This window comes from Abrus precatorius, unplaced genomic scaffold, assembly GCF_003935025.1.
Source record: "Abrus precatorius isolate BTA unplaced genomic scaffold, Abrus_2018 Scaffold7, whole genome shotgun sequence".
In the NCBI taxonomy this organism is placed as follows: domain Eukaryota; kingdom Viridiplantae; phylum Streptophyta; class Magnoliopsida; order Fabales; family Fabaceae; genus Abrus; species Abrus precatorius.
In genome coordinates this window covers 15,339,645-15,411,733 of record NW_020874417.1, presented here as the reverse complement: position 1 = coordinate 15,411,733, position 72,089 = coordinate 15,339,645, and the positions used below count along the sequence as shown (strand labels likewise).

General features: G+C 32.2%; 3 protein-coding genes across 9 annotated transcripts; 1 reads left to right on the top strand and 2 right to left on the bottom strand.

The window, feature by feature from the left end:
• Positions 1 to 10,948: 10,948 nt before the first annotated feature.
• On the bottom strand, positions 10,949 to 14,515 carry LOC113871533 (cation/H(+) antiporter 15-like). The gene is made up of 3 exons (XM_027508625.1): positions 14,309 to 14,515; positions 12,556 to 13,551; positions 10,949 to 12,187 (listed from the first exon to the last, which is right to left on the bottom strand). Exons 1-3 carry the CDS (start codon positions 14,513 to 14,515, stop codon positions 10,949 to 10,951), a joined length of 2,442 nt encoding a protein of 813 aa, XP_027364426.1.
• Positions 14,516 to 25,162: 10,647 nt separating this feature from the next.
• Positions 25,163 to 27,494, bottom strand: LOC113873149 (pentatricopeptide repeat-containing protein At2g32630). Its single transcript, XM_027511148.1, has one exon. It carries the CDS (start codon positions 27,447 to 27,449, stop codon positions 25,578 to 25,580), a length of 1,872 nt encoding a protein of 623 aa, XP_027366949.1. The 5' UTR covers positions 27,450 to 27,494; the 3' UTR covers positions 25,163 to 25,577.
• Positions 27,495 to 31,303: 3,809 nt separating this feature from the next.
• On the top strand, positions 31,304 to 71,492 carry LOC113873520. Of its 7 annotated transcripts, none has more exons than XM_027511669.1 (19): positions 31,304 to 31,847; positions 32,820 to 32,878; positions 37,157 to 37,238; positions 37,430 to 37,497; positions 37,827 to 37,896; positions 44,940 to 45,021; positions 45,282 to 45,346; positions 45,712 to 46,764; positions 46,915 to 46,977; positions 47,059 to 47,105; positions 47,708 to 47,753; positions 47,853 to 47,932; positions 49,588 to 49,701; positions 50,467 to 50,548; positions 50,882 to 51,007; positions 61,181 to 61,261; positions 69,107 to 69,232; positions 70,245 to 70,426; positions 70,955 to 71,461. In XM_027511669.1, the coding sequence occupies exons 1-18, from the start codon at positions 31,557 to 31,559 to the stop codon at positions 70,305 to 70,307; spliced, it is 2,598 nt and encodes an 865-aa protein (XP_027367470.1). In that variant the 5' UTR covers positions 31,304 to 31,556; the 3' UTR covers positions 70,308 to 70,426; positions 70,955 to 71,461. The 7 variants fall into 7 exon arrangements, with proteins under 7 accessions (XP_027367470.1, XP_027367476.1, XP_027367473.1 ...); XM_027511675.1 differs by having other exon boundaries at positions 50,467 to 50,737; positions 70,955 to 71,266; XM_027511670.1 differs by having other exon boundaries at positions 31,321 to 31,847; positions 70,245 to 70,421; positions 70,955 to 71,327.
• Positions 71,493 to 72,089: the final 597 nt, after the last annotated feature.

Sequence of the window (72,089 nt, the reverse complement as noted above, 5' to 3'; positions counted from 1 at the left end):
TACATTTTTCTTAACAACTTCATTTAAAGGTGCAGTAATGGTACTAAAATCTCTCACAAAGCGCCTATAAAAGCTTGCTAACCCATGGAAACTCCTCACTTCACTCACAGTCCTAGGGGTTGGTCAATCCTTAATGGGTTTAACTTTTTCCTCATCCACATGCACACCTTTAGAATTAACAACAAAGCCAAGAAAAATTACATGATCTTTACAAAATGTGCATTTTTCAATATTTGTATACAATTGTTCATGTCTTAAAACCTCTAACACACACCTCAAATGCAACATATGCTCATCAAAAGATTTATTGTAAATTAAGATATCATCAAAGTAAACAACAACAAATTTTCCTAAGAAGTTTCTAAGCACATGATCCATTTATTCTCTTTGCCCTTGTCCTTGTCATTGGTCCTCGAAGTCTTTCCAATGCCTTCAAGCTTTTATCTTCAACGGGCCTTCTTTGATTCTCGTCACTTTCAAACTACAACGAAATCTTTTCTTTTCTATTCCTTTGACAAAAATATAATGAAACATTCTTTAGATTAAAATCATGAACCATTTTAGATCTCTCATTCAAAAATCTACAATTTTTTAAAGATAACTCACTACCCCTTTTAAAGTCCTATTACTCCCGTAATGACATGGAGTTCATTAGATTTAACTATTTACCACACATTTTAAAGAAGTAATTGTATATATGAAAAGTCTAATCTCTCTCCTTCTTTTCCTATACACATACCTTCGCAAAGCAAGATTTATCAATAAAAATGATCACTATTGTTAAAAAGAAAAGTTTCATTGAAGTTCAAAAGATAAGAGTAAGAGGAAGAAAAAAGAAGAGAAAAACAAGAAAATTTTAACCGATTCAAAGGGGAAGAGAAATGAGTCATACTCGTAGAGGAAGATAGAGGGCGTAAATACTCAATTTTGTCCAACTACATTTTATAATAATTAATCTATCTAATTTAAATACAAACAAATATTTAATAGGGTCATTCATAAATCTAGCTATACAAATATGTATGTATGTACATCTTTTTAAATGAAATATAAATCAATTAGTCTAAAATGAGAAATATGATTTTAAATATAATTCATAAAATATATAAAAATATTTCAAAGTGATGTAATAATAATATATAAATTAATTTATCATTCACGTGTCATTCACATATTGCATCTTTTTTTGCATTACGGTGTCTCTATGAAACTATATTACATTGTACTTGAATGGTTTAGTGTCAATTTATGCTTACTTGAAAATTTGCACGAGACATTACTAAGCATATTTAGAATCTAATGTGAAAAAAAAAATAGAGGGGTAGAAAAAAGAAATAAAGGGGAGTTGTAATAATATAGTTTGCAGTAGTATGGACAATTTGGCTTTAGCGAAATAATATTTGAAATATTTGATTCTATTAAATATCGTTATTGAAAGTAGCCTGTAGTAGGGCCCTTGAAAAAATTGATTGTATATGTGAATTGGATTAATGATTCCTTAACATGTATTGTTAATTTCTTTTAGAGTTGTAACGGGTTAGAGTATCCCTTGTACTCTAAATTTGAACTTCACTCGTTTATTTAAACTAGTTAAATTTAAAGTTTAAATTTTATTTGATTAATAATTTTAAAGTTTGAACTTAGTTCATCAACTAAATTATAAATTTTAATTTTTTATTAATTTAATATTTAATAATATTTTTATGCTAAAAAGTAAAATAAAATAATAATAATAATAATAATATATGATTTTATCTAAAAAAATAATTTTAGTTTAAAAATAAAAAAATACTATCAAAATAGTATATATTTTGAAAATATATTATAATTATTTATTTAAAATATAACTCTAAAAAGTTAAAATAAAATAAATAATATTTATACACAATGAGAATAAAAAAGTATAAACTTAAAATTAATAGAATAAATTTAATTTTAATTATTTAAAGGTATAAATTATTTACGAACCATTAATATTAAAGTTGTAAAATTAATTTTAAATTGAAACTATTTCTGTTAAGGATATACTTGTCTTCCGTAGTCTCTCTTCTCGTCCTTAGATGTGACGTTCTTGTGGAATATGCCAAATTCTTCTCTGCTATGACATGGGGAGGAAGGGTACCTACAAAAGCACTCCAATGGTAAAGTCAATATTCGTTATAGCTCTATTTAATATCGGAAGTCCATCTCTTACATGTACTTCTTACTTTTCTTTTATAGACCAAATATTAGGCTAATAGCCTTGAGACTCAACCCTATCTTAGCCTTCTAATTACCTTTTTCTTATTAATTATTAATTTTTAATTATCTTATTTTGACATGATTAGAGAGGTGTTCGTTCTGAGGTTAGCGCTTTAAGCACAAACTTGCAAAATAACATTGCTTGACAAGCTTTTGATCTACATGGACAATAATGGTCCTGCCTTTCCGAGGGAAACTTCATGGCTAGGTGAGGGGTGGAGACTATGGCCTTTAACTTGTTCAGGAAAGGACATCCTAACAATATATTGTATGAGGTACTTGTGTGAACCACCAAATATGTTATCTTGATGTGCTTTCCCTCCCATTCAAAACCGAAAAGGGTGTATACAGGTCAATGCATCCACGTGTTTCTACTCTCTTTTGAGAAAACCCAACTAACCGCTCATTATATTCTCTTAACTCATCTTCGGATATTCCCATCTATGCTTAAAAGTATTCCAATACAGAATGTCAATCAAGCTCCTCTGGTCAATTAGAGTTTTTCAGACAATACAGTTGTGGATATCAACGCTTATGACTGTAGGATCATCCTGTACCAGGTCTATCCCTTGAAAATCCCGATCTGTGAATGTTATAGGTGTAATTCAGACTCCACTTCTCAGAGATACGTTGTTCACTGATCGGACATGTCGTAGGTGCCTCTTTTAATCAGAAACTTAAGACATGGTTGCGTAATGAAGTCCATTAGCCCAATATTTTGTATATAAAAGGAAAGTAAGAAGTACAGGTAAGGGATGTACTTCTTATATTAAATAGCATTTATTACCCTATACCAAATATTGACTTTACCATCGGAGTGCCTCTAGAGGTACCCTCCCTCCCCACGTCATAGTAGAAAAGAATCTGGCATATTCCACAAGAACATCACATTAAAGAATGAGAAAAGAGATTACAGAAGACAAGTATATCCTTACCAAGAACAAAAACTTATTTACTTAATTAAATAAAAAAAAATAAACCAAATTTAAATAATTCACTGTAGCTCAATTACGACTTAATGACTTTTTTTGTGAGTTGCTGCAACATATACGTCCCTCTCTCTCTACCTGCAGGAACAATGTCATTGCTTTATATTTAAAATTTTGACGTGGATTTAATAATATAAAAGAAGAACTATATATAATAACTTTGATAAAAAAAAAATTCAATTTAATATATTAAAAATTATATGATTATATGAAATATTATAAGTTTTAGTTTGTTTTTACTATTTTTTAAATTTTTATAATATATTTTGAAATAAATGTTAAAAATATTAATCTTATACTTTAATATGAAATGTTTAGTACATAAAAAAATTATTTTAAAATTTAATAAATTTTATAAATTAAAATAAAAACTATTATTATTAATAATAATAAATACTTTATTATATTAAATAAATTAAAAAGAGAGATAAGTTTTTCAAATAAAACAATAATGAAGTTTTAAAAATTAAGATTGATATTAGATTAAAAATAATTACTAAAGGCACAAAAAATAATTTAATGCTAGTTCCTTAGAACATGCAACACACGGGTATTTTAATTTTATAATAAATATACATATAATTAAAGAAAAATTATTTTGGTAAATAATTATATATATAATAATATTATTTTAAAAAATAATTTTTTTTAAAATTATTTCAACTTAAAGTTATAATTATAAATATTATGTATTAAAATATAAAAATTTAATAAAATTAAATAGTTTTAAAATATAATTTATTTTGAAATAATATTTTTAAAAATTATGAATTAAATGTCAAATATAAATATACCTTAACAATTATAAATTTAAAAAATAAAACTTTTAAAAGAAAACTCAAAGTTAAAAAAATATTAAAATAATTTTTATAAATATAAAAATAGATATTGAAGAAAAATATAAAAATTTATATAGAGTAATAAAGATAAGTCAAGTAACAAGTTTAATTTTTAAAATTTAGAATATAATTAACAAAAACACACATAAAAACAACTCTCATTACAATAAGAGAAAGTGTAATTCACACATAATTTTTAGTTAATTTTAATTTTAAATATATGTAGTAAAATGTGAAAGAGATAGTTCCACTAATATTTTACATTGATTCTAATTTATAATATAGAAATTGATAATGAGAAAAATAACATCTTTTAACATAAAATTATAAATTTTAATAAATATTATTTCAAATAAACAATACTATAGTTAAATATTTAAAATAATATTTAAAATAGGAAAATTAATTTTTATATAGTATTTAAAAGTGAAAATTATCAAAATATGAGATTTACAATGAAAGTACTTGTATATGACTTTTGAAAGAATGTTATTAGCAAGTTTTAGAATCTAAATCTTTTACAGTTTTTGTGAAAACTGCACAGTCTAAATTCACTTAAGTGAAAAAAAAAAATTACTCTAATTTAGTAAAAAAGTAATTTTTGTTTAAGCAAAAATTATAAAAAAATTTAAAACTTTATTTTCTTCTTTAAACTACAAAAATTTTGAAAAATCTTTGTATAAGATCAAATGGTCATACTTTATAGTTATAACACAAAAATCTAAGAGTTTTAGATAATGTAATATTACAATTATTTCTCAACCAATTTCTTAAAAAAAATATATGATCTCTTGATCCAATACTAAAGTTAAATGTAGAAGTTCGATTGCTATTTCAAGTGATCTCACTTGATTTAATAATTTGTTACAAGATCTTTATATACTTCATATACTATTACTTCACCTCTATTAGTTTATCATAATAATTTAACTATTTTCCTAACAGCTCCATTCACAAACAAAACACTTTGATATTGATCTTCATTTTGTTTAGAAAACAAGTTAAGTGAAAGAGCTTGAAGTATCTCATATTCCTAAAAGTGAATAAGCGGCTGATATTCTCACTATTCTATTTCTCATCCAATTTTTACAAAGTGTAAATATAAACTCAATTTTTTATTTTTACAAGTCAAATGTAAATTAATTTTTTGTTATATCCAATATCTTAGTAACACACACACACACACACACACACACATATATATATATATATATATATATATATGTCATTTCAGCTTGTATAATATAGGACTTACATATTCACTCTCACAAGCCACTTAGTACTTATTACTCTATATTTTATTATATTGCTAAGATACTTCTATAAATTTTGGTGGAAAAAAATCATTGTTAGTGTTAAAATAGAAATTATTAGAATTTTTCTAAAGCTATATAGGGAAATTGATAGTATTTATGGGACAAAGTGTAAATTTTGTTTATTTCCTATTTTTATGGTTACTTTTAAAAGAAGTAAAAAGTGTTTGTAAATTAAATTTTATTTTATTAGTCTTAGTGTTATTTAATTTAGAAAATATTTTTGAAATAAAAATGTTAAATTAAAATAAAAGGAAAAACATTTATCAATTCGTGGAAGTAATTATTTAATGGTTGTTAGTGTTAAAATAGATGTTAGTATTTTTTTTTAAAAAGTTCTTTTTTATAAAAAAAATTATTATTTTGTCTAAAGTGGTATAAAATGTTAAATTGTTTTATTTAAAAATTGTTCTGCTCACTTATAATAAGCTATAAATTGTTATATTCTTTAGGGTAATGTAGGTTTTTTAATGGTATAAAGTTTTATCAAATTTTATATGGTTTGTTTAAAAAGAAGTAAAAAAGGGAAGAGTAATTAAAATTTATGATTATTGGTGTAAGTGTAAATTTATTATCAGTAATTTTTTTAATTAAAAAATTGTTAGTTTAGGGCTTTTAATGTTATTAAGTAATAAATTTTTATGCTATTAAATATTAAAATATAACATAATTATGGTAATTTCTTTATATGGAATTTTAAGACTTTTAATATTTTTAAGTATTAAATTTTTCATGCTTACTTGTACGATTTGTAATTTGCCATTAAATCTTAAATTTTTTTAATTTTGATGGTACATAATCTTTATTTTTTTATGCTAAGTTAGGATCTTAGATGCTAAATTTTTAATTAATATTTTTATAATTATTTAATATTTGAAGTGATTAATTATTTTTTGTTCATTAATTGTGATAGCAATTAATTATCTTAGATGCTAGATTAGACTCTTTTTTGGAGGAAAAAAATAGTCTAATATACAAAGATTATTTTTTCTTTACGGTGATAGTTATGGTTATGAAAATGTTATTTTTAAGAGTGGGTTATTTTGGAGAGAAGTCTAAACTTTTACATGATTATTTACTTATACAACACTGTTGTAGAACATCAAATTTCAAGTATATTAAGATCCTGTAGTTTAATTTGCTTTTAATATGGATTTATTATGAATATAAATAAAAATACAAGATCCATGAATTTACTATTAAAAGATATGATTTTGTATGTATTAAATTGTTGACTCATCGTTGTCTTTTATGTTGATATAACATAAAGACATGATATTATATAAACAAATTATAAGTGTTATGAATAATTATAATAAATATTTTAATATTATTAAATCATGCATATACAGATATGAGATATATATAATTTAAAAAAATATATGTATCTCATTCTTATAGGCACTTGTATCTATATGATTTAGTAATATTAAAAATAAAATTATAAATTTATTCATAACATCATATAAAAAATTTAAATTATTATGAATGATAATAAAATATTTTTAAAAAAATAAATATTAATACCATCAAATTTTATAAAATAAAATTACACTCCCAAGAGTCTCATCTCATTTTCTATGTCTTCATCGTAATTTGAGTCAAGAGAAAGATTATTAATTCCTAAAATTCTAACTCTTCCAAACAAATCACATTTGTGTTTCAAAAATTTCACATTTTCATCTCACTCTCCTAGTAATTCTTTTTAAGAAGTGGATAAAAGAACATGTGCTCCAATTTCTTTTCCAACAAGAAAAAAACACATAACTGTGAAAAGAGGTTCATAAAAATGGATTGAAGTTTAGGAATTTCAGTTTGATACATGTTCTACCATTTCTTTGGTCACCAGTTTCACCTATTTTGCAAAGAATCAAGTCGATGACTCACAACATATCACATTCATTTTTCTTTGGGTGACATTTTCTGGGATGTCCAAGCTTGCTTTGTCTCCCAATCATATATTGCGTGACATTTCTATATTGACATTATGTTATTATATATATATATATATATATATATATATATATATATATATCATATCGTATCAAGTTATATGTCACAAGACATGTGTCCCAGTCACACAGGTCGATGTACTACAACACCCATATCATAACAATATAAATCAAGTTGTTACAATACATATATTATAACCATACAGATTCTATATCATTACACGTCTATAACATTTTCATAGCAATTGCCTCTGGGATCCCTTGAGGACTTCTTAGCACAAATAGCTGCTGGTTGGCCGCAACATCACAGATACACATGTGCCGCCCCGGCCCTTTTTAGCAAAGGTATAGTCAGGAGTTTCGTCAGGAAATGAAGGTGTGGGCGGTGAATGTCTATTTTTCAATAAATTATTGTGCACCCTTTTATTGTTAGCATTCACTATCCTCATTTCTCCAAGATTTTTTAAATCTTTTCCGGATTCTATACCCCCAATGTATCGTTGTACTATCTATACTTATTCTCTTTCTCAGCATTTCTCATTTTCATATTCTTTCTATCAATCAGCATGTCATAATTCATGAGTTATAATTGATATAAATTTGTGGATCACAATATATATATATATATATATATATATATATATATTATAATACACCCTTCAGTGTGCTATAATATATATCGTAATCCCTTTTTCAAGTTACTTGGACTCACGGATCATAATCACACATTATATCCTTTCTCAGACATATTCCATTTACTTATTCATATATCACATGCTTTCAAAATCCATCAACACTTCAATCATTCATATGAATCTACTCATATTGGATACATTTAGGCTATCGAATCATATTTACACTTATTACATCATGTCAGTCTAACATAAAAGTTATTATACAATATCACACCATGCAATAGGCCATTCTAACACAGAATCTGCCATAAATATTACACCATAGAATCAATACAATATATCAATCTTAGCACAGAAATTATCACACAATACCCTACTATACAATCAGTACAATATGCCGAAGGTCAGACACCTTGAGACTCAATCCAACTCGTACAATTTCTATATGGTATTCTATCCTAAAGTTCAGTATTTTGTGTCTGTTATTACTTGAGTTATATACATATTCTAAGTAACTTAACCTTAAAATTTCTTAATGTTGTTCCAACCATTAGCTTCCTCTGAAAATCCAATTTCATTAATTTTAAATAACTCAAAACCTTTCTTATTACCAAAAATACATTTTTACCATATGATTTCATAAAAATCATAGATTATTAACAAAATAGGTTATTCAGATTCTTCTAAGATCATTATATATGTATATAAAACTTAAAGCTTGAAAATATTCCCCTTACTTGATAACGGTTCCTCTAAACTAGTTCTCTGAGTAATCTGTGGAGAGATTTTACGGAGATATATTCTGAAAGATGAGGTTTCCTAAGTATTTCAAGATAGATGTCTTAATATGAGAAGATAACCAAAGAAAAGGAATAAAAGAGAGATATGAGCTCCGAGAAACTTACTTAGATCTGAATAGAATCGATGTTTGAGCTCGGATCTAGAAGAGATTCGAAGTCTGAGAGAATTCTTTCTAAAGAAATGAACGCTTTTTAGGCTGAAATTCCTTAAATATCTTTCTAAACTCGCGCAATCTCGCCTGCGCGATAAGATTCTTACTTGAGCGAGCTCCCATCCTCACTTGGGTCAGCCATCCTCGCCTGAGCGAGACAACCAGACAACGAGATTGCTCATTTTTCTGATATTCTCACTTGAGCGAAAATACTCTTGCCTGAGCGAGATTGAGTCCAGACAACACCTATCTTCCCTGCAACTCCTCATTTGAGCGAGGTCCATCTCACTTGGGCGAGCTGCTCCTAGCCTTAGTGAGATCCCTTTCTTGCTGGGGCAAGAGAATAGTTGAGTCAACTTTATCTCATTCTCGCTTGAGCGAGGGGTTCTAGATCATTCTAGTTTAGGAAATCCTATGTTATCTGAGCGAGATATCCTTTATCCAAATTCCTATTTTTCCTATCCAAGAGTAATAATATTGAGGGTGTTACAGCTTATATCTAAATAAACTATTAAAAAAATGATTCAACACCTTGAATATGTATAATAAAATTATATATTCTTATTTATCACTTTCAAATTACATATTTAATTTAAATAAGTAAATCACTACATATATATACAAAAAATACAATAAAATAAACATCAATTTATAAATCATTAAGCAAATTTAGTTACATAAAGTCTTACACATTAAATCAACAAGCACAATTTAACTAAAATAAGTTTATATGAGCTACGAGAAACTTAATTAGATCTTAATAGAATCGATGTTTGAGCTCGGATCTAGAAGAGATTCGAAATCTGAGAGAATTCTTTCTAGAGAGATGAAGGAGAGAAAACAGAGAAAATCTAGAGAGAAGGTCGTTTGGTGAGAAATGAACGTTTTTTAGGCTAAAATCTCTTAAATATCTTTCTAAACTCGCGCGATCTCGCCTGCGCGATAAGATTCTTGCTTGAGCGAGCTCTCATCCTCGCTTGGGTCAGCCCTCCTCGCCTGAGCGAGACAACCAGACAGCGAGATTGCTCATTTTTTTTATATTCTCGCTTGAGCGAAAATACTCTCGCCTGAGCGAGATACAATCTTGCCTGAGCGAGATTGAGTCCAGAGAGTACCTATCAGACCTGCAACTCCTCACTCGAGCGAGGTCCATCTCACTTGGGCGAGCTGCTCCTAGCCTGAGCAAAATCCCTTTCTTGCTTGGGCAAGAGAACAGTTGGGCCAACTTTATCTTATTCTCGCTTGAGTGAGGGGTTCTAGATCATTCTAGTTTAGGAAATCCTATGTTGTTTGAGCGAGACATCCTTCATCCAAATTCCTATTTTTCCTATCCAAGAGTAATAAAATTGAGGGTGTTACAGCTTATATCTAAAAAAACTATTAAAAAAATGATTCAACACCTTGAATATGTATAATAAAATTATGTATTCTTATTTATCACTTTCAAATTACATATTTAATTTAAATAAGTAAATCACTACATATATATATATATATATATATATACACAAAAAATACAATAAAATAAATATCAATTTATAAATCATTAAGCAAATTTAGTTACATAAAGTCTTACATATTAAATCAATAAACACAATTTAACTAAAATAAGTTTTATACTTACAATTAACAAATGAAACAAACAAAAATTTAAAATGAACAAATAACAATATTTTTTCATATAAGATATGCAAAAACTCAAGTAGAGCTTTTCCTCTTAGAATGTATATAATAAAGACATTAAACTCTAACAAAAAATTACTAATTCCTAAAATTCTAATCCTTCAAATGAATCACATTCATCTTTCTAAAATTTCACATTTTCATCTTATTCTCCTAGTAATTCTTTTCAAGAAGTGGATAAAAGAACATGTGTTCCAATTTCTTTTCCAAGAAGGAAAAAACACATAGCTGTGAAAGGAGGTTCAAGAAAATGGATTAAAGTTTAGGAATTTCAGTTTGATACATGTTCTACCATTTCTTTGGTCACAAGTTTCACCTATTTTGTAAAGAATCAAGTCGGTGACTCACAACATATCACATTCATTTTTCTTTGCGTGACATTTTCTGGGATGTCTAGGCTTGCTTTGTCTCCCAATCATATATTGCTGCACAACAAGCAAAGAAGAGTGTGTGCCAAAACTGGTTGAAGCCACTATATCCCCCATGACCCCAAGTTCCGGGTTATCACACCATTCCAACAACTTTTTAAAAACTAGGTAGTTCTTACCACTTCCTTGTCCCATAATGTACAAGTCATACCCGGGTTTGTCTACTTCATTGAGGATCAAAGGAATCTCCTCACCAGTTTCTATTACCACTTCCTTCTCAGAGTAACTAATGGACTCATTATTGTGCACTCCCTTGTGCCTAAAGTTAAATATGTACTCTTCATCCAACTCTTTTTGCACCACATTGTCCATAACTGTGGAAAACAAACCATTAGAATCACTCTGGAATGATTCATCTTTTTCTTCAGCAGCTTCACCTAACACTACAAGCCTCAGCGCATGCAACTTTGTTCCTGAATGTCCTGCCATTCTCCATGCAATTGACAAGGCTTCACGGTCATCAGGGCCTCCAATGAAGATCGCAATAATGCTCATTTTAGTATTTAATAATGACCCAAGACCACGGTTCACAAAGATGCCAACAGAACAAGGTGGTTGCTCTAGAACATTGTTGTTTATGTCACTGTATGCACTGTTTGTTACTTCTAGCACACCTTCTGAGCTTATCTGCTTGTGAAAGGGAAGGAGAATTATGCTTGCACGTTTCTCTTCTGTGACATTGTATATGTCCTCATGGATTGTTTGATAGGTTGACACAACATTTGATATGTCATATCTAGCTGCATTGTATCCCTCAACAAACTCATCAAATGCTTTGGTTATGCTCTCAAACTCTGAATGTGGTCCAGTTCCTTGTGATCCCCCATGTGCAGTTGAACCCTCCATTCGGGCAACAAGAAGGCCAGTGCCATGTCTGGTGAGTTCAACAAGGTGAAGCACAGATACATGTAAGGGTGAAACTCTGGTGGCATTTGCGGCTTCAAGGACATGGATCAAGCCAATGGCTTGCCGAGCATTGTGGACACAAGCCACAACTCTAAGTTCTGCATCAAACCTTTGCTTCTGCACAGTCCTTAGCTGGGATTGCATCAATCTGAATTTTGGCTTGTATATACTGTTGATCAAGGGAGTGACCAACATAGTCATCAAGATTATAGCAAGCATCATCACTGTGAAGGCAAAGGGGTCTATCAGCTGAAAAAGAGAAAAGAACATGTAAACACATGAGTTAAATGTCCATTGAGCCGGTGCATTAAATTGCAGCATGCAATTTTAGAGCCTGTAGACAGATGATTACAAAAATGTCACCTTGTTTTTTCTGTTTCCAGGAAACAGTGAAAACGTGATGTTTTTGTAATCATTAAGCTAAACAAAAAATGTATTCTAGAAACGTTTTTGACTTTTCTAAATGGTCATCAAAATGTCACCTTGCTTTTTATTTTCTTTCCTGTTTTCCTTGGACTGATATTTGAAAACAGGAAACAAAGTGAAAAAAGAGACATTTTGTAATCATTTGTAAAAACTAGAAATAGAAAGAAAAAGGTTTGGTGATTCATCCGTACACTTTTGTCCCAAGCGGCGCCTAGAAGTAGCACTGCCATGATGCCTTTGGTGTTGAGGAGCAATCCAATGCCCAATCCATCTCTAATAGGCATACCAAAGAAGATAGATACAATCATTGAGCTTAAAACTTTTGGGACGGCCAACAGCAATATGAAGAGCACAGAGAGAAACAAATTTTGATCACTCAAAATCATCCCAGTGTTAAGCCTCAAGCCAAAGCCAGAGAAGTAGACAGGGATCATAATCTCAGTAACAAAATCATCCAACATTTCCATTGTCATATCAGCAAACTTCCCACTAGGCAAAATTAGTCCATACACAAAGGCCCCAACAACATGGTGTGTGCCAAGCATATCTGTAATGTATGAGCAAACAAGAAGTCCGACCATCAAATCCAACAACTTCGAGTAGTTCCATGTCTCCATCCTTGTTGTGTGTTGGATCATGCGATTAAGGATAGGGCGCACAACACAGAAGCAGAAAACAATGAACATCAAGGTAGCCATTGCTGAGAGGAGTGGTTTCCCACCTTTGTTGGAAAAAGGAATCAAAAGGGTAAACAGAATCCACCCATATGCATCAATTAACATAGCTGCTGTTAAGGCATCTTTACCAAGCCTCGTGTAGACGATCTTAAGCCCTGTAAGGAGCCTAGCAAGGGTCGGAAAAGTTGTGACAGAAAGAACTAAACACCAAAATAAGTACCCTTGAGCCTTAACAGATATCATATCCTTTGGTAGCATTTGCTGTTCTATAGCAAGAAAACCAGCCCCCAACAGCATTGGAATCACAATGCCAGCAACGGCAGTGCATGTAGCCTTCTTGCTTGATCTTAGGATGGTCTCAAAGTTCATCTCCAACCCACTAAGGAACACATAGTACATCAATCCCGTATTTGCAAAGGTTTCAACGGCCAGAATTCCTTCTGTTCTGTACAATATATGAAAGAAAGACGAGAATCTTCCCAACATTGACGCACTCAGAAAAAAACCAGCCTGCATGTACAATACCAAGTTCAGAAATTCTGATACCTGTCCTCTTATATTTGTGTAAATGTAATAGCACCACATATACAAATAGAACGCAATTTAGTACGAATTACTTTTGATAAAAAAAAAAGAAGTGGCACAAATGACTTTATAGAAATAGGTACGCGAGTTGGAGAAACGAGCAAAAGAGACTCGATCTATAGTAAACAAATCTTTGCGCAAAACAATGAGCATTTTTCTTTCATTTTTTAACATATCATTTCGTCAATAAAAATCAGATACCATGTGTTAGAAAGAAAAAGAATTAATGTTGTGGAAAGAGAGAAATTCTATGCTTTACTGTGATTGTATATCTTTTAGCATTTTTCTAAAAATAAAAGTTCAACTATTATTTTAGTCCATTACTTAACTGGTTATTTATTTTGGTTCCAATATAAAAAATTTCTATACTTAACTTTTATATGAAAAAAAATTAGTTCGTACTATTTATTGAAATTGTGACAGTGGTAGTCTATTTCAACACAGGGACCAAAACAAAAAAGATATCATACTAGAGACTTTTTTATATGAAGGAAACAAGATGATATCAGGTATAGAAATAAAATTTAATACTCTACGCTAGTAAATAACAATAATTTATTCTCAAATGATTTTTCATACAATTACGAGAATGTAAGATTTTTTTGGTACAAAAACTAGAAACGATATCAAGTATAAAGATATGAAACATGGAACACAGGTATATGAATGAAAGAATGCTTACAAGAATCTGGGCAACATGAAGGGGCATGTGAAGGGGCTTGAAGATGTGGTGCAGAATACGAGAAAACAGAACATTGTAGGCAATTTGGATACACAAAAGAGGAACACGAGCTGCAAGGACATTATCACTCATCCATATTTTGTTGGAAACATCCAATGTTGTAGTATAACATGCCAAATCTGGTATTGAAGCTTCAGGGCTCGACATAGTTCCCTTCTGAATCTTCTTCTACGAGACCTTAGTCAATTAATTTTCTTATGCTTTTGCTTTTTCCTTTGCATCCTTAATCAAAACAAAAGTTGTTTATATAGCTGTCAGTATGCAATTATCACATTTAAGCTGGCACAGTTGAAATTGCTGTGACAATCTGTTTGCTCAATATTGCATTCATTGCTGGGCGTAATACAACCTTAATACACACTAAAATTAAACATTTGTTAACAATCCGTTGTTCAATACGAAATGCTTATACAAATGACTTCAATTCCGTTAAAACCACAATGATGACGTGGGTTCTTACGTTTTATGTTACTCTGCTTTATGTCCTTTCATTTTATTACGTAAAGTTTTAAATAAATACTTGTAATAAAAGAATAAAACAGAGGTAAAATCAATCATTTTTAATAAATTAAAATTAATTTAATGAATCTCAAAATTTATAAAATTCACATGAGAATAGAAAAAATAATAATTTGATTTTAACATATAAAAAATTATTTTTTTTATTTTCATCTTTTATAAATAACGCGAGTCTAACCAATATTTTATTTTTATCTTATTTTTAATATTTTTTAAGATTCAAAATTAGTTATTATTAGTATATTTTAGTAATGAAATTTATTTTTTATTTTCTTTTTGATTGATATTAAAGTTAATCCATTTAAATTTTATTACAATATTATTAATTTTAAGTAATATTTTGATTTTTCTGGTAATTGTTGACATTATTTCATCAACTTTACGTGTTTCTTAGATAATTAATATTCATCATAATTTATATAACGGTGACTATGTTTTATACTAAATTAAAAAAAATCTGTAATAATTAAATACTAAAATAAAATACATATAAAATAAAAAAAAATAAAAGTTTTCTTCAATAACAATCAATTAAAAAAGTTTTAATAAAAGTCTATTAATAATAGAAAATTTCTTCTAAGTAGAGTAAATTCCAATTATATGTGGCAGACTTGCTCATGTTTTTAGAGCTGTTGTTGCTTGATCTTCTCATGAATATAAGGAGCAACATGGATGAAAAACTTGTGGTTGCACTGAAGGGAAAATTGAAATCTAATTATCAATATGACAAGTGATAAACAAACACTATAATAGGATTAGGTGTTAGAATTACCTAGAACGGTTGAGGTTGATGAGTCCATGACTGAGTGCTTTTTTGACAGATGAGAGAAAAAAAAAAAAATATAACTCCTTCTATCACTCTTTCAAATTTTTACATATACTGTCTCAGTGGAGTAATAGTTACTTTGAAATGGTTAGGAGCAGTAGCCTTTCTGGTTAATAACAAGATGGGTCAAGTCTAAATATTATGCCTCAATCTAATAACAATAATCATAAAACCATATCCACTAATAACTATAAAGTTATTACAAATAAGCCCAATAACAATCATTATTTATGATATGGGCTAAACAACATAGTTCAATATTTTGACATCAAATTAATTTGAAATTAAATTAAAGTTATAATAAAAATTGATTTATGTCAGTCCACATACAAAATATTCACATGCACTTTGCAGCAAACTAGATGAGGATGGCTCAAGGAAAAAACTATATATTGCTGATGCACATCCAAAGAAAAATGCATTAGCTAAAGGACTGATCAATCCACATTTTATAAATATTTTATTTATTTTTTTATAGATTTTTAATAAAAAAAAATTGACTTAGAAATTGTAAATAGTATAAAATCTCATTTAGGTCAAATATTATAACTTTCTTAATTTTTGTTTAATTTACACTAATTTCTGTAAATATATTTTACAATTTTGATCATTTAAATAATGAAAGAAATTCCAGACAAATTCCATAGAATTTTGGCTATTTGAAAATATGAGGTGAAAGTAATTACTTTCAAACACCATAGTAATCACTACAGCAAGTCAATTCCAAAGGATAGGTCAAAATAACTACTTTCAAAAGTAATAGTAATCACTACAGAGTCCAAGGAGAGGTGCAAACTTGCGTGTGGTTACTACTATGTTGTGAGTAGCTAATATCATAAACAATAGTAGTTACTATGCAGCGCGTGTAGCTACTTTCATATGCTATAGTAATTACTACAAAGAGGAAGGAAAATTTTGGGAGCTGTACATAGCTACTATCATTTATGATAGTAGTTACTATGCTTCACATACCTTTTATTGTAAACGATAGTAGTTACTATAAAAGACATCAAGTTTAATATAAATAGATTTTTACCATTTAGGGTTATGACTTTTGCAAAACCTTTTACATTAGATACTTTACCATTTTTAGGATACTTTGGCAGAGCCTAGGTCAGCCTTGAATGACAGCTAAGGGTCCAACCTAGGATTTGAATTTCATTTCTTCTTCAGTTTTTTTTTATTTTTCATCTTGATGTTATTGATTTTCCTTTATTTTCATCTTGTAATAGTGAGACTCATCCTCATGGAGGGCTAATTTCCTTGTAATCTCTAATGAGTTTATATGGATTGTTGAATTCTTGGGCCTTTAATGTTAATATAAACCTTTTTCTCATGAAGTTTTTCTTTCTCCAATCTCTTGAACTAAGTTAAGAGTTGAATGAGAGGGTGTTGCTTAATCAACTTCAAATTCATTTTTTAACAACGGTTATAAACTTGATTTGCTTAATTTCAGGTTTAATTCTAAGGTTGCTTAATCCCTAGGATTAGAGATTGGAGTCCATTGATTTACTTAATTTTGTATGAGAATTTAAGGTTAATTTTTGCTTGTTAAATTGACCTAATTTAAGAAAAATGGTAGAGTATTAAATCTTAAAAGGAATTGAGATAGAATCTATATGGATAAACTAGGGATTACTATATTCTATTGATTGAACTTTACAATTTGATTTTCTGATTGAGTACTTTACACTTGAAACCACAAAATCTACCTTTTTACTTGTTTTCTAAATACATTGTACACTACATGTTTGATATTTGGTTACACACCCAATGATTTACAAGAGGATGACCTAGGTTAGTACCCTAATATTACATTAATTTTTATTTACATTTTGATGTGTATTAGCGACAAATCTTTTGTTCATCAAGGACCCATCCAAGGTAAGTGAGTTGTCTCATCGATTAGTTCAATAATAATAATATGGCCAGCCAAATTTAAAAGGTACTTGCTATGCGACACACTTAAAATAAAGTGAGTTAGAAAGGAGTGTGTAAGACACTTATTTACATAGACACTTATTTACACAAGTTTCTTTCTGATTTTATTTTATTTTATATTATTTGATTTAATTTAACTTAATTCAAATAAGTTTTATCTTAATTTTTTCTTTTTCTTTTACTTTTCTTTCTTATTATTTTTAAAAAAATTAATTTATCTGACATATTTTTTTATTATATTGCTTTATTTTATTCATTTTAGTTTGATCCTTCCTTAATTAATAAAAAGGAAAGTAGCTAATTCATTTATTCCGGCAAAATTTTGTAATGTTAATTTGAAATTTTGTGACAACTCTGAAAATAATTTAATGAATTTTTAAATAATAAAAAAAATAAAAATAATAAAAGAGGTGCTAAATGTTGATCTTTTTAAAATCTAGACTGTAACACCCTCAATATTATTATCTTTATTTTTGAAAAATATAGAGTTTAGCGCAGGGCCTCTCGCTCAAACGAGATATGTCTCGCTCAGGTGAGACAGAATTTTTTAGGCCAACTATTATGGAGCATTCTTGCTCAAACGAGATGAATCTCACTCAAGCAAGATAGAATGAAGTTGCTCCAATTGTCCTCTCACTCAAGCGAGATAAAGTTCGCTCAAGTGAGGAATTGCAGAAAAATTGGGAGCTCTCTAGACCTATTTTTCTTGCTCAGGCAAGAATATCAAAAAAATGAGTAAAATCATTGTCTAGATTTCTTACTCAGGTGAGGAGGGGATGTCTAGGCGAGAGTTGATCTCGCTCAAGCGAGAATATGCTCACTCACGTAAGAATCTACTCTCTCAAGTGAAAACGCACAAGTTTGGAGAGGTATTTAAGGAACTTCTATTTTAGAAATTTTCATTAGAACCAAACAAGCTTCCCTCTCATTTCTTTCTGTTCTCTCATCTTCCCTTCTCAGAGAAAACCCTCCTGAACCTTGAAACTTTTCCAGATCCAAGCTTGAATGCCTGTTCTAACTGATTTCGAGTAAGTTTTTTGGAGCTCAGTTCTCCAACCTCTCTCCTATTCTTTTGTTTTCTCTTTCTCTAAAATTTTCTACTTTGTAATACTTGAGAAATCTTGGTATTTAGGATAAACTCTTTCATCAAAATCGTTGTATCTCTCTTTTAGACCTCATGAAGAACGCGATCTTACGATCTACTTCCAAGTAAGGGAAGTTGATCCCAAACTCTAAATCTTATCTATGCTTTTTAACTCGGAACCCCAAACTACCTTATTCTAAATAACAAAATTATAAGATTTTCTTGAAATCATAATGTAGAAAATGAATTTTTTGGCATAAAAGATCAATAACTTGGTTAAGAAATTATCTATACAAGATTTTTATAGTAAAAGTTATGAATAAAACAAATTTCTAAGGAGTTTTTACAATTTGGTAATTGTTATTATATGTGTACAATTAATATTGAACTATTATTTTGAATAATATGCTAGTAAAAGATGCTACACTTTAGGATAAATGATTTTATTAAGATCGAAAAAGTGTGTATGTTAAATTGTACACTTGGATTGAGTTCGAAGGTGTCTAACCTTCGACATATTGTATTGGTCTATATGATGAGAAGTTAATTAATTATTTATTTATATTTGAATGACATGTTATGGTGATTTTGGATTTTTGTTTGAATGTTATGTTTGTTTTAAAAGGGTGAACTGATTGTTCGTAGACAAGTGTACCCATCAAGAAGTAATAAAAGGTTCTAAAATAAGTTCTTGAAATATTGTCCCACAAAAATTGATTTCCAATTACTAAAAATTTCTTAATTCAATTGTTTGAGCCTAAAAGATATGAAATTAAGTAAGAATCAAAATTTAATTATAAAATTAATTATGAATAAAAGTAAATAACACAACACATGTCTTGGTTGAACTTATAGGAGAGGAACCTAAGGTATATGAATTTTTTCATTCAATCCTTTATGTTATTTTTTTGTTTAACTCTAAGTTTAGTTTCCTTGTGATCGTTAATCATTCATACAAATGCTATTAATATCCAATGATCATGCAATACTAATATTCTTTTCTCTAAATTAATATCCCCAATGATCATGCAAGACATCAATTAAAGAAAGTATAAAGCACCTATGAACTTGTTAATTTAATAACGATTGAAAGAGAATGATTGGTTAGGTTTACTTAATCTTTTGTTTCATTTTATCCTATAGATCTATTAACTAATCAAGGTATGATCGCCTGACGATATAATTAATTAGGATTATAATTATGTGCAATAGGATAAAAGCTAATAACAAACGGAAACCAATTATAGATTCAAACTTCAAAATCTCATTAATTTATGAACAATAATTCTCATAGTCCTAGTTATAGATTTAGTTACTCATGCTAAAGAGAAGAACTAAAACAATCGTAAATAGAGCCATAGAGAAAAGCAAACTAGAAAGAGATGATTTTTCAATCTTCAAGTACGGTCGCTCGAAACTCCAAGTCCCACCAAGAATATGCCAACAATCCTATACAAGAGAGACGAGATGAAAAGTGTATCGAAAAGCAAAAAAATAAGATGTCTAACTTGGTGCCTGAAGTCTCTCTTTAATAAGGTTTAAAAATCCTAGAAGTTCTTCATTAATTAGACTCGAAGCACTCACGTGCTTATTGACTACTACAAAGCCCTAATTTTCCATCAGTTTGGGCCCAAAACGCACTCAAAACCCACTTATGGCCTCTTTATACTAAATTGTATACTTAATATAGAAATTAATGTAAAACTCAAATAAAATAAAGGTCAAATATAAATATATGGACTATAAAAGAGAATTTAATTACAAACTTATCACTGATGTAAGTGATTGATAAGAAACATTTGACTATTTTTAAATGAGGAAATGTATTTTATTATGTATATGTGAATTAAACTAAGGCTGAATGCATGAAATATTAAACATATTTTATTTAATCGAACGATGAGAAGGAAAAATGTATTATTAGAGAATACTATGAGAAATGTTGAGAATATATATAGATAATTAAAAGATATACTGGAGGTGTGGAAGACAGAGACAATTTTGAAAATTTTGGAGAAATGAGGGTAGTGAATGTTTTCTTTGATTACGTATAATTAATGAGAATAAAATCATCACAGGCCATACACTTATTTTCTAACCTAAACTCTTGACCATACTTTTACTAAAAGAGGTCGGTTGACACATGTATCCATGTTGCAGCTGCTAACTAGCAACTATCTATACCTATGGAAGATCTTAAGAGATCCCAGAGGCAATAATGGTGGAATTGTGATAAATGTGATATAATATAGCGATTGTATGATTATAATATATGTGTTGTAATATATTGATTGATGTTATTAAAATATATGTGTTGTAATACATCGACAGGTATAATTAGGACACATATATTGTGATATATTGATTGATATGATATAATATATATATATATATATATATATATTATGACATATAGATCGGTGTAGAAATGTATGTTATAAATATTACAAATGTTATTGATTGTGTGTGTGTGTGTGTTGTTGTGAAATTCATTAGTATAATTCATGAATTATTTTTAACTAATATATTATATATTATGTTAGATAATATTTTTTGTATCATTCAATTATTCTATCAAATAAAAGATTTAGTGGGGCGGAGAATACTCACATTTACTAATTATTTTCAAGAGACAAAATCGAAGAGAATTAAAAGAAAGTTGGTCAGTTTTAGAATCATAATCCGATGATATTGTGAGTTTTAGAATCATAATCCGATGATATTGTGAGGAAAGATTGCTCAATAAAATTTGAATTATTTGAAGTGTATTATTTTATTAGGCTTCTATTTTAAATTAATAAAGTTATATAATTATTTTAATGTTAAGTTTAGAATTTGTAACACTTTGGTAAATTTTGTTGTAACCATTAATTTGAAGTGTTTGTAATATTAAAAGTTAATTTTTTTATTTTAATTTACATACAAATTTTAGATAGAAATTTACTTCGTAAAAAGCGATGTTGTTTATGTTTTAAGTCTATATATATGTATATATATAATATGAAGTAAATAAATTGTTAAGATAAAAATCTTAATTTTTGCTCTATTGATATAATTGAAAACTTTAAAATTATTTTATTTTAAAGGCATTAAACATCTTTAAATTTTCATGAATCTAATAATAGGAATACAAGTTTTATTCTTTTTCAATTCTTTGAACTATAAATATAAAAAAAACTTCATTTAATTTTTATTTATCATTATAAATTATTATTTATATTAGATAAAAAATAAAAATATTGTACAAACTACTTCTTAATTAATTTAATTTAATTTTGTTTATATATCTCATTTTGCTTTATTAAATTAATTGTTTCATCATATCCTTTTAGCTTTTAAAACTATTCAAATTAAACATGATTTATTCTATTTTTATATTTTTACCTTATTCATTTTAATTTATCTAATTTTTAGTAATGTAGTTATTTATTCTTTTTTTTTACATCTTTATTTATAACAAAATATTTAAAAATCATATGATGAAATAAAAATTTTAGCATAATTTTATTTATTTATGTTTTGTTTTTATTTTATAGTTATTTAAAAAAATATAAATTAAAAAATAAAGACTATATTTTCACCTCCAACTTTAAAGTTTCAATTTCATCTTTAACTTTATTTTAATTTATTTTATTCTACTAGTTTTTAACTTGCTTCTAACAAATTTTCTTTTAAAAAAAACTTAACTTTGTTCATTTTTTTTTATATTTTTCTATCATTGTTCACATAATGTTCATCTTTTCTCTCATATTTTCTGTCAGCATTCTCTCTCACCTCTTTCTCTTCTACCTTCTCTTTCTCTTATATTTTTTTCTTCTTTTTTTTCTTTTCTTCTTCATCTTCAAATTCTATTCTTCAAATATTTTTATTATTTTTTAAACAGACTATAAAAAATTAAATTTATTATAAGAAAATGGCATCTTCGTCAGTATTTATCAACTTATCAATGTCGGTATTGAATAAGTTTTCAAAATTAGGATTTTACACTTCCAGAAATTAATTTCAAGAATTATTATCAAGTTCCAAAAGTAAGTTTTGAAATTAGGATTCTACAACTCTTGTAAATTAATTTTCAGAATTAAGTTTTTACAGTTCCAGAAATTAAATTTTAAATGATTAACTATTTTCAAAAATAAATTTTTAAAATTAGGGCTCTACAATTTCAGAAATAAATTTCTAAAATTCAATTTTTACACTTTCAAAAATTAATTTGTGCAATTACTAACCATTCCAAAATATAGGTGTTTAAAATTAAAACTCTACACTTCTAAATACAATTTTCTAAATTTAAGATTTTACACCTTCAAAAATAATATTAATAATATTTATTTTAAAATAATAAATTATTAATAATTATATTAGTTTTAGAGGCCTTTTTTGTAACTATAATTTTTAAAAGCCTCAAGACAAGGCTTTTAAGAGCCTTTGCATAGTTCGGTAGAGTTTTTTGTTTTTTCTACATGGGTCGGTAATGTTTAGGGATGACAATGGGTAAAGTACTTGATGGACACCTGCAAAATTTATCCACAAAGGGTAGAGTATTTATCCGCTATACGGGTATAGGTAAAAACCCGCAAATTTTAATGGGGATGGGTGCGGGTATGAATATCTAAGTACAGTACTCACCTCGCCCCATATCCGCATATATATATATATATATATATATATATATATATATGCTTGAACTTTATTTTATAATTATGCATTGAATTTTTGTATTATTATATTACTTATGTGAAGTTATATAAGATTAATATTAAAATATATTTAATAATAAAATAAACTAAAAAATTTATTTTAGTTTACATTTTTAATAGAAAAATTTATTTACTATTTTATATCATTTAATTAAGCTAATATAATTTAATTATTATATAGTTAATATGAGATTGACTTTTTTTTAAATATTATTTATATATGAAACACATAAAATATTTTTTACACAAATATTTTTGTTAATAAAATCATATTGATGTTTAAATCATAAAGTGAATGATAAATAATAAATATATTATAAATATTTTATAAATTTTATAATCACTTACTATTACAGTAAATTTATTATTTATTAATAATATTTAAATTTTATTTTTATATTTTAATTTAAATAATATTTTTCTATGCAACATATGTATTACAAGCACAACTATAATCTATTAAATCTAAATAATATTATTTTTACTATTTATTCACGTTCAAAGAAGTTTTTGAAAAGATATAAATATAAAAAATTATTGTTAATTTTTATTTGTTAATTTTTTCAGATAAAAAGTATAATTTTTTTTAATATACATGTATATTTATTTATTATAAAATTTTATTGTAACTATTTATCTTTTATTCAAATTCTTTCTTTTAAAATTTATATACATTATAAATATTTAATTCATTAAAATAATTTTTCAAAAATTTGTATTTTTGATAAAATACTTTCTTATAGTATATGAGTTAAAAATACTAGTATTAATATATATATATATATATTATTTTAATTAAATCTATTATTTTTCTTACAATTTTAAATTCAAAAGTTAAAAACAATATTTTATGTATCAACTTTCTGTTGTTAGTATTGACATGAACATCTCTCCCTCTTATGATTTAAATATTAAAAACTTCTCTTCTACATATTTAGCCAACAAATTTAGGTGGTAATTAACATTTTTTGCAAGAATGATCTTTCATTACACTAACATGATTTGTCTGGATATCAATATATTTGTAAAACCTCATTCACTTGAAGTAATAATAACTAATTAATTGGTCGCTGAAATAAAAGAAACTAAATTATTTTTTTATAAAATTTTACTCAAATCAAAAATTCATTTCTTAAAGTTTGATTCAAGCTTTTCTGGAAATGAGATGCAATCAAAGATTAGACACAACAAAATCAAAGAGACAGAGTTGTTTATAATATTAAAAGACTACTTTATTTATGGTGCCTCGACTCCTAAAATGCTATTTATGAAATCAAATATATAAATTATTATCAATAATTTCTAAAAAAAGTACCTTCATTTTAATTTAGTGACTATTTCATACTTATACTAAAAGTTCAATCCATGCACTGAAAACTTGACAACAATCCTATTCCAAACTCAACATAAGATCTTAAAGTTATCAAAACCTGTAACTCCTAGTAATACAAACTTAGTTTTCATTAAATTCTGTCTCCCCTTCAGATTTCTAAAACACCTATAGGAATATACTTGTTTCATTATCATGCTGCCTGTTTATTTTCTTGAGTTAGCTCTCTGGAAAAAAAAAAAGAAATTATATGTACAAATCAGGAGAACAAACCAAATTTATTTTCTAATTACCATAACCATACACATCTTAGAATAACTACATATGTAATCAAATAAATTTGCTTATCAAGAACCACTCAAACAACTTGAGTAAAATGAAGACGTGATGACTTTGTAATCAGATTTAAATATCAATTTATGTGGCCTATCAGGAATTTTCCCAGGAAATTTCACATATTTAGAAGAGTTTTAGTTGGTATCTAGAGCCTCTTTCTCTCTCTGACCACTTCTGTAAACAACTCCAGCAAAGTCTACAATCACCAAACTCAGGAATGTATAATTTATCAAAAAACAAGAAAAAAGACAAGATTTGTATATTACCCAACACCAGAATATTTGTGCTCCCAAGCACTGATTTGGTAATGTGGAAGATGAATTTTCACCATACAGGTTTTTTTTAGCTTGCATGCAAGGACAAAATCATGACCTCAATCTTATCCATGAATGTAAGTACTGCCTTTCCATGTGAAATTGATAAACCATATTTGATCAGTACAAGGTATCAGAAGTGTCTACTTTTGTTCCCCATACTTATTTTGTTTTAAAGACAGCAGAATGAGAAGCGGGTTTATGGAGGCTACCAACAAGTGCAGCAAAAACTCTATCATCTGGTGTTAGACCCATTCTCATCATCTCATCATACAACTTAAATGCTTCATCTGCTCTCCCCTCCTTGGATAAACCAGAAATAATTGCCGTATATGTTGCAACATTCCCATTCATGCCCTTTAGCAACATTTCATTGAAAAGATTCAGTGCCTCATCTACCCTACCAACAATACATTCCCCGTGTATTAGTGATGTGTATGTATATACATCTGGCAGTAACCCCTTCTGCACCATTTCAATTTTCAAAATATGAGCTTGATTTAATTTTTCTTTCTTGCAATATGCATCTATTAGAGTATTATATGTAACACTATTAGGCACCACTCCTTTTTTCTCCATATCCCTAAACAACCTCCCAGCTTCTGCAAGGTTTCCTTCCTTACAATATATCTCAATAAATGTAGTGGACGTCACAACATTTGGAGCCACTCCTTTCTCTACCATACTATTTAAAGTCCTCTTGGCTTCCTCATACCTATGCAATGTACAGAGCCCACTAGCAAGAATATTGTATGTAAACACGTCTGGTTCAAATCTTTTACTTTCCATGACAACTTGCAGTTTGAAAGCTTCATCTATCATTCCTCTTTTACAGTAACCGTCCATCATCGTGTTAAATATTACTATATTTAGGTCAATTCCCTTTTTTTGCATCTCTTCTAACAAGATCTCCGCAGCCCCCATTTGGCCTGCCTTGCATACACCACTAATTAATGCACCATAGGTATGAGTATTAGGAACAATGCCTCTCCGAGTCATATCATCAAACAAAGCAGATGCTCTTTTAATATTTCCTACCCTACAGTTCCAACTTATCATCGATGTGTAGATATAAACATCCATTTCCATGTTTCTTTTGTGCATTTCATCAAATATCTTTTCAGCTTCCCCAATATTGCCAGAGCTTGCATACCACTGAATCAAAATACTATTCGTAACCAAACTAGGAACAACTCCCTCCTTCTCCATCAGTCTCAGAATCTCATCAACACCCCTTTGATCCTTCCTCCCAACATACGCATTCAACAAAGTATTGTAAGTAAATGCAGTTGGTTTCACTATGCCTTTATCCGACATCTCAACCAATAACTCCTTGGCTTTCTTAACACCTCTTCTCCCACACAATGCATTGATCACAACAGTCAAAGACTGCACCATAATTTCAACACTATCCGACTCAACCATCCTGCGAAAGAAGCTAAGACACAAGTCCACCTCACCACATCTCTTCAAAGCAAGCAAAAGCACAAAGCAAGACCTCTCCTCTATTACCAACCCCCTTTCCTCCACATAACCATATACCTTAAAAGCCTCTTTAAACAACCTCTTATCAGCACACAACCTGAACAACATATCACACAGCTTCTCAACAAAATGGGGCTCACATTCATCAACCAAAGAAAAAATATTCCTAACCGGGAACCGAGTTCCCACATCATTGACAACACAATTCAAAATGCTCCTCATTGAGGCAAATTTTCGAGCTTCGAAGAGCCTATAAAGGAGAATCATGTGGGCCTTAAGGTCAGGTTTGGGTGCAGAGTGGGTTGGGAGTAAGTGGAAAAAGGCCAAGCAATAGTGAGGTGGGAGAGTGGGGTCCGAGAGAACATGGTAGGTAACGTGGGGGGTGATGCAGGAGATCATGGACTGAAGTTCCACGCTGGGTTTGAAATTGAAACATTTGGAATTGGTTAGGTTGTGGATTATGTTATGGGCAAGTTGAAGTTGTTGTTGGGTTGGAGGAGAGGGCACACCTTTGTTGATGATTCTCAAAAGAGTCTTATGGGAACACATTGATTTACACAAAATCGAAATAAATTAGTGATGAAAAAATGGATCCAAAACAGGTTTTGTGGGTTTTGTTTGTTAATTCGATTCAAAAGACGTACTGACAGTGAAGCGACGAAAGGCACTTACACTTTGCTGCTGCCGCCGCTGCCTTGTGAAAAGAGGGAATTTGTTAGAATCCTTGCATGATTTTGGGTTTGGCAATCAGCTTGGAGAACCAATCATATTCAAATCGAAAATTTTTATTGAATAAAATTTATTAAAAATTACTAAAATTAAATTATAAAGAAAATGTGTTTAAAGAAACATTTCATAATCCTTTACACCGTAATTATATTTAATATTATTTGATATAATAAAGTTTTATTACTTTATATTTTTATATTTAAATTATATAAAATTTATTTTAAAATAAATTAATAAAAAAATAAAACAAATCCGTACTTACAAATAATTAATTAACTCCATCAAATTCATAAAATAATAATAATAATAATAATAATAATAATAATTATTATTATTATTATTATTATTATTATTATTATTATTATTATTATTATTAAATAATTAAAATTTTGAGAACATATCCTTCATCTAATAACTAGTAACTTTATTCTTGTCTACGGTTTAGCATTAAAAGAAGAATTTTTTTTATGTTGTAAAACATTAGTATATTATTAATTATCTTTTTAAATTTTCTTTTACCTTGGAGATTTATTTTTTCTCACTGTTATTTATTTCAAAATTTTATTATTAATGTTAATACATTTTTGTTTCCAAAACTCCTTTTTTATACTTCAATTTTTTTTTTTTAACTTACCTCTTTTTTCTCTAATATTTTATCATAAGTGTGCTTATACAACTTATCTTAAAGAAGAATCAAACATATTACAATATTTTGTAAATATAATTTTAAATACAATATAAATAGCCCATAAGAAAATGCAATGTAAATAGAGTAAAATATTTTAAATTTCTTTTTATTTTGTATTTTTTAAAATATATAATTTAAAAATTTAGGCACAACTTTCTTTAATTTTAGAGTAAATTACTCTAAACTTTCTTCTATTTTACAATTATAAAATATTCTCTCTATTTTAGAATTAACACAAAATTATTTTTATTTTACAATAAATTACTCTAACCTCCATTCTATTTTATGTTTTTTATCAAATATTTTTATAAATAGTTTATAATTATAGTCACATTATGTTAAAAAATTTAAACTATTAAATACTTAAATGTGAAAATTTAAAATATATATATATATAAGTAATATAAAAATAATAATTAACTTTACATCTTCAAAATAATTAAAATGATAACCTTAAAATTTGCATTGTTGTGTAAAGTTATACAACTTTCACATACTCGTGGTTAATTTATTTAACAAGAAGTTTTATGTTTAAATTTGATATATAATATTAGTGATAGTATGAATCATTAATAAAGATTAGTTTTTTTTTTTTCTAAGAAAGGAGACTAATAGTCCGGCAAACACAACAAACTAAGTAGAGAGCTTAGGAAGCCAAGAGCCACATGAGTCTAAAACTAAAGATGGAGGCAAGTCATAAAGAGCCTAATCTAATTTAACTAAGGAGGAAAACGACTCTAGGCCAATTTTGACTAGTCTATTCACAGATTGGTTGGCTTCCCTGAAAATATGGTTGAACCTAACATATTTAACAAGCTTAATATTGTCCCTAATTTTACAAATAACATGATACAAAGGACAGGAGTTGTGGTGAATGAATTGAATATAAGCATATGAGAATCTGACTCAATCCACCAAACAGACTGAACAAAAATTTGGAAGAGGATTTGAATGCCATGATAATGCCCTATAGCTCAGCTTCCAAGAGAGAGCAGGGGGCCAGAGAGTAGTAGAATCCAACCACAAAATTGCCCTTCCAATCTTGGAAAATTCCACCGCATGCAACATTATCCAGATTGCCACACATAGCCCTATTAGAATTTAGCTTCAGCTCACCCCTTGGAGGAGAAACCTATCTGACCTTAGGATAATCCTTGAAACTCAGCATCACAAATAATTTTTTTAAATTAAAACAGAGGGTTAGACAGAGCCATTATTAAAAACAAAAGTATTTCTATCTTTCTAGAGATGCCAAGTAATAAAGTCAAACAGTCGTTGCCAATTATTAAAATGACTAAAGTATGAATTTGACAAATTTTTAAGAATCCAATAAGACAAACTTGAAGAGAAGAACCAAGCCCAATGATTAAAAAAATAAAATGATCCCAAAATTTCTAGCCAAACAATCACGCAGAACATGCATAACAAATTCAATATCAGCACCATATCTAGGACTAGAAGTAACAATAGTCAACCCTCTCTTAGCCCTCTCTTCATTAGTGAACAACCTACCATGAAAGATTTTTCAAAGGAAAAACTTTACTTTAAGAGGGCCAACTCAATCCTAGACAAGTTTAAAAATTTCAAAACAAGGGAAGGAGGATGATGGTCTGAGAAATCAACTAATAGATTGTTTTAATCGAAAAAACACCACTATGAGACAAAGTCCAAGAAACTGAATTTGGTTGACCTGAAAGGTGGGAGGACTAGTTTTCACATTTTTCCCACATATATGATTAGGTAGCAGAGAGCTAAACTTGATTGTATCCCAATGACCATTGTCAGTATACAGATAAACAGGGTTACTTACTCCTTTTCAGGAATAGGATGCAAAGAAAGAGACTCTAGAGTAGATAGTTAGGGATCCATTAGTTTGTTTAGACTTTAGAAAATAGAGGCTAAACTGAAGATATATCCTTCCAAAGAGGAGAGGGTTTAGTATTAGACCAAGACCTCAAATTTTGACGAATAGAAAATTTATATTTTCTACACAACACTTGAACCTAGAGATCACTTGGGAAGGTGTAGATCCTCCAACAAAGCTTCATTAAACAAGCTTTATTCCACATATGAAGATCTCTGAAACCTAATCCACCCTCATTTTTAGGGTTACAGATTTTATTTCAACCAACTAGGTGGCATTTTCTTTCGCTTAGAGATCCCAAATGAATTTCTTACAAAGACTATTAATCTTATTACACATTACAATAGGAATGGAGGTAGATTGCATAACATAATGGAGGTAGATTGCATAACATAAGAAGAGATACTCATGAGACAAGATTGAGCTATGGAGAGGGAAGACATTTTTTGAAGGAAAAGTTTTTTCCTAACTTTGTCAACAAAAAAAGAGAATTATTTTTTAAAGGACTTAAGGTGATTTATAGAGATACTCAAATATTTATTACTGACTAGATGTATGTACACTCAGAACCTTAGTGATTTGATGTCAAAGATGATGATATGTATTTTTGGAGAAAAAAAAGAAAGACTTTCCAAAATTAATCTTAAAACTAGAAGTTTGACAAAATTTAGACAGAATATTTTGAATAACAAAAGCTTGATTGAAAAATACAGATTAATTTTAAAACTTTTGAGCTTATAACATCGAATAATCTTTAACCTTAAAAAAAAATTTAAAAATATTTTAAATATACTAATATAACTTTAAAATTAGATTGAAGTATAATATAATTTTAAATATATTTCTATTCCTCATTTTTGTAATTTTTTTATTTTAGTCTTTTTAAATATTTATTTTCATTATTTGAGGTTCTTTTCATTTTTAAATTCATACTGTATTATAAGAAAGATTTTTAGATAAGAAAAATACAATTTTAAAATAAAATTTTAATATATATTAAAAATACACAATAAAAAGTTGTATATGATAATTTTTTATTAAAATTTACATAACTTAATATTTTTAATTATATATCCTTTGGTACACCTTAAAGAATCGTTTTTCATTATATATGAATTTTCGTTGACAGAAGCGTCTACATGTTTTCCAGAACCAACCAGCGTTACCCGAACCGAGCATTCTTCGGTTCTGGTGGCCGTACACTTTCAGCCACTATCTATTCTCACAACCATTTACCCCTTCCTTGCATTCAAAATTACACGATTTGCCACTACCTCTTTTTTTTCCGTCTTCTTTCGGTCTTCTCGCACCTTCTTCTTCTTTGTTTTCAACCATAATCTCTCACTCTCTTCTCGTCCGTGGAATGTAAAGTAACATGGCTTCTCTTCAGTTCCGTTACATTCTCTCTCCTCTTTCGTCCAAACTTCCGCTTCCGCACTCCACCGGGCCAAGATTTTCTCGCACTTTCCCGTCTCATTTTCCCGCAAAGTTGCGCGTTTTCTCCTTCGCAGGGAGGAAGCAACTTCTCTCAATTTGCTGCTCCTCCAATACTGGTTCCCAGCTTCAGAGAGTCGCTGTTCCGGAAAACGATGAACGGCCTCCCTTTGATATCAATCTCGCGGTTATTCTAGCGGGATTCGCCTTCGAGGCCTACGCAACTCCCCCTGTATGTTTTCCTTTTTGTGGTTTTCGCTAGGTTACGGAGAAAATGGAAGAAACTTTCGGGGAATAGTGTTGTGAGGGAGGCTTAATTCGAAACGTTGTATATGGTGAAGCTGTTTGTCCAGAAAAGTTTTTAATTGAAATGCTGAAAGAGTTTTTTTTTTTTTTTTTTAAAATTTTTTGTTGCTTTTTATAGTTAACTAGATCCTGAAATTACAATCGCCGGTGTTTTAGTCCCTAAAATTTAGTCCTTCAACATGGCAACTATCTGTGTTTGTTAATTTGATCCCAAATTCTAACAACTGTCAATCATTTTATTCCTAACTTCACTGCCAATTAGTCAATTTGGTCCTTGACTTTGTTGCCGGTCAATTAATGATTTCTGACATCCTGGATCAAGCCAATAGATGGTTATCAAATTAAAGGACAATTGATGATGATTGTCGAATTTAGAACTTATTTGATATATTATTACTTTTTTTATCTGTAGTGAATAAGCTAATATTAAGTTATTAGTAGCTCTAAAATAATTGATTTGATTTGAAAGATTGAAAAGAAAATAAGTATGCTGCTATTTTTCAATTTCTTTTTAATTTGTTTGTATTTGCTAAGAAATATGGAGTTAACGAGGCCAGTTGTCACAACATAAGGAATGTGACTAGGACCCTGTATTTTTCTTTCTATTTCTTTATTAGATTGCAAGTAGAACGGAATAAGAATGCATTTGGGGAAGTGTCTTAATTAAGCACTTATTGCTCTTTTCACATGATGTCTTATGTCATAGATTATGAAGATTATTTAAATAAGTTAAAAAAACTTATGGGAGACATAATCACATAAGCTATTTTCATAAGCTCTTGTAAATACCCCTAAATTGATCAGAATGTTGCCCTGGACGTAATGATTTTTTTTCTCATGATGAATTCATACTCATTTTCAATCCATTTCTTTTTCTTCCTATTATAACGTGTTGCAGGAAAACATGGGCAGGCGTGAAGTTGATGCTGCTGGTTGCAAAACAGTCTACCTTTCGGAGTAAGTGTCAGCAGCCTTTCATAGTTGCGCTTAGAGCTGATAGAATGGTAGATAGATAAGTAGAGAGAGAGAGAGAGCAATTCAATGATGTTGTTGAGAAAGAAGAACAAGAAACATAGGATGAATCCGAATGTTTTGACTATACATCAAAACATATATTTATAATAGGGATCATTGATATAGAATAAGAAGTTACCGTAATCACAAAGATACTAATTTTTCTTTTTACAATATTACTATAATTATATAATTCTAACACTCTCCCTCAAGTAGAGCATGTAAATCATATGCACCAAGTTTTTTATATAATTAATTCAAGGACTTCTTAAAGACTTAGTATAAACATCTACCAATTGATCATGGGAATTTACAAAGCTAGTAGTGATTTTTCCGGATAAAATATTTTCTCTAATGAAGTGACAGTCTATTTAAATATGTTTAATCCTGTTATGGAAAACTGGATTTGACTTAGCATGTAAAGTTGCTTGCTTATCACAAATAAGTGTTGTCTGTCTAACTTCTCTTAAATCTCAATTCTTTGAATAGTTGTTTAAGCTAGATAAATTCACAAGTGGCTAAAGCCATGGCTCCATATTCTACTTCTGCACTAGACCTTATATCTTGCTTTTATAGGAAACTAGATTTTCACCAATAAAGATGCAATAGCCAGATGTAGAACTTCTATCACTAGGTGATCCTGCCAAATCTGCATCTAATTACTCCACAACTTGAATATGTCTTTTGTCTTCACCAATGTTATCAATGGCGGATGGTAGCTCATGGCGGAAACAAAAAAAACTGTCGTAAAGTTATGGTGGCCAACATGGCGGATTTATGGCGGATATAATAAAATATATAAAAAAATACTATAGGTTATAGAAAATAATAGAAAATAATTAACTCAAAATATATGTAACATAACCTACAATCCAAAGTATAATTCAATACAAAATATGCAATTATCAAATGTCAAGTTAATAAAAACAAAAATTATCAATTTAGTCATCTTCTTCAACTTCATCATAATCATCCTTTTTTTCATTCACCAAGGCATAACCCTCCTCCTCTTCTCCCTTAGATTGTAGAAGATTAAATTCTAATTATTTTTGTTTTTCTTTCGACATCTCTTCATCTTCTAATTCTTCATCATTATCTTTAAGAACCATTTTCTCTTTTCCTTTTGCTGTTGAACATGCTTTGATCTTGGAAACTTTTGCAGCTTTGATAGTGATACCATTTGATGGACTCTTTCTTTTCTTAGAATGACGTCTACTATATGTTGTAAGCTCTCCAATTTCAGAAGCTTCATAAACAGTTGCCCAATTTAAAGTGTGATCACCATAAAAAATTAAGTCATTTCCAGCATCCTCATCTAGAGCATCATCATCTATTTCTCCAACCAACCACTCATTACACTCATCAATGTTATTGAGTGTAATTGGATCAATTACATCTTTAAGATTGTAATGTTCTTTGAGTTGTTGGTTGTATTTCACATAAACCAAGTCATGTAATTGTTTGTGATCAAGCCTATTTTTTTTCTTTGAATGAATCTGCAATGTGAGTTTAATTATAAGAATATTAATTAGTTTCTTTCTAATTTCTAGAAGAAAGTAGTAGGTTTGAGAGATAAGAAATTACTTGCTCAAAAACACTCCAGTTGCATTCACATCCAGATGCATTACATGTCAAACTCAAAATTTTGATAGCTAGTTGCTGTCAATGTGGAGCTGAATGTCTATACATTCTCCACCATTGAGCTATAAAATGAAAGATAAATATAACTCTAAAAATGAATTATAACCTTAAAATTAAAATATTGAAGATTTTGATGAACTACCAAGAGCAATGCTTTTTTTTTTTTTGTGATTTTGCAAAGTCGGACTCAAAGAGACTACCACCGCTCTTATAAATTGGTAATTCAAGTAGTATGCTTTGTTGCACATCCCGACTTGGCACCAACCTCTTGATACAATCATACAACTCATTTGTCACTTCCAAATCAAATTCAATTTGAGGGTTGTCATAGTAAAATTTCAGGTTTAAAATTCTGCCATGGCATTGCCATTTCCGCCATTTGACAACATTGGTCTTCATTTAACAGACCTTTTCTTAAAACTCATTTAATATATTTCAAAATGTGGATTACTACATCCCAATGTCTATCACAAGGAGAGTTGAGAAATTGACTTACCAAATTGATTGCAAAAGTGATGTCTGGGAGAGTAACTGTCAGATAGTTTAATTTTTTAACAAGTCTTCTATACCTTTCTGGATCTAAAGGCTCTCCTTGATTTGACAGAAGTTTGGTATTAGGATCCATAGAAGTATCAATACTTTTGTCCCTCATTAATCGTGTTTCTTCTAGGATATCCATTGCGTACTTTCTTAAGAAATCACAACGCAACTTTTAGATTATGTCACCTCAATCTCCAAAAAATATCCAAGTTTACTGAGATCTTTTGTTTGAAAGTACTAACAAAGGTGTTGCTTGACTAGTTCAATGCCACGGTGATCACTTCCTGTAATGACAATACAACCTGAAGTTGAATGATGAAAAAAAATAATGATTTTTTTTTTTCACTTTGAGTCATGTCAAACTATTGAACTACCATGCTAAATCTGCCAAACCATGTCCTTGGAGATTATTTGAGACCATAAAAGGATTTTCAAAGACGACAAACAAGTCCTAAAGACACCCTCTGAGCAACAAATCCAGAAGGTTATTCCATATAGACTTCTTCTTCAAGATCACCATGAAGGAAAACATTTTTGATATCGAGTTGAAAAAGAGGTCAATGACGGATAGCAGCTATAGATATCAGTAGCCAGACATATATCATTTTGGTTACAGGAGAGAAAGTGTCACGCAATTCAAACCAAATATCTGTACATAACCTTTGGCTACCAAACAAGCCTCAAGGCGATCAATCTTACCATCAAGATGAACCTTGACCGTATAGATCCACTTGTAACCAACAAGAGACTTCCAATGAGGAAGAGGAACAAGGTCCCAAGTATTACTGTTTTGAAGAGAACACATTTCATCAATCATTGCTTGTTTCCAACTGAGAGAGAGAGCACCACCTGTATCTTGAGGAATAGAAACAGAGGACAAGAAAGACAAACAAGTATAATAGGAAAAAGGAAAAAAATGAGGAGGGAGATTACGGGTAGAACATATACCTTTACGAAGAGTAATGGGGAGGTCAGTCTCAGAAGGCAAGTCTGGAGGTGAGTAGCACCAGAAGCAAGTTAGAAGTAGGACCAATAGACATTGGACGTACAAAGAGGGGTTGGCGATGGTGATACACCTGCAGAGGACGTGAAGGAGGTGGTGTTGCGGAAACATGGGATGGTTCTGGTAGAAGATAATGGAAAGGCACAAAAGCTAGAGGAGGAGAAGGAGACTTAGAGAAGAAAACAGAAGGAATTAGTGTAAAGAAAGGAACTCATTCAAAGAAAGCATTAATGGAAACTAAATAGCGACAAAGAGCTGGAGAGTAACACTTATAACCTTTTTGAGACCTAGTGTAACCTAGAAATCACATTTGTGAGAGTGTGGTGAGAGTTTATCGGGCCCATGACTAAGGTCATGAACAAAGCAAGTGGACCCAAAGACATGAGGGTTAAAGGGAAGGGACTAGTGAGGGTATAAGATAGAGTGAGGGACTTGGTTTTGAAGAAGTAAGGCTGACATTCTATCAATTAGGTAACACGCAGTAAGAATAACATCACTCCAAAAATGATGCGGAACTTGATTATGACACAATAGTGTGTGAACACTTTCAATAAAATATCTATTTTTTCATTCAACAACCCCATTTTGTTGTGGAGTATGAGCACAAGTGGTTTGATAAAGAATACCATTAGAAGGCATAAAATTTTAAAATTGATTAGATAAGTATTCACAAGCATTATCACTTTATAAAGTACAAATTGGAACACCAAATTAGGATTATCTTACGTTAGGTTCTAGATACCATGTTGAGAAAAGAACAAGAAACATAGGATGAATCTGTGTGTTTTGACTACACATTGAAACATATATTTATAATAGGGACCATTGATATAGAATAAGAAGTTATCATAATTACAAAGATACTAATTTTCCTATTTACAATATTACTATTCTTATACAATTCCAACAGATGTCATTTATCTATGTAGTTTCCTCTACTAGTCAAATAAAGCTTCTTGTTGTTGTAGTATTAAATTTCAAATGCCTTCCTTATTAAACTAATGGCATGTTTAACGAATTTTTTTTGGTGTGTGCAGGGAATTTATTCATGAAATTTATGATGGTCAACTCTTCATAAAGTTGAAAAAAGGATTCAATTTCCCTGCCATGGATCCATGGGTTGGTCTTATATAAATAAATCTACTGCCCTGAATGTAGTTCTGTGATTAGATGAAATGTGCACTTCTTGTTACTTTGCTGTGTATATGACAGTACCCCTATTGCCCCCAATTCTTTAGCTAATTCATATAACTATTTATTTTTCTTTGATCTCTGTTACTTTACATTCATTCATTTTATGTGATTTCCAGGGAACAAGTGATCCATATGTGGTCATACAGATGGATTCTCAGACTGCTAAAAGCAATATCAAATGGGGGTGAGTTTTCATCTCATTTTTGTTATAGCCACTTCACTTCTTCAAAGGGACCACCATCTAATGGTTGAAAATAATTTTAATGGTCTTAAGGGTTCACAGTCAACGTCACTGCAGAATTTGTACAGCGTGACTGTTTGACCTTTCTTTAAAAAATCTTTCATATTGTCCCTGAAAGCATTTTTTTATTTGAAGTATCTTCATTTTCTTTCAAACTTGTGCATTAGCTAAAGTAAGGTTAATTGTTTTTAAATTTCATAGTCCAATTGAACACATCCCAATAATATGTCTGGACACATTTGGTTTATTTATGTAAAATTAATTGATGGCAGGACAAAAGAGCCAACATGGAATGAGGAGTTTACTTTTAATATTAAGCTGCCTCCAAGCAAATCTTTACAGGTTTTCAAGCTCTCTTTGTCTTTCTTACATCCATACACACATACATATTTAGTGGAATGCACACTCGCAAATATCGCATCTGCATAATAGCTAATTTACATAGAGAAATCTTTAAGTTGAAAGTGACATTGAAACTTGAATGGAATAAATTGGCACATCTTGGGACATAAAATGATATGGTGATAGAGCCGAAAGTGCATGATTATGTCAAGTAGTATAAAAAGTTATCATTTCCACAGGGACTGCGCTATTAAATACTGGATAGTTGCAATCTAACTATTTAAACACAACCAATTAATAAGATGAAATAAAGAACAAATGAAAAGACAGAAATTAGAGAACACAATAATAGATTAAAATTTTAAGAACTTTTTAGGAATTATATTCTCACAAATTAGAATTGACAAACTTATTGAAATAGATTACGTATTAATTATTGATTTATCTTGAAGACAAGTTACCCTAAGTTAATTATTGTTCCCTTTCAGAATACAATAAGATAGTTAATTAGATTAACCCGTAAGCTGTGTTGATTTGATGATTCCTCAAAAAACATAGTATGCTTTCGTAGCCTAAAATCTTAGGTTTAACTTTAGGGTTTCCAACATCAAATTTTCATTTTTCAGTTCTTTCCTACATCTAATATCATGTAAATAAGGGATCCATCAAATTCACAAGCATTAAGAGCACTAAAATTTGAATCAAGAAGGTCATGGAAACATTCAAAATATTGTCATCATTCCTAATTTGAGTTATTCCCAATCCTTAAAACAGAAAAGCTACTCAACCAAATTACAAATCATTGTTAACAATCTAGACATAGAAGTTACGAGAACAATAACAACAGCAACAACAACAACCACCAAGCCTTTTTCTACTAAGTGAGGTCAGCTACATTAATCACATGACACCATTGAGCCCGGTCTAAAGCTAATTTTAAAGATATTATTAATTAATGAATTTGTTTTAACAACTTCTTCTAAAGTTCTTCTAGGCTTCCCTCTACCCTCTTTTACCAGACTAGAAGTCATGTCATTTACTCTTATTACTTGTTCTTTTAAAGGTCTTCTTTGCATGTAATTAAACCACTTTAGACAATTTTCAGTTATCTTTTCCACTATAGATACTACTCTAATATTCTCACCCATACGGTAATTTCTTATTATGTCTTTTCTTGTATGACTATCTCATCCACATTAACATTCTTATTTTTGTTACTTCCACCTTTTTCTTGTGTTGTTCTTTTAAGATCTAACATTCACTACCATAAAAGATAATTGATACTATTGTAGTACAATAAAACCTTCTTTTCAGCATTTTATAGAATCGATCCCAAGTACAAATAAAGAAAATAGGGAAGAAGAATGAAATCTATCTTCGCCCCTTAGGAACCCTTGTTCTTGAATCCTTGAGCACTCCCTTCAATGATCATGACTTTGTTTCTTAATCTTGTCTTGAGAGTCTCTAGACGTCCATAAGTGCCTAATCCCTCTCTAATGAACCCTCAAAGGGTTTTACATAGGTTGGGTTTAAAACACTTTTGGACCCATAAAAGAAAATATATTTTAAAAAGGCTAATTTGAATTCTGGGTGAGAACAACAGCTATGTAGTCACCACACCCATGGTATGGTCACGTTTAGATCCCTTTATTAACGTTCCGCAGTTGAACGATGGCCTTGGTGGATACCAAGGGTAGGCCATGGTTGCTTCTGGACTATTGCTCTTGCTGTATGCAAACCATGACTGTGGCGGGGAAAGGGCAAGCCATGATTGCTTTTGGGCTATCATTTCGTTCACAAAATTGCTAGTTTTATGGCCTAACTGGGGTCCTCGATTCTTCTAGTCCTTACATTTACTTATTTTGTCATTCTTTCAAGCTTTTCCTTCACTCCAAACGATAGCATATTTCTTGGATCACTCGCCTACAAGATAAACACATAAAAAGCAATAAAACTTTTCTAACAAACAAAATATATGCTAAAATGAGTACTAAATGTATGAATAGAAGAAAATTAGATACTCATCCATGTATGTATGATATGCAGATTATACATGCATCATAATGTGGTAACTAATCATTGCTTAGCACTTAATCTAAATAGATATGCATAATCCCTTCTTCCACAGTCTTCTATTTCTTGAAGACTTGGACTTCTTATTAGAACCTAATACTTACTAGAACCTAATATAAGTCTTCTATTTCTTGAAGACTTGGACTTCTTATTAGAACCTAATACAATTGAGTTTAACATGCTCGAGAGAACGGTCATAGTTGTACTCTTCATAATTGTTGCACTAGGTAGTATCTCATGTGTTAAGAAACTTGGGCCTACCTCACTCCCAAAAGCTAGTTCATAAGAGGAGGATTGCCCTAGCCCTTATAAGGAGTATTCTGGCTCTATTCCTAACCAATGTAGGACATCTTAACACCCCCTGACATCTGGTGCGTGAAATTTGCAGGACTGGACATCTGCATGGGTGGACCCAACAAGATTGGACATATGTGTGAAGCCCAACGTTCAAACTGAATAGGCATTTGGGCATATAATATTAGATTTCAAAGTTTGCTTCAAAGTTCAAGTTTGGAGTTTTTTTTTTTTTTATTAATTCCTCAATCAGGACTATGTTATCTACAAAAAAATATGCATTTGGGTATAACTTTTTGTATGTTTTGTATTAGCACATTTAAGACTAGGTTAAATAAGTAAGGACTCAAAGTTGAGCCTTGTGATAAAGCTATCCAAGTAGATAAGTCCTTAGACATGCTTTCAGGATTTTTCACACTTGTAGTTATCTCACTTTTTGGTATAACTAAGATATATGCTGCACGAATCCCTTTCATTTATAAAATCTACAACATTTCTCTTTGTATATTTATTTTAAGTCAATAAAAATTACACAAGTCCCTTTCTTTGTGTTGGTAATTTTCCATTAACCTTCTTAAAAGATATATAACTTTTATTGTAAACCTTCTTGGCATAAAACAAATGATTTTTGGCAATCTTAATTTCTTTTCTTAGTTTATGCTCAATTACCATTTTCCATAATTTTATAGTGACTCAAGTTTTATGTCTATAATTTGCACAATTTTGAATGTTGCTCTTGTTTTTATATATAGGAACTAAAGTACTCTTTCTCCACTTATTTGAGATAGTTTTAGATCTCAAAATTCCATTAAAAAGCTTAGTGAGCCAAAAATTACTGTTTTCCCATATATTTTCAAACTTCAATAGGAAAACCAAAGTGTATGTTTGAAATAATAAAAAAGGGCCTACTGAATTAGGTGGCCCAAGTCGAGGTTATCGCCCATGCTTACTACTAAAATATAACAAGAACAACACGACTTGGAATCCCCATTTCAGGAAAAGGTTGTTCTAGCACCTCCCATTAAGTTTAGTAAGGCAAGAGCCCATTGCCAGCTCTCCTCTGGGTGGGCCTCCCCCAAAAGACTCATTTTCTAAGCCTTCGTTCTGAGTTTTCTTTTTAAATGCGGTCAGTTTGTCACATTAGGGAATTGTTATCTATCATTTAGATATTTTAGCATCCCTGAGCCTGAGAGTGATTCCTGAGGACCTTCGGAACAGAGTCAATCAAATGAATAGCTGTAAAACATAATAGAATCACGGTTGACTAAAGGAACAAGATCATTCAGTTAGTTGTTAAGATTTTGGTTGGGAGATCTCAGGCTCTTGAAGCCTATTTCTGTAACCATTCCTTATTCTAACAGCTTGGAATATCAACGAGTTTCCTTCCCTGATTCTTTCTTCTCTCTTTGAGATCTCTGATCCAGTCTTATCAATTGGTAGGAGCTTGCAAAGAGCCTTACAACCAGGATAGAGTAACAAGTAGAATTCTTGTAGAAAAGCCTTGAATCTTTGTTGAATATGATGCAGGGTGATCTGCAAGAAACAAAGAGGGATCCTGAGCTACAAGAAGGTCAAATGAAGAAGATTGAAGACTGGATGGAAGGAATGTCAATGAGTTTATGAGGAAGGATTGGACGTCCAAGAATGGATAACAGTGAAGACGAGCAGAATGGGGCTGACTGAAGAGTTTCAAGAATGGGTCAAGGATCAAGATCAAGTCCAAGAAACAAGCATGACAATGACAAGCGGTGGAGGTTGGGAATCCCTTATTCTGCAGTAAAAACACATATGGCTGGGTAAATCTGCAGAGCCGTACATTTAAGTTGAAGGTGGTACTGGAAGAAGAGAGATTAGCAGCTGTAGGTAGCTAAGGAATGGAACACCTATCATGGCTCTGCTGGTGGGAAACCATTTCAGATCAATAATGGTCAAGAGGTTTCAACCAGCGATGGACAAAACATATGAATCTTTAGTGGGTTTAAAACAAACTGGGACTGTTGAAGAACACAGAAAACAGTTCAAGCTTAAAGCATACATTGGTCCCATGTGTGGCATAGAGGCAGAGGTTCTCTAGGGAATCTTTTTGAATGGTTGCAAGAAGTGAAGGCAGAATTGAACTTACATTCTGTTGAAACAATGCTGGAGATTGTGAAACCTGCTCAAAGAATTGATGAGAGAACCAGGGTGATGTACAAAGTGAACAAAAGAAGGAGGACTTTCATATTGAAGCATTGAAAAATCAAAATCGTTCAAGTGTAGGGGAAGGAAATTCAGTGGTATATTCAACTAACAGAAACAGTTCCAAGGAGTGAGAACGTGGGTTTAAGAGGCTGTTAGAGGCAAAATTATAAGAGAAAAGGAGGAATGAGTTATGCTTCATATGTGATGAAAAGTATGGTGCTGATCACATGTGCAAGAATAGACAGTATTGTGTTTTGTTATTGGAGGAAAGAGGAAGGAGGCACAATACAAGAAAATGCTGAAGGATCACTTTGAGATGAAGATAATTTGGAGTTCAAAATGCCTCAATTGTCAAATTACAGCATAAGTCCACTTTGAAGAAATCATTGAATTATAGGGAGATAAAAATAAGGATCATGGTTCTGATTGATTGTGGGGGCATTGCACAACTTCATATCATCAGCCTTGGTAAAGGAATAGGGACTGCAATTCAAAGATACCCCCACATATCAAGTTGAAGCGGGAGATGGATGTAACACCAAATGAGAAGGGGTCTGTCCTCAACTGAAGTTGTTATTACAAGGATGGAATCTTCAACAAATTTCTTCATTTTCAACTTGGGAGGAGTTGACATGGTTCTAGGGATGGAATATCTAGCTACACTAGGAGGCACAACAGTGAATTTCAGAGATCCACAAATAATGGAACATTGTTGCTTAGAGGTGAACCAGCTTTATCAAGAGTAATAATATCTCTGAAATCTGTGTTTAAAGTCCTCCAAAATGAAGGATAAGATTTCCTTTTAGAATGTAAGGAACTAGCAAGACACAGAGGAAGTGCAATCTATTCCAGTCCAAAGGAAGTGCAGAGAATTTTAGATGAATTCTATGATGTATTTGAAGTCTTGTGGGAATCCTATTTGGTGATTCAGAAACAATTTCAAAATTTTCACCTTGAGGACAAGGGGAATCTCATTTGAGGGTTGGGGGAGGGGGGAGTAATGTTATAGACCCACAATTAAGAAAGTGTATGTTCGAAGAAATAAGGACACATAATTAGATAGGTCTGCCCATGATTTAGAGTAATTACAATAAAAGGAGAGAAAAGGGTGTAAATGGGATCATTTAGTTGTTAAGATTTTGGTTGTGAGATCTCAGGCTCTCTAAGTCCTGAACTGTTTTTCTGTAATCATTCCATAATCTAACAGTTTAGGGCTATCATGTACCTAATACTGTGAAGGCTCTTTCAATAAAACACACTGTTCTTTCTCCATCTCTTTCTTCTCTCTATATTTTCTGATCCAGTCTTATCATCTGGCTAAGACATTAGAGGCATTAATTATCCTTTACCATATATATTACCTGGTGATGCAATGTTCTCTTGTATTTCTTGTTCATGAGGGCAGAAGCCCATTTGCTTTTCTTTTCCTTTGACTTCTGATTGTTACTAATAGAAGTTATATGTTTGTATAACATAATAATTGCATTAAATTATTTATAATATATCTAGGTTTTTTCTTTCTGTTTTACATTCCACTCATCCTTATTGTGAAAATACTCCTCTTCATGCATCTTCACATTCAACATTTAGTTTTCTTCTTTTCTTTTTGGTGCAATTGACCAATTGTAGTGAATATGCATATACATGTAAGACCTGCTAGTTTGCTTGTAAGAAACTAATACCTGTTGTTAGTTCAGAGAACATGAGAATGAAATATTTAGTTTAGAAAATATCAAATAGAGGTTTAGTTATATGATAATGGTCATATGAGATTGTGATGGATCTGAGGTGTTTTCCTTGAATAATACTAGTCTATGCCAGCTTTGTCCCATGTTTAAATTTCCACCCTTTACCGTTTCTCTTAAATCATATATGTCAAGTGCAGATTGTATTGTCTTATAAACTATGAAGTATGGACACCTCTCTTGTTTGAAGTGTTGCGATGTCAGACACAGTTCCGACACCAATACTTCTTGGATACTCATTAAGTGTCCAATTAAAAATTATTTTTTTGATTTAGACACTTGAGGTGACACCTCCATATTGCTCGGACACCTTTGCCGACACTTCATTATAGATGGACACATACCAGTATTATTAAAAAAGGATGCGTCTTTAATTTTTTTTGAAAGACTCATTACCATAGAAAAAATATAAAACTTAGTATATTTGTTTGAGAATATTTGTTTGAGAAGGTGAATATGATATAATTTTATTTTATTTTGAGATCTTTCTGTAAAGAGACCAAGTGCTTACATTGTATAAAATGATGTCTCTTAATAGTTTTTTGGAATATTAAACATAGCCATGTTAGTGTCTGCGTTGGAGTATATGCTTATAAATTAATCAAACACCTTCTTTGAGATATATCATTTGGATTCAAAACTGAAAACTCGTGAAATTATATGTTAAAAAATAAATAGAATTAAAAGTCAGAAAGTAAAATTATTTTGTGAAGTCATGCCAATCTTCTAACAACTGGCAGTATATCTTAGGTTGCAGCTTGGGATGCAAACCTTGTAACTCCTCACAAACGAATGGGAAATGCAGGTGTTGATCTGGAATGGCTTTGTGATGGTGAGGACTGGAATATCTTGTAAGATACAGTTAGTGCAATATTTAAATATTCTTATGTTGCTTAAATTTTTAATATGGGTTGAATATGTGCTCCCATTTTCTTTCAGACATGTCCAAATGTCATGAACATTCATAATTTCAATTGTCAATAAAAGTAGGATAAAAATTTACTTATGAATTTATTTGCAAGAGGGCATAAAGTTAAGATTTATGGTTACACTTATGACTGCAAAAATTTACAAAAGATTAATTTGTTATAGGAGATGTGCATGAAATACTGGTTGAGTTGGAAGGAATGGGTGGCGGCGGAAAGGTTCAGCTGGAGGTATGTAACTTTTATTGGAAAAGAAGAAAAAAACCTCAAGAATAATGATTTATAATATGGGCCAAAGTTATTGACCATTTAAATTTTAGTGGACAGCATGATGTCTATGTTGGTACAAATTATGTATGCCAATTTATGTGTTTACATTTGTTAAGGTATTGTATTTTTGAATAAATATATAGCTTAATGAATTTGACTTTTCTCAAACTTCATTCAAGACTTTTGAGATAAGTTATATGCTATATATGTTTAAAATCTTTAACTAACGTGCATAATTTGGGGCAAATGCACTTGTCTAAATAATGTGAGGCCGTATTTTAATGATTTATAAGTTTTTGATTTCAGTAATAAATTTTGGATTTTAGGTTAAATATAAGACCTTTGATGAAATTGATGAAGAGAAAAGGTGGTGGAAGATTCCTTTTGTTTCAGACCTTCTAAAGATAAATGGTTTTGATTCTGCATTCAGAAAGGTTATTGGTTCTGATACAGTGCAAGCTCGACAATTTGTGGAATATGCATTTGGGCAGTTAAAGTCTTTTAACAATTCATATCTTCTGAAGGGCCAGATGCCTGATATTAATAATGATAAGTATGACATTGAAGGTACTGGGGAACTGAATGAATCTGCTTCTGTGTTTAATATGCCTTCTCATGAAGCTGGTAGCTCAGAAGCCTCTAAGGAAACTCGCAGTGAACAGAGGAACTCAAATGAGTTTCACAAGCATGACAGTGATACTGAAAATGGACATGCTTCAGAAAAACCATCAACAAAAGTGAGTGAGGAAGAGCTGTCAAATCAAATTTTTTGGAGGAATTTTGCTAATGTTATCAATTCTAATATTGTTCAAAAGCTAGGTCTTTCTGTTCCTGAGAAATTTAAGTGGGATGGATTGGAGTTTTTGAACAAAATTGGCTCACAATCACAAAATATTGCAGAAGCCATATATGTTCAATCTGGTCTTGCAATGCCTGGAGGCACAGATGATACCAATGATAAAACAAGTGGCCAACCTGCCCTTGCCGCAATTCAGTCTTCACTTCCAGAGGTCAGAAAAGCAACAGAGAATTTGATGAGGCAGACTGAGTCAATTTTAGGAGGTTTAATGCTTTTGACTGCAGCAGTTTCCAAAATGAACGATGAAGGGCGTTCTTCAGAAGAGAGGAAAATCAAAGAAGATTCTATCAAAGCAGGAGGCAATGATATACTATATTCTACTAGTAAGAAATTTCCTGGCTCCCAAAATCTGTTGGTGTTGGATGATAAAAAAGCTGAAGAGATGAGAAAACTATTTTCTACTGCTGAAAGTGCTATGGAGGCTTGGGCAATGCTCGCCACATCTCTGGGCCATCCTAGTTTGATTAAGTCTGAATTTGAAAAATTATGTTTCTTAGATAATGCATCCACAGACACACAGGTGTTTTGTTATCTCTTCAATAACTCCATTTCTATAGTTTTTATGAAATTTTAAATTGGTATTGTAATATCCAAAAATCTATTTGTGATATAATGGCAATATCTTATTCCATGCACTGCTTTCAAATTTCTTAATCGTCAGAAATTTCAGGTTGCAATTTGGCGTGATTCTGTGCGAAGAAGGTTAGTGGTTGCTTTTAGGGGAACAGAGCAGGTAGTTCTAATTCTTCTTGTTCTTTTAGGTGGAGTACAGCTTTTGGTTTATCTTAAAGATGCTTATATTGTTGTTTTTCAGTCTCAATGGAAGGATTTAAGAACTGATCTAATGCTTGTTCCAGCCGGGTAATGTTCATTTATAACCTAGTTGTGACTTATTTAGTCACTTTCGGGGTTTGGTTTAATTTTATCCGCAAAGTGTGTTGCTTTCAGGTCATTATATGATTATATCTAACTTTTTGGTTGTAGTACCTCACCACTTTGACTTATTTTTAATCTTCTGAGAAATTTTCCTGTATGTGATAAGTGTAATTATATTAGATTAGATGGCGCTTAGATTTTTTGTATGATATATTTAATAAATTCAAAACAAGAGAATTGTTAAAAAAAAATTGAAAGAGGTAAATTAAAATTAGAAAGGGGAGGTGGACGGTTAAGAAAGCAATAGTTGCATATATTGGGCCAACAAGATATCTTATTTTGTTCCTCATTGAAAAAGTACATCATTGTTGTTTTTGTTGTTATTCACTATTATTATTTCAAAAAGTTTTTAAAAATAATTACTTTTCTTTGCTTCGGATCAGTTTTTGATGCTATGCTGCTGTAGGGACCTTTGAAAAATATCCATTGGTGCTATGACAGATCATAATTAATTTTGGGATTGAATTAAAATGCTTTTTTATTGCACCAGATGATTTCATTCAACAACTAACTTTGCTATTCCATAGGCTGAATCCTGAAAGGATAGGTGGAGATTTCAAGCAAGAGGTTCAAGTATGTTAATTGTTGGCTGATTTATATATGTTAGCCATGTTTAGTAGACTGTTACAACATAAGATTCCTCAGTTTTTAACTGTGCTCTGGTCATTGCAGGTTCATAGTGGTTTTCTGAGTGCGTATGATTCAGTAAGGACCAGGATTATTTCCCTAATTCGACTTGCAATTGGTTATGTGTAAGTTGTACTTAAAGAAATTTTATTGCACCCAGCAAACTGCCTTAAAAACATTCTGTATTCCTTTGCTTTCCAAATTTAAATTTAGAGTGAGTCATTAAGTGTTTTTTATGGATGATGTGACATAAACTGTTGAGATCCCACATCAACTATAGATATGGTTAAAGTAGAACTTATAAAGGTTAGCACATTCATCTCTTTATGAGCTAGCTTTTGGAGTTGAGTTAAGACAATATCAAAGTTTATTGTAGATCCGATATTAGGCCACCTTTGACTGTTTAAAAATGAAAAGAAAACAACCTGGCCCCATGGATTTCTCCTGGAAATTCACGTATCCTGTGGATTTCTTAGTGCAACTTATCTGGCCTTGTGATTTTCCCAATGCAATGTACTTGGTCCTGTGTCTTTCCAACTGCAATATATATATAATCAGCCCTATAATCTCCATGCCTCAAATGTCCAATCTTAGGTGTGGGGAGTGTGTTGAGATGCCATATTCTAAGACATTCAATATTGAACCCCTTTAACTGCAAAAAATGCCCTGGCCCCATGGAATTTGCTAGTGCAATTAACTTAGCCAGTGTATTTTCAAGTAAACCTTCCTAGCCCTGTAGCTTTTCTAGTGCAATCTACCAGGTTCCATGGCTTTCTCAGTGCAGTATTAAAAGAAATCAGTCCTATAATCTCCCCCAACTGTGTTGAGATTCCACATCGACTACAAGAATGGCTATGGCTAAAGTGGAGTTTATAAGGGTTAAGGCAATCCTCACCATGCAGCCGCCTTAAAAACATGTGTACCTTCACTTTCCAAATTTAAATTTAGAGTGAGTCATTAAGTGTACCATTAAGTGTATTTATACGGATGATGTGACAACATAAACAAATTAGATATTGTCACGAACCAACTATCCCAAAAGCTTACATTGTGGGTATAGGTCCATGAATGGCTTTATTTCATCTCTAAGCACCTCACACAAGAGTCCATTGGACTCGAAGGGTTACTGGCCCCTTTTTACTATTTGCTGAAATTTGTTTTTTATTTAGAAGAATGGGCCATTATTGGAGGATTGAAATCCTAAATACTTGGTTAAGGAGGATTTGATATACGTCATGAACCTTCCCTAAAGTTTAAGTGGTAAAGGGGAAGGCACATCAATGATTTTATTACTTGTAACATATCTGTATTTCTTAGATGGTTGAAGAAGCTGCAATTGTGATAGCTATTGAGTCTAGTTGCTAACTCAAACAGAACATTTCAACATTTTCCTTTATTTTTCTCCTGGAGAAAGCAGTAATGGTCATATATTGCCTGGTGGATTGAATTGTCATCAATATCTTATTTTTATTTTACATAGTACTATGTGATAGGCCAAGTTCTATATTTGGCATTTATGATTTAGGATGTGACAGCTGTAGTGTTATTACACATATGGTTTGACAGATACATATAAGAGGAAATTAAGGTGTCAATTTGTTGCTTCTGGTGTTCTGAAGGGGGGAACGTCTGTGCTGAGTGCTTGTACTGCAAATCTAGTCTTTGAACCAGATCATTTGTGCAATACAATTACTGTTGTGTTTCTAGTTCTTGTCAATGTTATGACAGTACATCTCAATTTGATTTCGCATTGACAAACGAAAGATATATTTTGTGCCAGAGATGATCATTCAGAGTCACTCCACAAATGGCATGTTTATGTGACTGGTCATAGTTTGGGTGGCGCATTGGCAACCTTGCTTGCTCTTGAACTTTCATCTAATCAATTAGCTAAGTAAGTTTATTATTTCTCATGCATTTCTTCCATTTATAATTTATTTTAAGTGCCTGTTATGTTCATGAGCATGCATTTACATGTATTTATGGGCAAAATATTATTTACATTGATTAACTCTTTGCTGTCTGTTGTACTCATTATGTTAAATTGATTATAAATAAGTTCTATGCTTTGATATGTTAGGTAAAAAGTGATTTTAAGATAATGTACTTTGTTTGAATTTTCTAAAAGAATTGTTTTTTTTTTATGATAAAATTATAAAAAATGGGTAGAACTAGATTAAGAAACTAGAGAGAACAAGATTATAAACAATTTTTTTATTGGAAACATTATAATCATTGATTATAATCCATGCCAAACATGCATTATGTGTAGATAGATGCCACTAAAAATTGCTGATCTTTTTACCCACTTCATTTGCTACGTTTTCTCCCTATTTAGCCTGCCCCTGGAAATGTTACATTTAGTTTTATTAAATTTGAGATCTTGACGATTTGTAATTTCTTAAATGGGGCCCTATTTTTAAAACCTACGAATCAGTCTGTATATTTTCAAAAACTTCCAATTGGGTATCTACATAGACCCTAGATTGGATTACGGGACCCCATCAAAGAAGATGCTGAAACTATAAGGACCTAAAAGTTCTCAGAAAAGTACAGAAACTGCAAATTAATTCACATATTATTGATGTTCATTCTTTTTGCCCCATTCTATATTCATGGATATTACTGTATGCAGTAATCTATTTTTTTTGTCTACTAGGCAGGGAACAATTTCTATTTCTATGTATAACTTCGGTTCTCCTAGAGTTGGTAACAAAAGATTTGCAGAAGTTTACAATGAGGTTAGAAAAGAGTATGACTATTTTGTTGATGTTTTCATTTCCTGAATTGATTGTCCATTATGTCCTTCAAATTTTTAATAATCTGAATTATGTTTAAATTGCATAAACAATCCATGCTTACAACAAATAATCTAAGCAATATTACAAAAAATATTACACTCCCAAAGCACTGAATCAACTGAGCATAAGGTGAAAAATCATGGCAAACTATTAATAATCTTAACTTAGAGGCATTTTATCTTTTATCACATGTTAGATAAAGGAGTTTTTTTTTTTTTCGCTGTAGTCTATACATTCGTAAAACAGTTAACTGGTTTGCATCACTATTTGCAGATAGTTAAAGACAGCTGGCGAGTTGTGAATCACAGAGATATTATACCTACAGTTCCCCGGTTAATGGGTTATTGTCATGTTGAGCAACCTGTATTTCTTGCTGCAGGGGTTTTAAGAAATGCCCTAGTGAGTTGTTATTATAAATGCTTTACAGTCACACATACCCCTATTTAAAATAGAATATACTGTTTTATGTATCATCTACTGTCATGCTTTTGTTGACAATTTTAATAGCCTAATTGATTTGGTTATTAGCGGCAATATTTAGGCCAAATAGCTGAAAAAGAGATCTTAGTAAAAAAGGTAGAAATATTTAGCTGCTTAAGGGATTAATTGGGTCCATAAGTGGTTGCTCATTCACCAGTAGTGAGTTTTGTCAACCAATCAGTGGTTAATTATTCCTAAATTAAAAAATTGTCAAATTTCCCTTCCTTGTAATCATCCCTATTCATTATTAGTTAAACTTGAGATTTTCTGTGTGCGCATATTATTTGAATAGTTACTACACGTCAATATTTCTTGAACATAGATGCTTGTGGATGTTGTTTCTTAAACAATCGAAACATAATGAATGAAACCATTTGGTAGTTTAGAACCTGTAAAGATATACTGAGATCACATATAATTCATTTGTGTATTTCAGGAATGTTGAGAAGAGAGAAAGTAAGTAGAGAGAGAAAAGCAAAAAGGAGAGATGTAAGAAAGTGTAGCAACCCCCCATATTATATTACTAAGTTAGGTGCATAGTACACAGGTTGGCTGAGTCCATATACTCCATACTCTACCCTATTAACCTTTAAATAATAACTCTCAAACAGTCCCTCAAGTTGGAGCATAGATATTAATCATGCTCAGCTTATTACAAATAAAATCACTACGCATATTATAGGTGGATGTAAGAATTTATTAAACCTTCTCTTGGATGAAATGACAAACTATATCAATGTGTTTTGGTCTTTCATGAAAAATTGTATTTGATGTAATATGTATGGAAGCCTGGTTATCACACCATAGTTTCATAGGATATATGTTAGTTCATCCAAATTTCAAAATATGTCTGTTGAGATGAGAGAAAACAAGAAAGCACGAGAGGAATTTTGTGTTAGTACAGGAGACCTTTTCTTGGAGCACCTTTGATATACTTCAAGATGCGAATCAATGCATCCCAATGTCCTTCATAGGGAGTGTTGAGAAACTAACTTACCACAGTAACAGCAAAAAAGATGTCGAGTTGAGTAACTGATAGATAATTTAGTTTATCAACCAATCTTTTATACTTTTTTGGGTCAACAAGAGGCTCCCCCTGACTTGGTAAAAGTTTAGAAATAGGATCCATGGGAGTATCTTCAGATTTGGCTCCCATTAAACTTGTTTTCTCCAATATATCTAATGCATACTTCCTTTGAGAAATTACAATACTATGCTTGGATTGTACCACCTCTTTTCCCAAGAAATATCAAAGTTTTTCCAAGGTCTTTTGTTTGAAAATGGTGACATAAGTGTTTCTTCAACTGTATAATGCCATGATGATCACTGCCAGTCAAGGTAGTCAAAATCGAGATCCTACTTAGGATCGGAAGGGAAAGGAAAACATGTAACTCGTAGGATCGTAGAGTGGATCGTAAGATCATACCTAATGTATAAAACTATATTTAAACATACAAATGCATACAAAAAAGAAGATAAATAAGGAACCAGTAGTCTTAAATTCATAAAAGACAATCACAACTCAAACATTAATGACAATAAATATATTCTCAAGTCAAATTACACATAAAACTCAATAGTACTAAAGTAAAAACAAACTAGTCAAAGTGTCCAACATTGGTATTTTTTACTCTAACAAATCATTCAAGTTTTGATCATAATAATCATCTTCTATTAGGTCTTCATTTTCTTCATCTCCAACTCCATCAAGATCATCATCAAAAGGAGGAATCTCTAAATCATCTAAATTTATAGGATCATCATCAACATCATTGGAATCATTTCCAACTTGACCCAAGTGTTCATTTGGATTCAAATCCAAGTCCAATAAGTCATCAACTTCTAAATCATCACCATTGGATGAACTTTCATTGGCCATAATCCATTCATCATTAGATGAAAGATCATCAAGATTAAACTCCATAGCTTTTCTGGATGTCTTTTTCTTGGCCAATTTTGAGTTAGCCATCACATAAACAACATCATTCATAGTTTGTTGTTTCAAACGATTTCGTCTCTTTGTGTGGACCTAAAAAATATATAAATACAATTGATTATTTGCTAGTTTTTAATAGGTAAAGAAAAAGAATGTAATTTATCATAGTTTTAAAATCTTACCATCTCAAAAGCATTCCAATTACGCTCACATCCAGAGGAGCTACATGTCAAGCTCAATATACGAATAGCAAATCTTTGAAGCTCTGGATGTCCATCTCCATAAGATTCCCACCATTGTGCTGGAGTTTTGATATTAGTTTTAAGTGCATTTAGGGCTGCCTTGCCACCAAAAAATTTCTTTTTTGCCTTGAAATCTTCAAGTTGAGCATCAATTTTAGTCATTTCTTCATCATTTTCTACCATCCTTTCTATACAATCATATAATCCACGTTTAACTTCAAAATCTACTTTAAAACCAGGACTGTAGTGTAAAAAAGGGTTGAGGTAATAAGCTGCAGCATGCAATGGCCTATGGAGTTGATTGTCCCATCTTTCATCAATGACATTCCATAGAGGGAGATAACTAATATATGAAAAAAATTAAATTAATTTTCAAAAAAAAATAACTAAAATTTTTAATTAAATTTAATAATTTATTTACCTTTTTTTACTTTCATTGAAGGCCTTTGCTATCTTCTCTTTAGCTCGGTCCATTTCCTCATAAAGGAATCCCATAGCTGGAATCTCATCCGAATCAACCAAACGAAGAACTTTGATTATAGGATATGCACCTCTTAAGCAAACAACAACACCTTTCCAAAAAGTTTTATCCATAATTACATCTTCAACAAACTTTCCGTCTGTTGATTTAGCAAATCGGCTAGTCTTCCATTGATCAGATGTGAACATTCTAACCAATGCTCCCTTATGCTCTTGAAGACATCCCAAAGTAAGATAAGACGTAGCAAAGCGAGTTATGGCTGGTCTCACCAAATCCCTTCCCTTTGTGAAGAATTGCAATAAAGAAATTAGGGAAGTCCTTGAATAAATATAAGTCGTAATTTTTTTCCCCTTTGAGATTGTCTCTTGATGAATAGGTAACTTCTTCTCCAGATCTTCCAATATCAAATCTATACAGTGAGCAGCACATGGTGTCCAATACAATTTCTTCCTTTTCTCCATCAACAATTCACCCGCAGCCTTATAATTTGCTGCATTGTCAGTTACAATTTGAACCACGTTTTCTTCACCAACCTCCTCTACAATGTCATCCATCATTTTAAACAATTTATCAGCTGTTTTAGATATATGAGATGCATCAATTGAAGTCAAAAATACTGTACCCATAGGGCTATTAACTAAAAAATTCAATATAGTTCTCCTTTTCTTGTCGGTCCAGCCATCCGTCATTATTGTGCATCCTATTTTTCTCCATTCTTCTCTATGTGCTTCAATAGCTTGCGTGGTCAAATTCACATGATGTTTCAAATACTTGACTCTGATTTCATGATAGGAAGGTGGCTTGAATCCAAGCCCATATTTTGTCACCGATTCCAACATCTTATGAAATTCTTCACTCCTTGCCACATTGAATGGTATGGCATTGTTGTAAAAAAAAGAAGCAATATCTTGACACACTTCCTCTCTCAATTTTTTTTTGAATATGTTATTGAGAGTGACTTGATTACTTACTCCTCTCTTCTTGAAAATGTTCTCACTGCCCTCAACTTCACCCCCTTTTCTTTTTTCACCAGAATCACTCCCACCATCACCTTCTCCAAGAAGTTCGTTGAGTTTGCTATTTGATTTCTTCATTAATTTCTCTTGTAAGGAGGACACAACGAGCCACATTTCTCTCCTCACTTCATCACTAACCGAAGAACAAGCACCCACATCTTTTTGTGTTCCAGCCAGATGATGTTTTAATCGGTAAACTCCACCAGTTATTAATTTTCGACAATAGTTACACTGAATTTTTCGTGCATCTCCATCCACAGACGATCCATGTTGCCATGCCACATCACTCCTGTTTCCAGGAGCATTTTTTCGCAAAGAACCGGCCACAACTGCACCAACAGAGCAGCTCACTGAGCCAGTAGAAGTGTGACCAATGGTAAGACTTGCAACCACTCTCCTACTTTCTGGTTGCCCTCTCTGGATTGCAGGTATACTTTTTCCACGTGCAGACATCTTCAAACAGGACAGAGAATGGGGAAAACAGATTCGCTGTATTGGAGAAGAAGAGAAATGTGCGTCATGAGTCTAAGGAAGAAGGGAAGTGTGCTGAAGAAGAAGAGAGTGTGGGTTGGGAACTGAGGAAGAAGACTTTGGGTCGCGGTCGGCGGTGCTGAGGAACTTTGGGTCGCGGTCGGCAGTGCTGACGAACTTTGGGTCGCAGTCGGCAGCAGTGTTGAGGAAGAAAACTTTGGGTCGTCGTCGCCTGTGTTGAGGAAGAAAACACTGCGTCGTGGAGAAAGGGGCAGCGAAAAGGGAAGAACGAAAAAAAAAAAACCTTAACATCTAAGATTAAATAAGTCGGGTAAAAAAAAAAGGCTGGGTCAAATCGGGTAATCGAGTTTTTTAAAGAATATGGGGCTCCACCAAACTCGTCCAGGATCGCACGCTTCCACGATTTCACGAGGAAGATCGTGCGATCCCAACGATCTTGAAAAATCGCGTCGCAGGGCAGGAACGGGATCGGAGGCGCTGCAAAAGCTCGTGAAATCGTCTGATCTTACGAGTAAGATCGCGATTTTGACTACGCTGCTGCCAGTGATAACAATATCGTCCAAATAAATGCATCTTGTGGCTGAGTGGTAATAACAAACTGAGTGATCAGCTTCACTTCGAATCATCCCAAAAACTGTTGGACATAGATGCTGAATCTACCAAACCAAGCTCTTGGAGATTGTTTAAGACCATATAAGGATTTTCGAAGATGACAAACTAATCCTGAAGAGTCCACCTGAGCAACAAAACTAGGAGGTTGCTCCATATAAACTTCCTCAACAAGGTCGCCATGAAAGAATGCATTCTTAATGTCAAGTTGATGAAGGTTCCAGTGGCGGAAGCAGCCATGGACAAGATCAAGCGCACAAAGGTCATTTTAGCGGCTGGAGAGAATGTGTCACCATAATCCAAGCTAAAGATCTGAGTATAGCCTTTTATCCAAGATGTGCTTTAAGCCGATTCACTTGATCATCAGGACCCACTTTGACAGTATATATCCACTTGCAACCAACAACAAATTTACCTGAAGGAAGAGGAATGAGGTCCCAAGTACACATTTCAGCAAGCATTACTTGACGCCAAGCAAGATGTGAGAGCGCTTCTGCTGTATTTTTAGGAATAGAAACAGAGGACAAAAAAAAAAACACATATATTAGAAAGAAGATAGACGATGATATGATAAAGCAACATAATGAGGAGAGGGGTTAGGAGTGGAATGTATACCTTTTCGAAGTGTAATAGGGGATTAGTGTCAGGTGATAGGGCCAGAGGAGGGACATGTGTTGGAATCGGCAGAGGGTCACATGGTATGTCAACAGGACATAGATGGCCGACGATGGTACACTTGTAACGGACGTAGAGGAGGGTCGTCAATAGGAGGTGTAACCTCTTGTGGGTGAAAAACAATCAGAATTGGTGGTGAAGATATGATAGACTTTGGTTCTAACTCAAACACTGTAGGAAAACTAAAAAAAGGAACAAACTCAAAGAAAGTAACATCAGCAAATATAAATATTTAAGAGTTGGAGAGTAACACTTATAACTCTTTTGAGAACGACTATAACTAAGAAAAATACATTTGTGGGCACGAGGAGAGAGTTTGTCAGTACTTGGACTAAGATTATGGGCAAAGCATGTGGACCCAAACCCACGGAGAGGTATAGGATGCAAAGGCTGTTTAGGAAACAAGATAGAGTGTGGTACCTGATTATGGGGAACAGAAGAAAGCAACCAATTGATAGCAAGCTATCAAGATGGCATCTTCCCAAAAACGATGTGAGACACAACTATGTAAGAATAGAGTGCGAGTAGTTTCAACAAAGTGTCTGTTTTTACTTTCAACAACCCCGTTTTATTGAGGAATATGAGCACAAGAAGTTTGATGAAGTATGCCATTAGACGCCATGAAATTTTGAAAGGAATGTGACAAGTATTCCTTAGCATTATCACTACGCAAAGTGCGAATTGGAAGATCAAATTAAACTTTAATTTTATTAAAAAAAATTTGAAAAACAAAAAATAATTCAGAACGATCTTTCATTAAAAATAACCATGTGTAATAAGAATAATCATCAATAAAAGTAACAATACCTAAAACCTAAGTAAAAACAGTACAACTAGGACCCAAAACATTAGAATGAACCAAACTAAAAGGAGATGTGACTTGTTTATTTTGACGACTCAGAAAGGAACTATGGACATGTTTTCCTAGTTGACACGACTCACAAAAAAGTGTAGATAACTGAGAGAGACTTGACACCAATAGTTGTAGTTTCTAAAGACTCGGATGTCCTAACCTAGCATGCGAAAGAAGAGGGGAATTCGCTGCTAAACCAGCATGTGTGAGGGGTTGGAGTTGATAAAGTTCATGTGACTTATAGTCGGTGCTGGAGAAAAACATAATCTTTAGTAAAGGAGACAAGACAATTAAGTGTGCGAGTGAGCCGACTTATAGATAAAAGATTAAAAGGAGACCCAGGAACATATGAGACATTGTCGATAGATAATGATGGAAGAAGAGAGACATTGCCAACACCTTGAGATTTTGTTTGAGACCCATTGGCCATAGTAACAAAAGTTAAGTACCTAGATGTAGAGAGAGGAAAAGAAGAATTTGTTACCAGTAACATGATTAGTGACACCTGAATCAAGCACCCATGGACCAAGAGATGGGGAATGAGAATTACCAACAAAAGAATTACCTGTGTACATAATAGAAGCAGGGGAACTAGAGGCCTGACAATCCGCATACTAACAAAGGAAATCGTTGAACAGTGTTGGTGGGATGTTGGGAGGAGCAGGAGTCGCCATGGGTCAACCTTGAAGAGAGAAACACAACTAAATAGTGATAAAACAAGGTAAACAGTAGCGGTGGTAGTGAAAAGCAAGTAAAAAAAAGTTACGCCGAAAAAATCACTGGCAGTGTGAACAGTGCTGCCAGAAAAGTTGCCGGTAAATGAATAGTTCTCTGCATTCTGCTTCTATATTAAATCTTGCCACCACATTTTGCTTCTTACTATTTCAAGATATCAAATTACCTCCCAACAATACACAATATCCCGTGGTGGATTTTCCTTCCATAGAAGATCATGTCCAATCTGTAAATGTCCATGATCTTGGTACACAATTCTCTTTCCTAAAGCTTTCTTCAAATGCTTAAGTTTAACAATGTGGATTAGTGCTTCACAATGAGTGTTAGTTGGAGAAGACATAAATTGACTTTTAAGACTTACAAGAAAAGCACTATACGGTCTAGTAACAATTAGATAATTCAGCTTCCCCGCCAATCTTCTATATTTTTTAGGGTCAGACAAAGGAACTCTTCTACTGTCACCTTAACCCCTGGCTCCATAGGGGTCTCACATGGTTTCACTCCCATTAGATCAATCTCAGCCAATAGGTCCAAAACATATTTCCTTTGTGGAAGGAAGATTCCCTTCTTTGAATAACATCAATGCCCAAGAAGTACTACTTCAATTCAAAGTTCCCAAGTCTTTAGGTATGAAACTTTGTCTGTAGAAAAATATTAAATTTGTTAATTTCTTCACTATCAATTCCAGTAATTACAATATCATCACATATCACAAGTAAAATGTTTTTTTAAACAATGCACTAAGGCAATTGTTCCACCTACACCTCTTCTTGTAAGGAGGCATTCTGCACTTTTACTTGAAACAAAAGCCAGTAATGAATGGCAGCAAGAGATAAGAATACACGCAGATGAAAGTTTAGAAATAGGGGAAATTTTCACCATAGTCAACTCCATATATCTGGGAAGCACCTTGGCAACTAGTCATGCTTCTAAGCAAGCCACAAAACTGTCAGAATTCACCTTGACAAAGAAATTCACTAGAATCCAATAGCCTGCCTCCCCGTGGGAGAACCAAATCCCAAGTTTCATTTTTCTCAAGAGCCATCATTTTCTCCTTATAGCCTATCTCTAGCCATCATGAATTATTGCATTTTAGAGAGATTTAGGAATCAAATTCAAATCTATGCTAGCAACAAAGGACTTAGAAATAGAGGAAAAATGAGCAGAAGTCCCATAAAAGGAAAATAGGAAAGTACAAGTACACTTACCTTTACATGAGGCTATTGGAAGATTGTCATTAGGACTTTAGGAGGATCTGCAGGCACCAGAGGAGGTAGGGGTTGAGTATCTTCTGGAGGTGCATCACTAGAAACCTGTTTGGAACAATGAGAACATGTTCGCTCAAAGAACTTAAACTGATATCACTAGGAGGCAAAGGAGCAGAGTGGATATCGTTATAAGTTAAGAAAGAATCATTGATGTGCCCCAAGCGTTACATGGGCCTAAGGAGATGCCGATCCAGGAAGGAATTACAGGCCCAAAACCATGGTTGGTGTATGTGCATAAAAGGAAGAAGGGCATGAAGAATGTGAAGGAGAGAATCTGAGGTGGCAAGTTAGTTAGAGGAGAAAGAGAGAGTTTTCTGTTATAGAGGGCCTGTGAATGATGTGACGGGCACTTTTTGCATTTTAGGCTTTTGCTGTTAATATGGAGAGCCATTAGGTTTCTCCTTTGGAGTTTGCTCTGGGACAGAAGAGAGAGACCCTGCCTCTGTATTTCATTTTCCAAATTATCAATATAATCAATTTCTTCTGTTGTTCATCCTTCTATTTGTCTATATTTCCTTTTCTGGTTGTTTGGTTTGCAACAATCATCCAACTACCACACAGGCTAAGAAGATTGAAACTAGGAAAAGAAATATGGTCTTATAAAAGGACACATCAGTAGAAACAACATAGAAATGAAGTTATAGAGAGAAGCAGTGATACCTTTTTTGAGTATGAAAGTAACCTAAGACACACGTCAAGGACTTCAGGCCCAACTTAGTTACCTATGATAGAACACCAATCCAAAACTTTAAAGGTATGTTTGGGAGAGAATTGTTCGAGGGGAAGAGAGGGGAGGACATATTTTTTAATTTAAAATTAAGAGAATTATATATCATTTAGGATAATAAATGCATGATTAATACATTAAGTTTATGTTAATATATCAATTTATATATTTTATTTTGAAAAATATTAATTTAAGTATATTTATTTAAAAAAATTCCCTTCCCTTCCTTACCCTCTCCTCCAAAACCTCCCTTTCCAAACAACACCTAAAGTGTTAGGTATATAGGTCTTTTTCACTTATATGCTTCTCAACTTCTCCATTCTTATCCGATGCCAAATTTCTTCATCTATATATGTTACATCAAAATCTCCTCCTCAGGTATGAGTCCCTTCCATTAGATATACTCCCCCTCCAACGAAAGCCTTTTAACCCATGAGTATTCATGTGGCACGAGAGACAAGAGCATCAGTACTCTTTTGTAACTTGTACCTCCATGAGCTACCATCAATGAGACACATTGCCTGACCTCTGCATTATCAAGAAGACTTTGGATACAAGGGATTCACACATGGAGCCACCACCGATTCCATTACACAATACTCATTTGAGCTGATCACCTGGACACACCATTGGCTCTAATACCGTGTAAAGAAGAGAGAGAGAGAGTGCGTAGAGAGAGATGTGATAAAATTGTAATAGGATATACTACAAAGTATTGCGACCCCAATATTTATATTACTAGGTTAAGTGGATAGTTAACTAGTGGGCCAAGCCCATATGCTCAATACTAAACTATATTAACCTTTAATATAATAACTCTTAACAAAGAAAATTCTCATTATCTGTGAGGGAATTCTTTGTGCTCTCTTCTTTATGTATTATTTTTGTGATGCTGCAGCATCAATAGTTGAACAATGGAATTTACACTCTTATCAAGAGTATGGAAGCACACATGAAAGTTGTTTATTTGAGGCAACATGAATAATTTCTTGAATTTTAATAGATTGGACAGTGTTTGATGTCTACTCTTCCTAATATATCAAATCCGTGTTATCCAGGAAAACAAAGATATTTTGGGAGATGGTTACGAAGGTGATGTTCTTGGGGAATCCACACCAGATGTTATAGTCAGTGAATTTGTACGTTGCATTTTTCTAACTTCCTATTAAATGTTTATTCTGTCCTTATCCACAAATTTACGTATAGCCACATATTTTGATTTCACATGCATATTAACGAGTTACATTGCTAATAGATATTAAGGGGGTCATTTGTTTGTGCTATATTTATGGAAAAAAAAAAAAATTAAAAAAGCATGTAAAATTTTTTATGATAATTGGATAAGTTAAAAAAAAAAAACAAAAAAATATCAATCCTAGAGATTTTAATGTTCTTCTCAATAGCTAGAAAGTAATTTTGTACAGAAAAATAAATTCATAAAAATTGACTTTTTTTCAAAACTTACCCAAATGCACCCTAATAGGCTAGCACGGATATGACCTCGTTCATTTCACCCACCTCACTTTCTGTTGAGGTTAAATAAAAATTGATAATTCCTAAAAGTTGATATTTCGTTCTATCTGATTGTAGACTAGATTTATTTAGAGGTTAAAAAATAATCCCTAATTTCGTACTAGTATTTCTTGGACTTGGAGTACACTGACTAGTTTTCTACTTTTAGAATATATTGTTTGGTAAACCCCTCACTGAATGAGTTAGTTGGAATAAGTTAGTTTGGGATAGATAGAAAGGTGGGATATGACAGTGTATAAAAGTGATCAGAGGAAAGTAAGAGGGAAGTTTTGTGTTTGGTTATTTGATTTTGTTTGGTGGGGTAGAATCAGGCTTTTGAATTCCCAAGAAGAGTGCTGTAAACACCATTTATTCCTTGTTGACTATTAGGAATAGACTAGGCCTAACTCAACCCTAAAAGCTAACTCAAGAGGGAGGATTGTTCAAGCCTTGTAATAATTCTAGCCATATTCCTAGCCACTGTGAGATAGACAACACACATCCCTCACACCTAATTGGACTTGGTAGAGTGTGTAGTTGGCAAGATTGGACATTTATGGGTGGCCTAACATTGGGACTAGATAGGATATAATATCATGTTGGCCTAACTCAACTTCAAATGTTGGCTTATGGGGGAAGGATTAGCCAAGTTCTATAGAGTATTTTGGTCGTACTCTTCGCCAGTGTGAAACATCATAAAATTGACCTCTGATGCTCCACAGATCTAGACTTGAAGAAGTTATTCTTAATAAAATTTCCATCATTTCTTTTTAATGTTTCCTGATCTCTGATTCATAATGTAACTTAGTCTATGCTTGTTTAAATTTTGTTTATTTAAGATGTTACATATGTTTCTGGTTTTCTTTTTTGGGTGTTGCAAAGGAGGCTAAAGATCCTTGATAACAAGAATTTAATTAAGAAAGTAAAAAATACCTGTCAGATATGTTGGCATGGACATGGTGACTTATTCCTCCTTAAATTTTCAAGTTAAACTTAGCCAGGGATGAAAGCAATGGGCTCCCAAGCTTTAAAACTCACCATAAAAATTTTGTAATGCTTCAATTTTTTTTAGTTTAATAATTTGGCCTCCTCAAACAGGTGCCAAAACAGTTTTGGCACCTGGCAACTATAAATCCTGGCTATGCTCCTGTTTGGAGTTAGGAGAGATGGAAGGGAAAGTTAGTAGGGTAGTTATTATAGTTACTTAGTGGAAGGGATTAGTTAGATAGAGGGGGTTTGTGAGGTAAATTAAGAAGATGATATAAGGAAACGGCATTTAGAACTGCTATCATGTGTAAATATTAGCTTTTTGTGAATGAAGGAAAACTTTGTGATGGGGAAACCCTTGGAGGAGAGTTCCCTTTCCTATTTTCTGTACTTTCCAAGTTAGTCAAAATCGGAATTTTACTTCAAATTGTTAAGGGAAGTAAAAATCGTAAATCGAGTCGTAAGATTATATATACATGAATGTAAGTTCATATTCTGCAGCTGAAATTAAAAAAAATATATTAAATCACTAAAAGTACTTAGATAATCCATATTCCATAAGAAAACTAAGAAGCATAATCTATAATGTAACAAGTTAACAACTTACAATAGGCAAATCACCATGTTTTTGGTAAATTACAAAGCATAAACACCAAAATTAAATAAGAACTACTAACTAGTAATATTCTAAGATGTCTAATTCAACAATTGTGCCACATTAAAATCATAAACATCCACCATATTTGTATTCATCTTCATCTCCATCAACTTCATAATGCAAATTCAGCATATCAACATCATTCTCAACAGCATTGTTTTCATCTTGGTTTTGGGCTAAGTTCTCATCTCCATCCAAGTCCAAATTATGTGCATCCAAATCCAACCCTTTAATATCTAACCCTTCAGTATCTCCAACATCATTTTCTGCAATCCACTCATCATTAGATGAAACATCATCAAGGTCTAACTCGTAAGCTCTCCTAAGTTGCTTTTTTTTTACTAATTTTGAATTAGCCATGACAAAGACAACATCATTCATTGTCTTTTGCTTCAAGTGATTTCACCTCTTAGTATGGACCTAAACACATTCAAGGTAGGCTTGTAGATAATTGAAAACTTTACTAAAAATCTTACCATCTCAAATGCACTCCAATTACGTTTACATCCAGATGAACTACATGTTAAATTTAATGCACTAATGACAAACTTTTGAAGTGCTAGATGTTCATCTTCATACGACTCCCACAAATTAGTTGGGGTCTTCTTTTGAAGTGTTGCTCTAGCTAAGGGGCTACTGAAAAACATTTGCTTTTTCTTGAAATCATCAATTTTGGCCTGTTCCTCAATATCGGGTACTATCCTTGTCATACAATCATATAGTCCTCGTTGAAATTCAAGATCAACTTTAAATGCAGGACTATAATGTAATTGAGGGTTGAGAAAATAGCCAGCAACATGTAAAGGCCTATGAAGTTGTTTGTTCCATCTATTATCTATGATATTTCATAGGGGCATGTAACTAAAAAATAAATCAAATGGGTTAATTTTCTAAATTTTAATTTTAATTAAATTTGATAGATAATCAATTACCTCTTCTTGACACCTTGAAAGCTATATGGATAGCTTCTTAGCTTGGTCCATTGCCTCATAAACAAAGCCCATGGCGGGCTTCTCATATGAATCAACCAAACGAAGGATATGCACCCTTTAAACAAATTAGAACATTCTTCCAAAACACATTGTCCAAAACAACTTCCTCTACCAATTTTCTCTCTCTTGTCCTAGGAAACTTACTGGACTTCCATTCGTCACACAAGAACATTCTTAAAAGAGCTCCTTTGTTCTCATGAAAGCATCCCAAAGTTAAATATGAAGTGGCAATTCGAGTGATACCTGCTCTCGTCAAATCTTTTCCTTATGTGAAGCGTTGTAATAATGAAATGAGAAAAGTCCTTGAATAAATATAAGTTGTGATTTTTCTGCCCTTTGGAATTGTTTCCTCATGAAGGGGTATCTTTTTCTCAAAATCTTCAAGCATTAAATCAATGTAGTATGCAACACAAGGAGTCCATTATAAATTCTTCCTTTTCTCCATCAACATCTCTCCAGCAGCTTTATAATTTGCTGCATTATCAGTGTTACAATTTGCTTTACGTTTTTCTCACCAACCTCTTCCACAAATTCATCAAGCATCTTAAATATTTTATCAGCTGTTTTGGTGATGTGCGAAGCATCAATTGACTTAAAAAATACTGTACTTCTTGGGCTTTTCACTAAGAAATTCAGAATGGTGGTTCTCCTTTTGTCAGTCCACCCATCGGTCATTATTGTGCAACCAACACTCTTCCAAACAGCCTTATGTTCTTCAGTAAGTTCCATTGTCATCTTCACTTCTTGCTTCAAATACTTCACTCTAATCTCATGATAATAGGGTGGCTTAAATCTTGGACCGTGTTGTGCAATTAACTCACATGGCAGGAAATTCTTCACTTCTTGCCACATTGAAAGCTATGGCATTGTTGTAGAAAAATCTTGCAATTGCTTGACATGCATCCTCTCTTATACCCTTTTTGAATATTCTGTTTATTGTAGCATGTGAACCTACACCCCTCCTTGCAAAACTGTCCAATCCCAGCACTCTCAACTTCAGCACTTTCAATAGCTTTTCTCTTTTCACCAATTTCCAAAGAGTCATTTCTGTTAGTTGCTTTTTTCATCAAGGAAGTAATAATCTCCACCATCTCCTTATTCACGTCAATAGGAACAGATTTGTGAGCTTCAACATTTTGATTTGTTTTAGCCAAGTGGTGTTTTAGGCGATAAATCCCTCCATTTAGTATCTTTTGGCAGAATTTGCATTGAACCTTCACAGTTCCTTGAACTGAAAATCTATACTTACATCCCACATCACCCTTGTTTCCATGGGCATTTTGGGGAACCAACCTTTGAGGCACGCTTGAAGTGCCCATAGCAATGGAGCTGTTAGTTGCAGTTGGGAGTGACCCAAAAACGCCACCCCCTAAGCTTTGACCATTAGCCATGTTTGAAGCCATCCTCGAACAAGATGAAAAAAAACAGAGGAAGAAGGAAAAAAACTAAGTTGTTGTCACCTGGTCTGGACAGTTTAGGGTTCCACGAAGAAACCAGAGAAAGATGAAAAAAAAAAAAAAAAAAAAAAACAGAGGAAGAGGAAAAAAAACTGTTGCCTGGTCTGGTCTGTTTAGGTTGCACGAAGAAACTAGAGAAAGATAAGAAAAAAATAGCTAATGAGTAGGTTGGGGCAGAGAAATTGTGAAGAAGAGAAGACATCTTTTGGTAACAGTGCACACGAAGTCGTTCTTAACAGGTCTAGGGCTCGACGAAGAAGAGAAGAACGCGGGACTTCCTTCACGCCTAATTAAATGAATTTGGGCTGAAATCCAGATTCAACCCACATTTTTCTGAAATCGGCAGCAAATTGGGATTTTACTGCTTTCACGATCCAAATCGCGATTTCACTACGATTTCACCTTGCTCTGATTTTTGTTGCGCTTTGAATCGTTTAGCTGGGATAAACTTACAATGCATATCTCTATCGTACTTCAATTCTAAGTGAAAATTCCTAAATTCTAAAGTCTCTTCCATAACTCTAGTTTAAAATTAACTTCTTCTTTCGAATCTTCAACCAACAAAATGTCATCCACAAAAAGCATGCACTTAGGCGATAATCTTTTGTATGTCACTTTTAAGCACATTTAAGACTAGATTAAACAAGTAAGGGCTTAAAGCGGAGCCTTGATGTAAAACTATCCTTGATGAGAAGTCCTTAAAATATACCTCCAAAAATTTTCACACACATAACTACCCCTCCGTACATGTTTTGTATATTCCGAAAATATACTATATAGAACCCTTTCTGTTTTACAATCTTCCATAACACTCCTCTTAGTACTCGATCATCTCTTTTAAGTCAGTAAAAATCATATATAAATCCTTTGCTTTTTAGAGATATTTTTCCATCATCTTTCATAAAAAACATATAGCTTATGCTGTAGACCTTAACATAAAACTAAATTTCAATCACCTTTTCTCACAACTTCATAGTGTAACTAATAAGTTTCATTCCTCTTTGGCTGTGTATAATCCATATAAAAGGTTTTGACAAGTTTTACATTGACTGTCAAAGGCTACACAACCCTCTTTGACTCTTCCTTTACCTAGGCTTGGGACTGGCTATGGGGCTATACTGCTATAGGCAGAGTCTGGTTCCAACAAGAGATGGCATTCTTGAAGGGGCTAACGATCTATTTGAAAATACAAATGACCAGCTTTGAGTTCTTCTCTTCCACATTCTGGGAGGCCTTGAACATAGTCATCACCATTTGATTTAGGGTTCTTTGGCTTTCTTTATTTTTGATCTTATCTTGGGAGTTCCAAATTCTTGAAGGAGATCTTTCTCATTTATAATAGTTCATTCTTCGATAAAAAAAGGTGGAGTTATCTACCTGTGGCAACTGCACACTGGTAGAAACAAAAGGGGAACACCTTATGTGTTAGATCAAGAACCAGAAACTCAAGACTACAATGAAGTGTTGGACAAGATCAAGCCAAGGAGGTCATTAGAATCCTTGAAGGTTGAGAAGGGACTCGTTTTCTTGGAGCAAGAGCCAGTGAGCCCACTGCCATGTTTAGAACCGCTGAAAGCAGAATCTTCTGTGAAGGTAGACATTGTTGTCAAAGGCAGTAGAAATGGGGGAGCTAGTTGTTGAAGACCAAGATTCAGTGAAAGTCGTTGTGGTTGAGAAGATGATGGGGAGATCATGGCAAATGTCAAAGGTGTAATTGCAGAAATCGACTTGTGTTTTCAAAACCCAAATTTGATTGAGATGATAACTGAAGGAAGGATCTTGTTACCATGAGACAAAAGTTTCCTCAATCGAGGCCATGTTTTGGTGTCAATAGAAGGGCTGAGATGGAGAAAGATCCATGCACAGTGAACAAAGATGGATGGAAAGACCATTTGATGCGCAAAAGATTTTGGGTCTTGAGAAAGCAGGTCAGTCTAACGCTACTGCCCCAAAAACCGTGAGGTGGGAATTTTTTTACTACAATAATCAGAACAAAGTGCAAATGCGATTTGATTGCAAATCAAGTCAAGTTCTGGCGGGAAACCCGCAAGAACAAGTACACATGAAAAACTTGTTGCACTGGACAGCATGATTTGTTGCATCACTACGAAATGGCATGAGGGTATCAAAATCAGCAATTAAATGATCAAGCTTACCAAGATAAGTTTGCATATCCATGTTTTCCAGCTTCGTAGAAATTAGGTTGGAAACCACTGTAGACAATGAATGTCATTGGAATGCACAACTTTTGTCTAGACACAAGGAAGCGCCAATTTGTTTGGGAATATCTTTGGCCTGCAGAGCCCAAATTGGTCTTAACAGTAGGGTTCATGAAGGACGGGTGTTAGGGACCAAAAATTAGACTGCAGAATTGATTGAAAAATCTGGGAATGATTGTATATTATTTAATGTAAAAAAAAGCAATACAAGGGGAAAAAACAACCCCACTGCCACAGACCACAGCTCCTTTGGAGAGACTACAGCCCTCTGCTCATAACAGAATTTTCCTGTAAAAAACCAGCCACCTCTCTCTCCCCTACTCATTCCCTATATACACAAAATCTTCATTCCCCACTGTTTGACAATTCTGTTACAACTCCTGTCATGTCATCTTCTCTATCCTTAACCCAGTTTCTCCTAACATACACTCTCCATATCTTGGGCCTTTCCTTACGGTCCAAAGCCTACATGTCCACTCCTATCAAGGCGGAAGACTTGTTTCAAGGGCACACGTTGGACCATATGTCGGTTCAGACTTCATCTTACTACTAGAGGTTTTTAGGCCTAACAATCTGCCAATATCCCATTTCGTGTTACAGCAGCCTGTTCACCAAAGCTCAAAATCCCACATCCCCTGTTTTGTGCACCTAAACAGAGCTCAGTTCTACCATAATTCCAAAAGGTCAAGGTTGAAATTCAAAGTGATGGTATTGTTAGGAGTTAAGAGAGGGAAGTAAAAGTTAGTTAATATAGTTATTGTTATTACTTAGTGGAGGGGATAAGTTGGTTATAGGGGGTTTGTGGGGTAAAAAACTAAGATGAAGATGTAAGGGAGAACTGTTATCATTTGAAAATTGACCATTGGCTCTTTGTGACGGGAAAACTCTTGGATCCCTCTCCTATTTTTTGTTCTTTCCATTCAATTCAATTCAATAAGATCTTTCTTTTCTTTCCCATTTATATTCTCTGTCCCTAACCGCCACTGTAATAGCATAAATCTAGTCTTAAGGTTTGATAGATATTGACAGTATTAAAGTATTATATTCTTCTCAATCTATTAAACTTCTCTATTTTAATTGTCCTGTTGACATATTCTTCCTTTTAAATTGGTCTTTCTTTTTCTATATTATTCACCATTCCTGACTTTGATGTATCCAGTTGAAGGGTGAGAAGGAGCTTATTGAGAAGTTATTACAGACTGAAATAAATATATTCCGCTCAATCAGAGATGGAAGTGCTCTAATGCAGCACATGGAGGATTTTTATTACATCACGCTACTTGAGGTATAGTGCATTCTCTTAAAATATTCAATGTATTACTTGTTTCATTCTTCCATTCTGTTATTATGATTCTTATCTGGTTTTACTGTAGTTTAGTTTACTTGGGAAAAACAACAATGACTTTGGGGGAAGATTACTAATTAAGTAGCTCGGATTATTATGAATATAAGCATTGATAATGAGAATATTAAAAGAATGAATTATACGAATTGAAAATTTTGTCATTTACTGCGTTATTTCTTTGAGAAAATAAATTTCTCAAGAACTAAAAAATGCCTTTTGTTGATATTCTTTCTGGCCTTCTCAAAATCATCCATCATTGAGTTTAGGTTTATGAAGAACTCCTTGCGATACGTATGTCAATAATATATATATCTTGAATACCACCTAATATGTTATGCTTGTTCATTGTAAATATATGTTAACGTTAATATAGTACAGCTCGATAGTTCATTGTTGGTTATATTGCCCCTCTTTAGATATGGAAATATATAAGTTTTATCACATAAATTTGTGGGAAGGAGGTTGGGCCGGCCTCTTCATCCCCATTTTCTTCTTCACTTCTGTTTCTGAGAATGGATAATCAAAGAAACTTTGAAATGGATGTTAGTCCTCCAATGATACTAGTTAGTAGTGACATCAATTTAGTCCTCAAGAAAGTTAACATTAATTTAGTTCTTCTATAATGAAAAATGGCATCAAAATTTTCCTTTTGTTTTGGGCCTTACAGATGTTAATAAAACATTTTATTGAGAGGCTAAATTGATGTTAAATGTTCTTTGGAGAACCAAATTAATGTCATTTTCTATGATTAAGGATCAAATTGATGTTCAACTTTGTTAAGAGGACCAAATTAAGGTCACTTGTATTTCAAGGTGTCTAAAATAGTTATTTCCTCCTATTTTAATGTGCCATCATGCAATTGACATTTCTTATATAATTAATTCAGTCATCTTTCATTTTCTTTCTTTTTGAAACTAATGTTTGGCACTACGTTATTATTTCATTAAATCAGAATGTAAAATCAAATTACCAAGCTGTCTCAAGATCAGACCAGGGTGAAAACTATAGCTTATAATGAGCCAACAAAGTTATGTGTTACCCTACTAGAAGAATTCTAAATACAATTGTAGATAAGGTGTTGAGAAGAGCATATATATATTGGAGGTCACTTACAACCACATCTTTACTGGTATGGTAAGTCACCCCGTACACTGTTAGCTTTTAAACATACACTTTGTTTGCCTTTTAGTAAGGTCAAAGCTTCAACGGCACCTTTTCATTGGATTGCAATAGTAATATGAAAAGTAAAATTGCTTTTCTGCTTCTCGTATCTGTTGGTTACTGACTGAACCTTATTCGTACACAATTCACTAAACTCCACTATATTTACACTGAATGACTGAATTATAAACTGCAGCTTTATTGGTAGGCATTATGACTTTGACAGATAAATCATATCTATGATCACCTCATATCCCAGATTTCCTTTCTGAAACTAGTGTAACATGCTCCTATGGAACTGATTTTGCTTCTTTTTTTCATTTTGTTTAGTGAAGTTTTAAATTTTTGAAAAGCCATTTTCCAGAACTTTTTAAGGTAGACGAGAGTAAAACTTATCTATCCTTTTCATCGCCAAGGAAAGAACTTGAATGTGGCTACTTGTTAAAAATTCTTTGGAAGAACATTTTCTGTTTTATTTATAAAACCTTCATGTATTGGCAGCGAGGAAAATGGCAGCCATGCAGTACTTCCAGTATAGTTTACAAATGGAGCTGATAGACGTGGGAGCTGCTAGAGACTGCAAGTGGAAAAAATATCTATCAAAATTTATAGTTTTAATATTTTAGTCATTTTCCTTATGATGATAGAAATTGATGCTATTATAGCATGCATATCAAATATTCAAAGATACACTTGTCTTAGAAATGCAATGTGTCATGTCTAATCCGTTTTCCGATGTCAAGCATTTATAGTCTCATACAGAATGTTGTAAATATGCTTAATAATGTTTGAAGAATCAGGCATTGTTGTTACTGATATTATTGTTATTGTTGAGATGCACCTTTGCAGGGTGCGGGGGAAGAGGAAAGTTTCCAGCAATTGCAAGAGGATGATATGTGTTGCTGGCATTTATTTCCTAAAGAAGAAAAAGATAGATGGAAAACACTGATTTTGCTTTGTTCAACTGTTTAATTTAACCAAATGAAACCGTAAAAAAAATCAATTTTTTTAAGTCAATATATACACTAATGGTTCCTTTTTACAACGTTTGGTTACTTATTTAGAAATGCAGACCAGTAAACCAAAATTACCCTTGTCGGTCTAGTGGAACCCTGCAATGAATCTACATCATCTTCACACTATTTCTATTCATGAGGCTTCAAAAACTAAACAAAACCCTTAATATTTTATGGTGAATGCTGTGGTGTGCTAACATTTTAGGAAGCATTCAATGCCCCTCTTAAGTATGCATCCACGTCGTTTGACAACAATAAATATAAGATATTTAATCTTAATATTACAGAACGGTTTCATGTTTAAACTTAATTGGGTTTCATTCCTACTAGTCTGGCCCTGTCTTCAATCCTTGTAACTGGTTGCTTTGCTTCTCACTTAGTATTCATGTCTCTAATTGTATATTCTAATAGTCCTCACGTTTTCTTTGTCTTCACATTGGGTGTCGTCCGTTAAACAGAATGCCGCCTCCATGATTTGTCAAAGTTCCATTTTCACTTAAAAATGCAGGAAAAAGGTTAAGTAAAGAAATTGTAAAAGGGCTTAAACGTTTTAAAATGAGTATTAGAATCTTGAGGGACCAGTTTACAATAGATAAATTTATAATAAAATTTAATATTAA

Bases quoted from the DNA above. Each gene is read 5' to 3' on its own strand.
- LOC113873149 (XM_027511148.1), bottom strand. From the start codon at position 27,449: ATGTGTTCCCATAAGACTCTTTTGAGAATCATCAACAAAGGTGTGCCC.
- LOC113873520 (XM_027511671.1), top strand. From the start codon at position 31,557: ATGGCTTCTCTTCAGTTCCGTTACATTCTCTCTCCTCTTTCGTCCAAA. The intron at 46,978-47,058 runs GTAGTTCTAATT...GTTGTTTTTCAG, and splicing joins CTTTTAGGGGAACAGAGCAG to TCTCAATGGAAGGATTTAAG. The intron at 47,933-49,587 runs GTAAGTTGTACT...ATTTTGTGCCAG, and splicing joins CGACTTGCAATTGGTTATGT to AGATGATCATTCAGAGTCAC.
- LOC113871533 (XM_027508625.1), bottom strand. From the start codon at position 14,515: ATGTCGAGCCCTGAAGCTTCAATACCAGATTTGGCATGTTATACTACA. The intron at 13,552-14,308 runs GTAAGCATTCTT...TTGTACATGCAG, and splicing joins TTCATGTTGCCCAGATTCTT to GCTGGTTTTTTTCTGAGTGC. The intron at 12,188-12,555 runs GTACGGATGAAT...TCTCTTTTTCAG, and splicing joins GCGCCGCTTGGGACAAAAGT to CTGATAGACCCCTTTGCCTT.